The following is a 72,089-nucleotide window of genomic DNA, read 5'->3' as shown; positions in this document are numbered from 1 at the left end:
TCATGGACCAAAAATTGGGAAAACCACGTAATCAAGAAAAAACATACCAAAGCAACCTAAATGCAAGAGATTAATATGTTAGATGTTTGAAAACCTAAACAATCTAGCTTGATTGCAGTTCCTTTCTAGGGGAAATTCACAAGAATCTTCAACTCTGACAGAAATTCCTTCCTGGATGAATCTTTTCTTCTGATCTCGAGGAAGGATTCACAAAATTTGGCATTTTTCGGGAAGTTACAGAGACCCTGTAAATCCCTTTTAGTCTTGGTAACAGCTTCTTGGAACTTGGATTCAAGTTGGGTATCACCCACAGATCCGGCCAGGCGGCCACCAGGCTGCTGAGAACTATCGTAGTCTCCGAATTGCCCTGATCAAACTAACCTCAGAAACCAGCGTGATTTCCATTATTTTATAGAACTCATACTCTTTTGCCAAAACCTCCATAATAACGGGTCTGACGGAATTTATAAGCCTTTTATTATATTTTAACTGGGACTTGGAAATCAAGCTGGGGTTGGCGTTGGTCTTGCCGTCTCTTGCAGCTCAGTAAACAGCACATCAAGCCCTTCCCTGCTGGGTTTCTGGTCATCCTGAAGTTTTTTAGGCCACACAAAACACGATAACAAAGAAATTGTTTCCTCGACAGTAACTCCCTGTTGAACATTCCATTACACATGAGTTCAGTCAGTATCAGCTCATCAGCACTTGTGATATCGCAGGCCACCTTCCTTCCCCTTCAAATCCACAACACCAGCTTTTGTAACATACTTAGATTTTCGCAGGCAAACTTGCACACATTTGTGAGTGCAGGCATGTTTAGCCATTGCATTCCATAAAATCTCTATATTCCCTTCCTCTGTACTCATGTCCAAGTTTTCCATTTCCCATACTTATTCTGTTCACATCAGACGCACGCATCACATTACAGGCATCCAACACAACCAGTTTTTTGTTGTTTCACAGGGATACCGATACGCATCCTAGCCGGGAGGGACTAGCCCCAGGTCCCCAGGATCTATTATTACAGGTTTCTTAGATTTTAACTAGTGGATGTAATTGGGGGGGGGGTATACTCATCCTTAGATTTAACACCAGTATACTTCACATCCCTGACCTTCCGCAGGTTCAATTCTATCCCCAAAACCTTTATGAAACGCTCAATTTCAAGAATACATACAAAAAAGACAAAATTTTATTATCTGTCAGAGTGTCAGGAACGCAAGACCAATGGCAGGAACAAACTCCCATACTTCTTCTACTTGATAACAATCTAATGAGTGAATAATGATCTTATAAGACATTATACATGATATGTATCAGAAATCAGAAGCACCTATTGCCCAAAAGCTTCGACGTTTATGATATATGGATATATGCCAGAGGATAACATCCCTCACATAATTATCCTCCAACAACACTTGAAGTTGCAGCACCACTACCCCTTGAACCTCTTCCTTTAGAACCAACCCTTCTTAAATTTCTTCCTCTAGCATCAGTTCAGGTAGCTGCAGCACCACTACTCCTTGAACCTCTTCCTCTAGGAGCAGTGGTATTGGTATATGAATATATCCTCGTCTAGAACTTAAAGCTGAAGCACCACCACCGCTTCAACCTCTTCCTTCAGCACCAACAATGGTAGCTCCAGCACCACCACCTCTTGAACATCTCCCTCTAGCACCAGTATAGTAGTTGCAGCACCACCACCGCATGAACCTCCTCCCATACTTGTAAATGCAGACCTTCTCCTTGTCATAGTGTCAATACTTGGTTCAGCAGCAGCAGCAGGAGTAGCTGTTGTTCAAGGTTCAACAACTGGTGTACTTAATGTTGTATGTTGCTCAGCAGTTTTTTGTTGTGCAGATAGAGGTGGATTAGTTGCAGGATTTGGCCTCACATGAGGACCTGTTGTACTTAGTTCAGGGAGTAGCTGTTATTCTAGGTTCAACAACTGGGGCTTGATGATTTAGTTTGTTTTCAGTAGCTTTTTGTTGTGGAGGTACTGGTTGCACGGTTTTTGCCTCACATGAAGAAGACCTGGGAATATGATAGGAGCTGGAAAAACAAGACAAACAGCAAGTCAAAGGAAGTGAAGGAGCCAAAATAAAAGTAAAAGTGGAAGTCCAGAAAGGTCAAAACGAGTCAAATATACCTTGGTCCTATTGGGGCGCCTCTACAACTACCACTCATATACCTTTGTCTACTGTTGGAATTACCATAGATATAGATCTCAGTCAGTGATGAAACTAAACTTTCAACAAAGAGAGCAGTTCCCTTGAATCATCATAGAGATCCACATAGAGATTACTTGGTTCATCATAAAAATTTAGGAATAAAGACAACCTAGCGAAAACCACCTTTGTATTGCCCCTCTAAGATAATAATAATAAAAAAACGGGATAGAGATCAACCCTTTCTATCATTTATCAATTTAAGCATATGATTGACAACCTCCACAGTTTTTAGAGCGGAAATAAAATCTTTACCTTCCGATTTGGGATCCATCAGTGAGCCAGAAAGTATCTTTGCCATGGACCATGGGGTACACATAGTTAAAAGCCAATCTTTCTGGATTAGAAAGAAAGGCAGAACAGCTTCCTTCAAATTCCTCCTCTCTTTGCAGTGATAACAGCCTCAATAAAAACTTAAAAAGAAGCTCGACTTAGGTGCAGATAACAGCTTGACAAGTTGATATCACACAACTACCCAAAGACATGCTTCGGAAGAAAAAATACCTAAAGACAACTCTAGTGTTCTAATTCTCTATCTACGGATCCCCCGTAAACCAGAATAACAAGTTATTTCTCACCAATTTGAAATAACTAGAGTCTTGTCAAACAAACATAGTCCTTAATAAACATAAACTTAAGAATTGCTTGAATAGTATAAATGTTTTGAGCATCGTCGGTAATAAAGATTAGAGTGTCGTCACGAAGAGTAACAATGGAACCGTTGGAGCACACTTTGAACCCATTGATAAGCGAATTTTCCTCTGCTTGGCAATCATTCTGCAAAAACCAAAGTAAAGAGGAAAGGAGATAAGGGGTCTCCTTGTCTGACACCCCTAGAGCTTCTAAATTTTATACCGGACGATCCATTGAGAAAGATCGAGAAATGAGCATGAGAAATGCAAGATAGAATCCAATTCCTCAAAGTAAACCCAAACCCCATTCTCTGCATCACCTTCGACAAATTTTTCCAGTTAACCTTGTCGGACGCTTTCTCGACACCAAAACAAAATAAAAACAGCAGCCAGAAACACGTATGCCCTAAAATCCTACCAAATAAACCCTAACCAAAAGATTTCAAATCAAAATCATAAGAAGAAAATACAAAATGGTTGATTTAAATGTGAACAAAGAATGAGAATTTTACGAGCTTCATTTCTGCATGTACTCTTCCAACTTTTTGACCAACGAATCTGCTGGGGTCCATCATCATCATATCTAAATCATAATGCGGATGATGATGTTGTGGAATCCACCAGATTCAAGTACAAAAATTACATTTACTAACCCAATTGTGTTCTTCAAAACCCTTAAAAAGAAAATGATTTTTATTTTTGAAGCATAAAGTGAAATGAGAAAAAAGTAGCATTAGATTAGAGGAGGAAGAGATGAGAATTACAGAAAAATAAAGTTACCGCTCTCTGTTTGGTCGTCAATCAATTATTATAGGAAATGCAAGAAACTACAATAATGCTAGGTTTACCAGGAGTATCTCCCGTGATAAATACCGTGTGAGACAAACGGTGGTCCCACTTTCACCCATCCCTGTCTTGATGCTAGGAGAGATCCCCTTTTAGGATGGGTCTAACCATCTCCAAGATCCAACATTATGCATTGTGGAAGTGTCGTTAATGTTGCTACAGAAGTTTGGATTCCGAGTGAGTGCTTCGTGCAGCTTGGATCCAAGATGAAAGTAATCCCGAAACCGCGTGTGATATAAGCATCACACGCAGTTTCTAAAGATACAAATAGGATATTCATTGATATAAGATACAATAGCAATCACAGACCCCAACATCCACATACAGGACAAGATTCACAATGCCATCAGAATGCGAAATTCTTCTCGGTGGATTTGCCTTTTATCCATATTCTCAGCAGAACTTTCACTTCTAAAATTCTTCTTCCACTCATGCAATTGCATTATCCTCTCCTCGATGCTATTTTTAGTAATTAGCCTTGTAATCTTTATTTCTTGTTGCCGTCCAATCCGATGTAGCCGATTTATTGCTTGATCTTCAATAATCGGGTTACACCATGGCTCCAACAGGTATGCCCTTGTTGCGAATGTCAGATTCATGCACGTATTGGAAGCTTTATGATCTGCCAGAAGAACAATGTGCGAATTTTCCGAATTCATGTTTTCAAACTCTCTACCAGCTTATTCCTCTTTTTGGTACTCTTCATGTGATCGTCCAATCTCACTACTTCAAAACAGCAGCCTTCAGTGGCTCTTCTAGCAAGATCAACATCTTTCTGAATTGTGAGAACACCACAGACTTTGTCGACATATTTTCATTCTTGGAGGCCACCAACAAATTTAACAGTGCCGACACTTTGGAGGAGTAGATAGTAGTACCACTTCCACCAGAGGTTGAGATTGCAAAACCATTATGGTTTTCTGGTGATCCTGAGAAGAGGTCTGTTTTAGAAAGAGGGTGACGGCACATAGGACAACAAGGAGTTTTCTTCTTCTTTTTGCTTAGTGAGCAGGTATTTCAAGATACATTTTTCGCAAAAGACATGAGCGCATGAAGTGATGGTCGCGTTGCATAGAGGAGAATGCAAATCGGGCAGTCAAAGCAGTCTTCATCTTGTAGAGTTGACACCATTTTCTGCAGCAATTTTGGGTTCCTGGTTACATCTGCACCATTGCAAGCTTCCAACTTATCAAATAATGAATAATGCTGAAACTTGTAAATGTGGTTGAATTGAACTAGTTGTTACCTTCAATAGTGTAGGCCGAAGAGTTTCTGTAGGACATGAGGCAGAATGATTACAGAGTTGACGAAGCCGTTGAATGATACCAAGCATACTTGCATGGTTACCCACTATACGGCCGTGATTCATGTAATTCCGAATCACATTCTGGGAATCTGCTTCCACTTGGGCATATTCCTCTCGTTCTTCATCAGAGAAATCCACAAAACATGTTTCTACAGTTTTGGGCATTAATTTAACCTTGCCATCTTCTTTTAATCTTCGCAGACATATGTTTGATGTCAAGTCCTGTTACAACAAATTCACCAAAATCAAAATCCAATAAAATTAAAACAAGAATACCAAAGAGTAACAAGAATTACCTGTAAACGGAGATCCCGTTCTTGTATCCTTTATCAAGCAACTTTTGGACGAGTACTTGCCAATACTTGGCATCAGAAAATGGTGCGAATTTTAACAAGTCCATGGCAAAAGGCAAAATATATGAACCGTTCAAGATGGGCATCCCTGTAACTAGCCATACAATCTTGGATTTAAGAAACGGAACAGACTCGAGCCTAAACTTAAGCGCCGAGGCAGCTCGGCGATAGTTTTCCTTGGTGTAGATTAGATGCGCCTCGTCGAGTATAACTCGGTGCCACTCAATGTCCTTGAAAGGAACCAAAGACTGATGCACTAGAGTTTCATCTGTTGTTAAAACGACTCATAGTTTTGAAAATTCTCGTTGTCACTATTAATATTTCGGCCTGGTTTACGCCAATCTGGAGCATAAGTTAATGCTCTCAGGATACCGGGTTTCGTGTGTTGGTCTAATTGTTTTGTCCAGTCTGAAAGATGTGACTGTGGGCAGATGATCAATGTTTTTCTTCTAGCCACCCACCACCGTTTAGGGGTGATTTCATCCTCCTCCTCATCCGGAAATAAGTTGTTGAAATCAACAATTTTCTGAACTTTCTTAGTATGTGAAGAATCCACAATTTCTCTACTATATTTCCGTTTCTTAGTAGAAAGAGACAATGTCAGTTCATCATCTTCTTCTTCTTTTCTTAGATTATCAATTAATGATTCTAATGGTGCACAGAAATCAGTTGAAATAAGAGAGAGTAAAGTAAGCGTCTTACCCAAACCCATGTCATCTGCAAAAACACCACCTCTCAGAGGCTCCGGCCTCTGATTTGTATGTTTTTTAGTCAATAGATTCTTATAAGATCCTCGTTGTTTATTCTCTACCCAAAAAGGAGGCAATTCATCGGAGTTTTCCCTGTGATATAACCAGCCTAATCCATATTTTTGATGCACGAAAAGATCAGTTTTTATGACATCTTTGGACGGTTCTAATGCCTTGCCACCCTTAGAGGAAGAGGAAGAAGAAGAGCAAGCATGCTTAAATATCTCGTCCAGAGTTTGGAATTCTGGTTCCTGATTAACGTCTTTGGCAATGGGATCAAATTCGAAACGATAACCATCATTAACGCATGAGTTTGCAAAACTGACGATTTCTTGTTCAGGGAGCTTGAAGACTTCACGAGCTTTAAACACTTCACATATAACCAATTTATTGTCCATCTAATTAATTTCACAATGAAAAAAAAAAGATACATTATTTATTTCAATATAGTAATAAATTTAGGAATGAAAGTACGTGTTGTTAAAAGGGTTTATGATGTACGAGGGAAACACACCGACCTTAGTCATGGAGTTTTTATTTCCCTGTTCGTTGATATATCTAAGAAATTCTTCATCGTCAAGCTGATACTCGTACATAAGATATTCTGTTTTGGTTCCATTTCCCATGTGAAAGGCAAATTTGCGCCTATAACCAAGTGTAGCATTGTCCATTAGAAGCAAATGTCTAATAACCTTCTTCTTTCCTGTAGACCTCCAGTGGCCAATATTCCCTCTACGGCTTTGTCGTTTGCAATTTCCGTTGCTATCAACAATTTGTCTCGGCATATAAAATAGTATTTTGGCTCCTTGTCCTACAGCCATACGTAGATCCAGTTTCCATTAATGCACGTAGTTAAGGACCAAAACTTGAGGCCGGGAAAACAAATGTAAGGATGGTAGGATTACCTATACCTCCGATGCGATCCCATAGCTCCCGAGGATGGATCTCGTACAGATTGAACCCCGAAATAATAGGAGTTGGAGTTTTTCCCCACGAATACTTAATATAGTTGTCAGGATCTTCGTTCTTTTTCTTGAGACAACGCATCCATACTATATCCATATTAGGACAATGGTTACGACCAGGTAGGAAATAACTATCCACTGCTGGTTCATTATCATTAGTAGCTGCCCTTCCCCTGGAGTACAAAAGAAAAAACGAAGGACTTAGAAATAGGGGAACTAAAAATTTAGAGTTGCCCCTCTAATAGTAATAACATTTATACGAAGTCATATTCAGCAACACAAACTCGTAGTTTTTGCTCGAAGAATTCTAACCTAATTGTTTTTCTTTTTGTTAAAATAGATTTAGATGAGTTTTGACCATATTATCAACACATATACATATGCTAAGAAAGGCTAAAAAGTTTTTTTAACGTTTAAAAGCAAAACAAAACAAGAAAAAGCTGTAAACCCTAATAAAAACATGCAGAGAAGATAGTTGATATGCTTGCGACGGGTCAAAGATTAGTAGTACCTGTTTGTTGTTGGCTGCTGCTGAAAGTTCAGATGGTCAGATGCAACATAAGCCATATAAAGAGTTTGCCTTGTGAAAATTATAAAAGGTTCCCGTCCCGCCAACATATATACTTATTATAACTTTGTCATCAATGATTGTTTGAGTAACTTTAGAAAACCAGTACCGAGGAATTCTAATAAGAGCAGGGCTCTGTTTAAAGGATGGTGGCAAGGCCATTTTAGAATCGTACAAGCGGGCCGGGTTAAAGGTTAGGGCCTAACCCATTTGACACAAAATCTTAGAATGATTTTTTAGGGACCATGGTTTTTTTGAGGGGACCATGGCTTTATTAGGCCACCTTCCCTATAGTTATAATGGGTGTCCTAAAGCGTTGAAATGACTAACCTGCCTTTAACCTAATTTAATTTAAAACCAACCTAATAACCACCTATATATATATAACCACCACCGCCGATTACCACCACCACCACCGCCGATTATCACCACCACCAACTACCGATTACTATCACCACTTCCTCCCACCACCACCGCCCACCACCGTCGATTACCACCACCACCTCCTCCGATTATCACCACCACCAACCACCACCACCTCTATATATATAGCTTAATTTAAAACATTAACAAAGATATTCACACAAACCCATTACTTGTGATTCGTTTTTGGTTGAATAAATGAGAAGTAATCATCAAAATGAGTTGAAAATGGAAGTTGCAAAGAGGTTTAATGGAGGTTTCTTTTTTCAGAGAAAAGTTCGGTTACGTCGCAAAAAACAGGTCTCAGCCGAACTTTTAGTTCGGTTACGTCGCAAAACGTTCGGTTTCGTCGCAAAAAGTTCGGTTATCACGAATTAATTTTTTCTTAACTGTACTCAGAGTTCGGTTAATTCGCAAAAAATACTTTTAACCGAACTCCTTGTATTAGAACAAGACAAGTCCATAAGTTCGGTTCCTTCGCAAAATAATATCACTGAACTTTAGTTTACGAAAATAATGAGAAGTCCAAAAGTTCGGTTCGTTCGCAAAAATGTTAAGTTGTCTTTGTAACCAAACTCTACCTTTGAAACTTCGTAACCGAACTCTACCTAATTCGCCAAGAAATAAATTTCGTACTAACCGAACGTTTTCCTAATTGCATATAAGCATATATAGGCCCAGTTCGGTTGATCCGCAAAATATGTAGAAGTTTGCGAACCAACCGAAATTCTAACACTAGGTTACTTTTAACCTGAAGTTCGGTTGGGAACTTGGTTGCGTTGAAGTTTGCGAACTAACTGAACATACCTCTGTAAATCTTATTACTAAAGTTCAGCTACCCGATTATCTTGGTTATCAACACTAATCTTGATTATCATCACTATTCTTGATTATTAATAATAAGGGTTAATTGGTCATTTCCATATATTTTTTGATAAGGGGTGGCATGAATTACCATGTAATGACCCTTTTTGTCTTTTTAGATTACTTCCCCTCCAATGGATCATGCCGCCCCTTTAACAAGATTGATTTTCAAACAATGACATTTCTTTTGAAGAATATTAGGTCAAAATAAGACATTTTAAAGTAAAATGAAAAATCATAAGCCAACTGGTTTCAAACAATGACATTTCTTTAGAAGAATATTAGGTCATGTTTGGTATAGTTTTCGAAAACAGTTTTCTGTTTTTGAAAACAGAGAAAACAGAAAACAGGAGAAAACGCGTTTGGTACGGACATTTTCAGAAAATGTTTTCTATCTGTTTTCTGTTTTTGAAAACAAAAAAAAATGAAAACAACAAATTATCGTTTTCTGTGTTTTTTCTTTTTTCTTTTCTTTGTTCTTTTTTTCTTTTCAGAACAAAGTAAGAGATCAGCAGAATGACTGCAAGTGAGTCATGGCTAATATCACTTTCTCTTAGACGAATCTTTACATCTGATCCGATTTAGTTGATTTTCCTTGTTTTGAAAAACAGTTTACCATACAATTTTTAGAAAATGAAAACAAAGAAAAAAAGGATATGTTTTTTAAAACAGTGGAAAACTATTTTTGAAAATTGTACCAAACAGGCTCTTAGTATCAAGCAATCGCCTATCATGGACCAAAAATTGGGAAAACCACGTAATCAAGAAAAACATACCAAAGCAACCTAAATGCAAGAGATTAATATGTTAGATGTTTGAAAACCTAAACAATCTAGCTTGATTGCAGTTCCTTTCTAGGGGAAATTCACAAGAATCTTCAACTCTGACAGAAATTCCTTCCTGGATGAATCTTTTCTTCTGATCTCGAGGAAGGATTCACAAAATTTGGCATTTTTCGGGAAGTTACAGAGACCCTGTAAATCCCTTTTAGTCTTGGTAACAGCTTCTTGGAACTTGGATTCAAGTTGGGTATCACCCACAGATCCGGCCAGGCGGCCACCAGGCTGCTGAGAACTATCGCTAGTCTCCGAATTGCCCTGATCAAACTAACCTCAGAAACCAGCGTGATTTCCATTATTTTATAGAACTCATACTCTTTTGCCAAAACCTCCATAATAACGGGTCTGACGGAATTTATAAGCCTTTTATTATATTTTAACTGGGACTTGGAAATCAAGCTGGGTGTTGGCGTTGGTCTTGCCGTCTCTTGCAGCTCAGTAAACAGCACATCAAGCCCTTCCCTGCTGGGTTTCTGGTCATCCTGAAGTTTTTTAGGCCACACAAAACACGATAACAAAGAAATTGTTTCCTCGACAGTAACTCCCTGTTGAACATTCCATTACACATGAGTTCAGTCAGTATCAGCTCATCAGCACTTGTGATATCGCAGGCCACCTTCCTTCCCCTTCAAATCCACAACACCAGCTTTTGTAACATACTTAGATTTTCGCAGGCAAACTTGCACACATTTGTGAGTGCAGGCATGTTTAGCCATTGCATTCCATAAAATCTCTTCTATATTCCCTTCCTCTGTACTCATGTCCAAGTTTTCCATTTCCCATACTTATTCTGTTCACCATCAAGACGCATCACATTACAGGCATCCAACACAACCAGTATTTTTGTTGTTTCACGGGATACCGATACGCATCCTAGCCGGGAGGGACTAGCCCCAGGTCCCCAGGATCTATTATTACAGGTTTCTTAGATTTTACTGCAGTGGATTCTTAGTTGTTTTTGGTAATTGGCATTTGGGGTCGGCACCAGTATACTTCACATCCCTGACCTTCCGCAGGTTCAATTCTATCCCCAAAACCTTTATGAAACGCTCAATTTCAAGAATACATACAAAAAAGACAAAATTTTATTATCTGTCAGAGTGTCAGGAACGCAAGACCAATGGCAGGAACAAACTCCCATACTTCTTCTACTTGATAACAATCTAATGAGTGAATAATGATCTTATAAGACATTATACATGATATGTATCAGAAATCAGAAGCACCTATTGCCCAAAAGCTTCGACGTTTTATGATATATGGATATATGCCAGAGGATAACATCCCTCACATAATTATCCTCCAACAACACTTGAAGTTGCAGCACCACTACCCCTTGAACCTCTTCCTTTAGAACCAACCCTTCTTAAATTTCTTCCTCTAGCATCAGTTCAGGTAGCTGCAGCACCACTACTCCTTGAACCTCTTCCTCTAGGAGCAGTGGTTATTGGTATATGAATATATCCTCGTCTAGAACTTAAAGCTGAAGCACCACCACCGCTTCAACCTCTTCCTTCAGCACCAACAATGGTAGCTCCAGCACCACCACCTCTTGAACATCTCCCTCTAGCACCAGTATAGTAGTTGCAGCACCACCACCGCATGAACCTCCTCCCATACTTGTAAATGCAGACCTTCTCCTTGTCATAGTGTCAATACTTGGTTCAGCAGCAGCAGCAGGAGTAGCTGTTGTTCAAGGTTCAACAACTGGTGTACTTAATGTTGTATGTTGCTCAGCAGTTTTTTGTTGTGCAGATAGAGGTGGATTAGTTGCAGGATTTGGCCTCACATGAGGACCTGTTGTACTTAGTTCAGCAGCGGGAGTAGCTGTTATTCTAGGTTCAACAACTGGGGCTCTTGATGATTTAGTTTGTTTTCAGTAGCTTTTTGTTGTGGAGGTACTGGTTGCACGGTTTTTGCCTCACATGAAGAAGACCTGGGAATATGATAGGAGCTGGAAAAACAAGACAAACAGCAAGTCAAAGGAAGTGAAGGAGCCAAAATAAAAGTAAAAGTGGAAGTCCAGAAAGGTCAAAACGAGTCAAATATACCTTGGTCCCTATTGGGGCGCCTCTACAACTACCACTCATATACCTTTGTCTACTGTTGGAATTACCATAGATATAGATCTCAGTCAGTGATGAAACTAAACTTTCAACAAAGAGAGCAGTTCCCTTGAATCATCATAGAGATCCACATAGATATTACTTGGTTCATCATAAAAATTTAGGAATAAAGACAACCTAGCGAAAACCACCTTTGTATTGCCCCTCTAAGATAATAATAATAATAAAAAAACGGGATAGAGATCAACCCTTTCTATCATTTATCAATTTAAGCATATGATTGACAACCTCCACAGTTTTTAGAGCGGAAATAAAATCTTTACCTTCCGATTTGGGATCCATCAGTGAGCCAGAAAGTATCTTTGCCATGGACCATGGGGTACACATAGTTAAAAGCCAATCTTTCTGGATTAGAAAGAAAGGCAGAACAGCTTCCTTCAAATTCCTCCTCTCTTTGCAGTGATAACAGCCTCAATAAAAACTTAAAAAGAAGCTCGACTTAGGTGCAGATAACAGCTTGACAAGTTGATATCACACAACTACCCAAAGACATGCTTCGGAAGAAAAAATACCTAAAGACAACTCTAGTGTTCTAATTCTCTATCTACGGATCCCCCGTAAACCAGAATAACAAGTTATTTCTCACCAATTATTGAAATAACTAGAGTCTTGTCAAACAAACATAGTCCTTAATAAACATAAACTTAAGAATTGCTTGAATAGTATAAATGTTTTGAGCATCGTCGGTAATAAAGATTAGAGTGTCGTCAACGAAGAGTAACAATGGAACCGTTGGAGCACACTTTGAACCCATTGATAAGCGAATTTTCCTCTGCTTGGCAATCATTCTGCAAAAACCAAAGTAAAGAGGAAAGGAGATAAGGGGTCTCCTTGTCTGACACCCCTAGAGCTTCTAAATTTTATACCGGACGATCCATTGAGAAAGATCGAGAAATGAGCATGAGAAATGCAAGATAGAATCCAATTCCTCAAAGTAAACCCAAACCCCATTCTCTGCATCACCTTCGACAAATTTTTCCAGTTAACCTTGTCGGACGCTTTCTCGACACCAAACAACAAAATAAAAACAGCAGCCAGAAACACGTATGCCCTAAAATCCTACCAAATAAACCCTAACCAAAAGATTTCAAATCAAAAATCATAAGAAGAAAATACAAAAATGGTTGATTTAAATGTGAACAAAGAATGAGAATTTTACGAGCTTCATTTCTGCATGTACTCTTCCAACTTTTTGACCAACGAATCTGCTGGGGTACATCATCATCATATCTAAATCATAATGCGGATGATGATGATTGTGGAATCCACCAGATTCAAGTACAAAAATTACATTTACTACAACCCAATTGTGTTCTTCAAAACCCTTAAAAAGAAAATGATTTTTATTTTTGAAGCATAAAGTGAAATGAGAAAAAAGTAGCATTAGATTAGAGGAGGAAGAGATGAGAATTACAGAAAAATAAAGTTACCGCTCTCTGTTTGGTCGTCAATCAATTATTATAGGAAATGCAAGAAACTACAATAATGCTAGGTTTACCAGGAGTATCTCCCGTGATAAATACCGTGTGAGACAAACAGTGGATCCCACTTTCACCCATCCCTGTCTTGATGCTAGGAGAGATCCCCTTTTAGGATGGGTCTAACCATCTCCAAGATCCAACATTATGCATTGTGGAAGTGTCGTTAATGTTGCTACAGAAGTTTGGATTCCGAGTGAGTGCTTCGTGCAGCTTGGATCCAAGATGAAAGTAATCCCGAAACCGCGTGTGATATAAGCATCACACGCAGTTTCTAAAGATACAAATAGGATATTCATTGATATAAGATACAATAGCAATCACAGACCCCAACATCCACATACAGGACAAGATTCACAATGCCATCAGAATGCGAAATTCTTCTCGGTGGATTTGCCTTTTATCCATATTCTCAGCAGAACTTTCACTTCTAAAATTCTTCTTCCACTCATGCAATTGCATTATCCTCTCCTCGATGCTATTTTTAGTAATTAGCCTTGTAATCTTTATTTCTTGTTGCCGTCCAATCCGATGTAGCCGATTTATTGCTTGATCTTCAATAATCGGGTTACACCATGGCTCCAACAGGTATGCCCTTGTTGCGAATGTCAGATTCATGCACGTATTGGAAGCTTTATGATCTGCCAGAAGAACAATGTGCGAATTTTCCGAATTCATGTTTTCAAACTCTTCTACCAGCTTATTCCTCTTTTTGGTACTCTTCATGTGATCGTCCAATCTCACTACTTCAAAACCAGCAGCCTTCAGTGGCTCTTCTAGCAAGATCAACATCTTTCTGAATTGTGAGAACACCACAGACTTTGTCGACATATTTTCATTCTTGGAGGCCACCAACAAATTTAACAGTGCCGACACTTTGGAGGAGTAGATAGTAGTACCACTTCCACCAGAGGTTGAGATTGCAAAACCATTATGGTTTTCTGGTGATCCTGAGAAGAGGTCTGTTTTAGAAAGAGGGTGACGGCACATAGGACAACAAGGAGTTTTCTTCTTCTTTTGCTTAGTGAGCAGGTATTTCAAGATACATTTTTCGCAAAAGACATGAGCGCATGAAGTGATGGTCGCGTTGCATAGAGGAGAAATGCAAATCGGGCAGTCAAAGCAGTCTTCATCTTGTAGAGTTGACACCATTTTCTGCAGCAATTTTGGGTTCCTGGTTACATCTGCACCATTGCAAGCTTCCAACTTATCAAATAATGAATAATGCTGAAACTTGTAAATGTGGTTGAATTGAACTAGTTGTTACCTTCAATAGTGTAGGCCGGAAGAGTTTCTGTAGGACATGAGGCAGAATGATTACAGAGTTGACGAAGCCGTTGAATGATGCCAAGCATACTTGCATGGTTACCCACTATACGGCCGTGATTCATGTAATTCCGAATCACATTCTGGGAATCTGCTTCCACTTGGGCATATTCCTCTCGTTCTTCATCAGAGAAATCCACAAAACATGTTTCTACAGTTTTGGGCATTAATTTAACCTTGCCATCTTCTTTTAATCTTCGCAGACATATGTTTGATGTCAAGTCCTGTTACAACAAATTCACCAAAATCAAAATCCAATAAAATTAAAACAAGAATACCAAAGAGTAACAAGAATTACCTGTAAACGGGAGATCCCGTTCTTGTATCCTTTATCAAGCAACTTTTGGACGAGTACTTGCCAATACTTGGCATCAGAAAATGGTGCGAATTTTAACAAGTCCATGGCAAAAGGCAAAATATATGAACCGTTCAAGATGGGCATCCCTGTAACTAGCCATACAATCTTGGATTTAAGAAACGGAACAGACTCGAGCCTAAACTTAAGCGCCGAGGCAGCTCGGCGATAGTTTTCCTTGGTGTAGATTAGATGCGCCTCGTCGAGTATAACTCGGTGCCACTCAATGTCCTTGAAAGGAACCAAAGACTGATGCACTAGAGTTTCATCTGTTGTTAAAACGACTTCATAGTTTTGAAAATTCTCGTTGTCACTATTAATATTCGGCCTGGTTTACGCCAATCTGGAGCATAAGTTAATGCTCTCAGGATACCGGGTTTTGTGTGTTGGTCTAATTGTTTTGTCCAGTCTGAAAGATGTGACTGTGGGCAGATGATCAATGTTTTTCTTCTAGCCACCCACCACCGTTTAGGGGTGATTTCATCCTCCTCCTCATCCGGAAATAAGTCGTTGAAATCAACAATTTTCTGAACTTTCTTAGTATGTGAAGAATCCACAATTTCTCTACTATATTTCCGTTTCTTAGTAGAAAGAGACAATGTCAGTTCATCATCTTCTTCTTCTTTTCTTAGATTGTCGCTTAATGATTCTAATGGTGCACAGAAATCAGTTGAAATAAGAGAGAGTAAAGTAAGCGTCTTACCCAAACCCATGTCATCTGCAAAAACACCACCTCTCAGAGGCTCCGGCCTCTGATTTGTATGTTTTTTAGTCAATAGATTCTTATAAGATCCTCGTTGTTTATTCTCTACCCAAAAAGGAGGCAATTCATCGGAGTTTTCCCTGTGATATAACCAGCCTAATCCATATTTTTGATGCACGAAAAGATCAGTTTTTATGACATCTTTGGACGGTTCTAATGCCTTGCCACCCTTAGAGGAAGAGGAAGAAGAAGAGCAAGCATGCTTAAATATCTCGTCCAGAGTTTGGAATTCTGGTTCCTGATTAACGTCTTTGGCAATGGGATCAAATTCGAAACGATAACCATCATTAACGCATGAGTTTGCAAAACTGACGATTTCTTGTTCAGGGAGCTTGAAGACTTCACGAGCTTTAAACACTTCACATATAACCAATTTATTGTCCATCTAATTAATTTCACAATGAAAAAAAAAAGATACATTATTTATTTCAATATAGTAATAAATTTAGGAATGAAAGTACGTGTTGTTAAAAGGGTTTATGATGTACGAGGGAAACACACCGACCTTAGTCATGGAGTTTTTATTTCCCTGTTCGTTGATATATCTAAGAAATTCTTCATCGTCAAGCTGATACTCGTACATAAGATATTCTGTTTTGGTTCCATTTCCCATGTGAAAGGCAAATTTGCGCCTATAACCAAGTGTAGCATTGTCCATTAGAAGCAAATGTCTAATAACCTTCTTCTTTCCTGTAGACCTCCAGTGGCCAATATTCCCTCTACGGCTTTGTCGTTTGCAATTTCCGTTGCTATCAACAATTTGTCTCGGCATATAAAATAGTATTTTGGCTCCTTGTCCTACAGCCATACGTAGATCCAGTTTCCATTAATGCACGTAGTTAAGGACCAAAACTTGAGGCCGGGAAAACAAATGTAAGGATGGTAGGATTACCTATACCTCCGATGCGATCCCATAGCTCCCGAGGATGGATCTCGTACAGATTGAACCCGGAAATAATAGGAGTTGGAGTTTTTCCCCACGAATACTTAATATAGTTGTCAGGATCTTCGTTCTTTTTCTTGAGACAACTCATCCATACTATATCCATATTAGGACAATGGTTACGACCAGGTAGAAAATAACTATCCACTGCTGGTTCATTATCATTAGTAGCTGCCCTTCCCCTGGAGTACAAAAGAAAAAACGAAGGACTTAGAACTAGGGGAACTAAAAATTTAGAGTTGCCCCTCTAATAGTAATAACATTTATACGAAGTCATATTCAGCAACACAAACTCGTAGTTTTTGCTCGAAGAATTCTAACCTAATTGTTTTTCTTTTTGTTAAAATAGATTTAGATGAGTTTTGACCATATTATCAACACATATACATATGCTAAAAAGTTTTTTTAACGTTTAAAAGCAAAACAAAACAAGAAAAAGCTGTAAACCCTAATAAAAACATGCAGAGAAGATAGTTGATATGCTTGCGACGGGTCAAAGATTAGTAGTACCTGTTTGTTGTTGGCTGCTGCTGAAAGTTCAGATGGTCAGATGCAACATAAGCCATATAAAGAGTTTGCCTTGTGAAAATTATAAAAGGTTCCCGTCCCGCCAACATATATACTTATTATAACTTTGTCATCAATGGTTGTTTGAGTAACTTTAGAAAACCAGTACCGAGGAATTCTAATAAGAGCAGGGCTCTGTTTAAAGGATGGTGGCAAGGCCATTTTAGAATCGTACAAGCGGGCCGGGTTAAAGGTTAGGGCCTAACCCATTTGACACAAAATCTTAGAATGATTTTTTAGGGACCATGGTTTTTTTGAGGGGACCATGGTTTTATTAGGCCACCTTCCCTGCAGTTATAATGGGTGTCCTAAAGCGTTCAAATGACTAACCTTCCTTTAACCTAATTTAATTTAAAACCAACCTAATAAACACCTATATATATATGTATAACCACCACCTCTTCACACCACCAGCGCCCACCACCGCCGATTACCACCACCAACACCTACGATTATCACCACCACCAACTACCGATTACCACCACCACCACCTCCTCCGATTATCACCACCATCAGCTCTATATATATCGCTTAATTTAAAACATTAACAAAGATATTCACACAAACCCATTACTCGTGATTCGTTTTTGGTTGAATAAATGAGAAGTAATCACCAAAATGAGTTGAAAATGGAAGTTGCAGAGAGGTCTAATGGAGGTTTCTTTTTTCAGAGAAAAGTTCGGTTACGTCGCAAAAAACAAGTCTCAGCCGAACTTTTAGTTCGGTTACATCGCAAAACGTTCGGTTTCGTCGCAAAAAGTTCGGTTATCACGAGTTAACTTTTTCTTAACTGAACTCAGAGTTCGGTTAATTCGCAAAAAATACTTTTAACCGAACTCCTTGTATTAGAACAAGATAAGTCCATAAGTTCGGTTCCTTCGCAAAATAATATCACTGAACTTTAGTTTACGAAAATAATGAGAAGTCCAAAAGTTCGGTTCGTTCGCAAAAATGTTAAGTTTTCTTTGTAACCAAACTCTACATTTGAAACTTCGTAACCGAACTCTACCTAATTCGCCAAGAAATAAATTTCGTAGTAACTGAACGTTTGCCTAATTGCATATAAGCATATATAAGCCCAGTTCGATTGATCCGAAAAATATGTAGAAGTTTGCGAACCAACCGAACTTCTAACACTAGGTTACTTTTAACCTGAAGTTCGGTTGGGAACTTGGTTGCGTTGAAGTTTGCGAACTAACCGAACATACCTATGTAAATCTTATTACTAAAGTTCGGCTACCTGCGTGTTTGAAGAAAGAAACCGAACTCTGTGTTCGGCTATATGTTCTTGACATTTATTAACCGAACTCCGTGTTCGGTTACCTGTTCTTCACACTTGGTAACCGAACTACCTGAACCTAGCAGGAATTTTTTATAAAAATTTACAGTTTTATGAATATTTGGACCAATTCAACCACCATTATCTAAGTTTGAAGCATACTTGGGTACCCAAATACTCTTCCTCCGGTTGTGGTTGGTAAAATCCATCATTTTCATCTTGAGATTGAGTTTGTGGAAGAATACATTCACCATCTAAGAAAAAACTCATATCTAGATCATTGTGACGATTAACAAATAATCTAGGAGAGGATGGAGATGAAGAATCAGATGAGCTATTATCACTTGAATACTCAAGCTTAGTGAATTGGAAAATAAAAATATTTTCCATGTTTTTCATCTTCATCTTCTCTAACTTTACTCTCTCAATAATTCTACTTCTTTAGCTTAATCATTTCAATAATGATTTTACTAATCATTATCCAAAATAATCAGGAGGGTAGTTTAGGTATTAATATAAATATCTAGATAAGGGGTGACCTAGATTTACTTCTAAATGTCTTACTAAAAATAAAACCATGGTCCCCTAAAAAAAACCATGGTCCCAAAAAATCGTTCAAATTTTAGAGAGGGAAACTTAGGCTAAGGCCTCACCCATGAATAACCCATAGTATCAAGCCCTTAATTAAAAGAAGTTTAAATCTAGGCCCCTAAATATTAAAAGACATTGATATCCTTATGCATATTTTCAATCCCGTAATTAAATAAAACTTCAATGTAGGTCCTAAATTATTAAAATATAGTGTGATGATGTTCCACCACCTACAACGACCATAACCACCGCCAACCACCTCCGACCATCACCGTCAGCCACCTCTGACCACCACCGCCACCAACCACCTCTAAACACCAACGCCAGCCACCTCCGACCACCACCACCGCCGCCAACCACCTCCGACCACCGCCGTCAAACCACCTCCGACCATCACCGCCAACCACCTCCCGCCACCGCCGACCCCCATCAACCACCTCTCGCAACTGCCGACCACCACCAACATATGGATGTGTACACAGAATTTACACATGCATATGGCATGTGTATCCAGAAGTTACACATGCATATGTCATGTGTAATGTAAATTTACACTTGTATATAAATGCATACTCAGTAGTTACAATGTGTACGCAGAAGTTACACATGCGTATGGCATGTGTATTTACAAGTTACACATGCATATGGATGTGTATTTATTAGTTATAAATCAAAACTACACATAGAGAAAATACATGTATTACTTTAATATTCATTTACAATAATTTGTATGTTTATCAATTATAATAATTGCTTATTATTGAACACAATAAACGAGTCAAAACACTAGGTATGTGAAACGAAATCCTCGAAGTGAAACGAAATCCTCGAAATAAGCCACTATATCCGATAATATAAATCCTAGCGAAGCACCAAGGAAATCTGCATATTCCAGGAATAAAATATAGTCAAATTGTAGCGCCCCCTAAGCTAGCAGCTGACTAATCCAAGAGATTAACTATAAAATGAGGCACTAACGATCTAAAACATCTATTGAAAACACTAAGAAAGAAGTTCTAAAAAAAGATTAACCTGAATCTAAACCCACTCTGAAATAAATACAAGAACTCCTCTCAAGTGATACATATTTAATAATTAGTTGGTTTCCAAATAGAATATAAACACAAAAATAAACATAGAGGAAGCTAACCAACTAACGAAACCAATTCCTCGAAGCTTTAGTCGCCATGTGCACATCTTGATCTGTCTCTGAAACTGAAAGTTGGAATGGGTGAGCACATCATCCCTAAAAGGGATGCCCAGCAGAAATAACAACTAACTTTCAAGTAATCACTAAAATGATTTGGAAACAATGCAGGTTTTGCTAAAAACCGATAAAACGCGGAAAAACAGATAAAACATATTAAAAATAATAAGTTGTGCTGAAATATAAAGTTCTACCAACCATTAAACCGATACACATTCACAACATAAATAATAGTTGAGCGACATCTTCCTTCGGAGTAGAAAGGCATGACTGTTGCGGATTCTTCAATGATCATTAAAGCGCCCATGAGTCATAAACGAAATGTACCTTACCAGTACCTTATTCTACGCGCGCTCTACATATCAAGTATCTAAAGAGATCTAATGGTAACAACATTATATCCGATCGAAGTGCTTACACAATTGAGAGCTCACAATTTGCCCACGCGTAAATCCAATAATCATATATAATATTCTCAACATCATTCTCTCTAAACACCAAAACATAATATAATAGATTTTAAAAGTAATTTAAAAGAACAATAAACATTCATGTATGAGACATGCGTTGCCCGTATAGAAATAGGGAAAATAATATTCGGTGACATGAGTACACGCCTAATAGTTTATTAGTTGGCAGCAATTTTCACTCCTTTAGCGCATAAATATAGATATAACTTTTGGGCAACCACATCCCACACCAATCAAAAGGAAACCTTCTCCCTTTCATGCTAATAATAAGTAAAGATTGTAACCACTTTTCTAGTCAATGGAAAGAATCACTTTTCGAAAATAAGTAAATACTCCCAAAACATAGATATTAGTTGTTTCTAAAGATCCAATCCATCCCAAAGTGTAAAATAAAACTAGTTTATATAGCACACATATATACATGCATACACTATCATATGCTAACAAAGATATGCATGCATTTCATAAGATATAAATTTGTAAAACAATAATGAATACAAGAGAGTTTGTTATCTATTCCCACCTCTTTTGATGACAAGCCTCGCATACCTTGAGATGTACAACCCACTGGTTCGTCTTTTGAATCGATCGTTATTAAAAGAAAGTAAATGTTAATCACAGAAGCACTCTAAATATTAACCAAAAGATCATACAAGGCTCATAACATAATCTCATAAAATACTCTAGTTATGGGCTAAGAGCAACCACAGTCGACGACCAAAACCAAATATTTGGTCCAGAAATCAACCACTATCGAACGGAGTAAAGATCAAAAACTAAACTAAAACCAAAAACCAAACCATATTTGGTCTTTAGTTTGGTTTATAGTCGAGCGCAACTTCAAAGTACGTCTTGTACCGGGCGGAAATTAAAATTACGTTTGAGCTGGGCGCAACTTGAAGTTACGTTTGAATTATGGCGTAACTTGAAATTACGTTTGAATTAGGGCGTAATTTAAAAGTTTGAATGGTGGCGCAACTTTAAGTTACGTTTGAAATGGGGCGTAGATTTAAGTTACGATTGAATTGGGGCGTAGTTTTAAGTTGCTTATGGATTGGGGTTGGGGCGCAACTTTAAGTTACATTTGAATTGGGGCGTAACGTTATTTTACGTTTGAATTGGAGAGTAACTTGAACTTACGTTTGACTAAATTTTACTCCATAACAGTAGCGTGCAACCCCGAATATAACCCTATTTTTTTAGTTTTTAGTCTTTAGTTTAGTTATAGTATGGTCGCACCACTGCAGTTGCTCTAAGTGAACTAACTAGTGATTCTAGTTTTGTTAATGGCTTTATAACTTAGTAATAAGTAATTTTTGGATAAAACAATATATACTAATCCAAATAGGGTTAAATTGGGTGTCACCGAAAAGCACTCGAAAAACCCTACAACTTTTCGGAAGGAACAGAAAGCTAACTCGAAACATAAAAGGTCCAAAACATTAAAATACTAAATCTGGCCCTAAACCCAAGCCCATGGGCCTAATCCGGCATGCCCCACTAAACCAGCCCACTACTCATTTACATACCCATCAGGTCAACCCCGAACCGACACGATAACCCGCTCCAAGGCCCGAACTTGTCTGACTCACACCGACTCAGCTGAGTCAGAAGCTAACTCGGCCGCCTCAGTCATCTTCTTCCCCAAAACTCTAATTCTTCAAAGTGTTGGAATTCCAACAGCCTAAGGGTCAACATCCAAGGTCTCTATAAAATCCATTACAAATCCAAAATGATCAAAATCAAGTTCTTTAGAATCACCGGGTACCCACTACAATGATTGCCTACTGAATATTTTCTAATTATTGCTTTAACCTATCTAGAAACCCTCTTACTTATCCCTACTTGCGACTGTTTCTACATGGTTTCAGCTGCGTCGACTTGTTTTCGATCAACAATAACTCACTCGATTTGTAACGGAATTAAACAAACTTTATATGCTCATAAACTACACCCGACGTACTACAAATTCTATTTGTAGAGCTAAGTCCAATTATGTCTCTAAGGAAACTAATTAAATCTATACATATTAAGCAGTAAACAAAATACCATGCATGGAATCATATATTCCAAGTTTTATGTTTCATTGTTTCTAAGCCATATTTTCATATATAACAACAACCCAATCATCAGAAATGGTTTACAACATTTATAAGGTTTACCTTGATCACTTGAATGAGTTCCTTCATCACTAGCAACTTTCCATCATGATTATTAATCATCTCTCCATAAAGATAATTCCATGAATATCTCCATCATCTTTTCTCTTCCATGTCTTTTCTCATAACTATAATCCTCATTAGAAGCTTCTCCTAACTCTCTAACTATATCTCTCAAATCTTTCAAGGTTCTAATCAATCATAACTCTTTCACTATCAACTCTCCTCTTCTCATTCTCTTCTAAGAAACACTCTACACCTTTTTTATATACCACCTCCTCCTTGCCAACCGAACCTAAAATAGTTTCAAAATTTGTTTCATCAACACCACCTACTAACTAACTAACAGCAGCTACTTCTCAAGTTATAAAAGATAAGCTTCGAACAAAATAATATCTATTTAGTTAATTAGCATAATTAGGTGATTAACCTTAACCTAACATAATTTGCTACTAAGAATTAGGTCTAAATTAATTAAAAGCTATTACTGTTACTGACAACTAAAAGTTACTAGGGGAAACCTTTTTACTAAAGGAAGGTCCAGTCAATATGCAGGTACGGTCAACGTCAAGACCCACCGTCAAAGTCAACGGTGACTAATTTCCATTATGATTTTCCACATGCCATATCTTCTTCGTTCAGTATCCACTCAACGCGTTCGAGTAGTCCATTTCGCCTAACTTTCCGAGATCTATCCAATGGTACTAGTCTGAGGTTCAAATTATTATTTTTATTAATTTCTATTAACTAATGATTATATTAAATTAATTACATTATTATTGGCTAAATCGTCTTTTGACTGGTCTAATAGCTTCGACGTGCTTGAGGGTCCTTACATTCTCCCCACCTTATAATATTTTATTCCTCGAAAATAAATCCATCCTTATGGTCTTCAAAACTCCCCACCTTATATAGAGAAATATTGTCTTTCGACTAAATGCAAGTATTGCTCATACTTACGAACGTGCAAAAGAAAACAACTCATTTTAAATGAGTTCGAAACAACAAGAAATGAAATACAAGCCTATATAATTTTTCTAAAACTAGATTTTATAATTTGTAGCTCTAGGTTCAAAAGACTACTTTTCTATTCGTAAATGGCTTGTCTCTGAGCTCACTATGCTAAATTAATTTCTAACAGAAAAGTATGTCTAAGTTTTTCGCGCTAAAATTTGTAGTCCAATATTTAATAATTAATTAATTTGATGGTTTATCCATATAACTAATCCAAATTTTATTTCACGTAAATCTGTATTATTTGATGCGTTACTATTCTCACTCTCTTAATTATTATCGTTATCAGTTTGTTGATAGTCCAGTTGACACACTAAATCCTAATTCTCTAAGCATGATTTTAGATTCATGTAAAGCTTACTATAATTGATTTTACTTATTCATATCGAACCCGTATACTATATCTTGTATAATAATGGCATTGGTAACTTAATATTATTTTAATTTGAGTCTGCATAAAATTTTAGTGTCTCCTGATAGTCTTTAGATTTTTTTATTAATGTAAAGTATCTTATTCATATACAAATTTATTCTTCTTTAAGTCTGGTATTTTACTATTTCATGTGCATTTGTTTAATTACAGTGATTTATTGAATCATTTGCTAGACTAAAGATATTTTTAAGTATAAGATTACTAAGAACTTTAGCCCTTTTTTTTATGTAATATAACCGTGCGCTCTTAGATCTAATATTATAAGTCTTATATTATCCATCTGATTCCAGTACACAAGAATATATTTCTAATTTTATTTAACTTACAAAATCTGACCGTAAATAATTACTAATAATTTTACGTAGCTACTTAATCCTATATTAATTTTATCGTTTTATATTTACTAATAAGATTTTTAATTTACATGAAATTCGATACAATACTATTTATTATTTTTGTTATGATTATTAGTGATCCTATTATCATTTATTATTATTATTATTATTATTATTATTATTATTATTAAGACTAATGGTTGAACTATTATCTTAATTATTTTTACAATTTAACCTCATTTCTAATTTAATAGATTAATGGTTCTAAATACAAGAGAAGGTACTCTATTAGTTTCTAAGAAAAATTTGGGATCTATCAGTTCACTAATAGAAGCAAGTCTTCCCAATATGAATAGTAATCCAAGCTTGTAATTGGCATGTCCAGGTTAGCAAGACCCGACGATGGTTTCCTACGAACAAAGAAAACACAAACACACCAGAATTTCAAACCTCACTATTCTCTAGTGCTAGATCATCTGTGTTAAAAATTGAGTCTAACTAATCTCTAATTCTCTATTGAAATATCTAACTATAAGATAACTGATTCCAACCTACACTTTTACTTCATATCTTATATAGTAACATACATGCACATCACAATAAATAAAAAAATCAGCATTTTATACAAACAATCAACAATTCAATTCAAAAATATTTTTGTTCTTGATTGTTTTTAGTGAACTAAGATTTATCTCAGAAACCCAACCCAGTTCTAAACTAATCTAGCTCACAAATTAGCACTGGTTATTACCTGGTAGTTCCCATTCGCTGATACCAACGTCTGTACCGCCCCCTAAGCTAGCAGCTGACTAATCCAAGAGATTAACTATAAAATGATGCACTAACAATTTAAAAAATCTATTTAAAACACTAAGAAAGAAGTTCTAAACAAAGATTAACCCGAATCTAAACCCTCTTTGAAATAAATACAAGAATTCCTCTCAAGTGACACATATTTAATAATGAGTTGGTTTCCAAATAGAATATAAACACAAAAATAAACATAGCGGAAGCTAACCAACTAACGAAACCAATTCCTCGAATCTTTAGTCGCCATGTGCACATCTTGATCTGTCTCTGAAACTGAAAGTGGGAATGGGTGAGCACATCATCCCTAAAAGGGGTGCCCAGCAGAAATAACAACTAACTTTCAAGTAATCACTAAAATGATTTGGAAACAATGCAGGTTTTGCTAAAAACTGATAAAACGCGGAACAACAGATAAAACATATTAAAAATAATAAGTTGTACTGAAAAATAAAGTTCTACCAACCATTAAACCGACACACATTCACAACATAAATAATAGTTGAGCGACGTCTTCCTTCGGAGTAGCAAGGCATGACTGTTGTGGATTCTTCAATGATCATTAAAGCGCCCATGAGGTTTCCGTCCTCAAGTCATAAACGAAATGTACCTTACCAGTACCTTATTCTAAGCGCGCTCTACATATCAAGTATCTAAAGAGATCTAATGGTAACAACATTATATCCGATCGAAGTGCTTACACAATGGAGAGCACACAATCCGCCCACTCGTAAATCCAATAATCATATACAATTTTCTCAATATCATTCTCTCTAAACACCAAAACATAATATAATATCTTTTAAAAGTAATTTAAAAGAACAGTAAACATTCATGTATGAGACATGCGTTGCTCGTACAGAAATAGGGAAAATAATATTCGGTGACATGAGTACACGCCTAATAGTTTATTAGCTGGCAGCAATTTTCACTCCTTTAATACATAAATATAGATATAACTTTTGGGAAACCACATCACACACCAATCAAAAGGAAACCTTCTCCCTTTCATGCTAATAATAAGTAAAGATTGTAACCACTTTTCCAGTCAATCGAAAGAATCACTTTTTAAAAATAAGTAAATACTCCCAAAACACAGATATTAGTTGTTTCTAAAGATCCAATCAATTCCAAAGTGTAAAAGAAAACTAGTTTATATAACACACATATATACATGCATACACTATCATATGCTAACAAAGATATGGATGCATTTCATAAGATATAAATTTGTAAAACAATAATGAATACAAGAGAGTTTGTTATCTATTCCCACCTCTTTTGATGACAAGCCTCGCATGCCTTGAGATGTACAACCCACTGGTTCGTCTTTTGAATCGAGGGTTATTAAAAGAAAATTATTGTTAATCACACAAACGCTCTAAATATTAACCAAAAGATCATACAAGGCTCATAACATAATCTCATAAAATGCTCTAGTTATGGGCTAAGTGAGCTAACTAGTGATTCTAGTTTTATTAATTGCTTTATAACTTAGTAATAAGTAATTTTGGGATAAAACAATATCTACTAATCCAAATAGGGTTAAATCGAAAAACCCTGTAACTGTGAAGAAGGAACAGAAAGCTAATTCGGACCATAAAGGGTCCAAAACATCAAAATACTAAATCTGGCCCTAAGCCCAAACCCATGTGCCTAATCCGGCACGCCCCACTAAACCAGCCCACTAATCATTTACTTACCCATCAGGTCAACCCCCGACCCGACCCGATAACCCGCTCCAAGGCCTGAACTGGTGTGACTCACACCTACTCAGCTGAGTCAGAAGCTAACTCGGCCTACTCACTCATCTTCTTCCCCAAAACTCTAATTCTTCCTAGTGTTAGGAATTCCAACAGCCTAAGGGGTCAACTTCCAAGGTCGTTATAAAATCCATTACAAATCCAAAAGGATCAAAATCAAGTTCTTTAAAATCATCGGGTCACCCACTACAATAATTTCTTACTGAATATTCTCTAATTATTGCTTTAACCTATCTAGAAACCCTTTTACTTATCCCTACCCGCGACTGTTTCTACATGGTTTCAGCTGCGTCGACTAGTTTTCGGTCAACAAACTTTATATGCTCACAAACTACATGCGGCGCATTATAAATTCTATTTATAGAGCTAAGTCCAATTATGTCTCTAATGCAACTAATTAAATCTATACATATTAAGCAGTAAACAAAATACCATGCACGGAATCATGTATTCCAAGTTTTATGTTTCATTGTTTCTAAGCTATATTTTCATATATAACAACAACCCAATCATCAGAAACGGTTTACAAACATTTATAAGGTTTATCATGATCACTTGAATGAGTTCCTTCATCACTAGCAACTTTCCATCATGATTATCAATCATCTCTCCATAAAGATAACTCCATGAATATCTTCATCATCTTTCCTCTTCCATGTCTTTTCTCATTACTATCATCCTCATTAGAAGCTTCTCCTAAGTCTCTAATTATATCTCTCTAATCTTTCAAGGTTCTAATCAATCATAACTCTTTCATTATCAACTCTCCTCTTCTCATTCTCTCCTAAAAAAACACTCTACACCCTTTTTATATACCACCTCCTCCTTACCAACCGAACCTAAAATAGTTTCAAAATTTGTTTCATCAACACCACGATCTAACTAACTAAATGCAACTACTTCTCAAGTTACAAAAGATAAGTTTCGAACAAAATAATATTTATTTAATTAATTAGCATAATTAGGTGATTAACCTTAACCTAAACATAATTTGCTACTAAGGGTCAAAATTTCTTTCGCCTTCCGTCTTTCCCCACCAAAAATCTCTTTGGAGGGAGTTAAGTTGGCAATTGTTTCCTTTTGAATTTCATAGTATCCTATTTGGTAAAGGGGCATGGATTCCAAAGTAGATTTGACAGCGATAGACTAGCTGCCGGAGAAAGGTTCCCTCCTTTCCGATTTTGTACTCTACCCTTGAACCTTTTGGTCATTGAATCAAAACATTTGATTTTAGATCCATATATGAACATAAGTGTGCCTAAATAATTGTCCTTCATTCTTATTTTCTTAACTTTAAGGATTTTTATGATAACTTTTCCAAACCTATTTGGCAGATATGGTTATTAAAGAAAACACTCAATTTCTGAAAATCAGTCATTTGCCCGAGCCATTGCTAAAAGTATTGGTTATTTCAAGAAGGTTCTTAGCTTCAACTAGGGTTGCCTTCCAAAAAATGAGACAATCATCGGAAAATAATAGGTGGGAAATGGGAATATTTTTATTTGCAACCTTAATCCCATGAAGTTTCCTCTCTTCATCTTATTTGCTAAGAAGCCTAGTTAGAGCTTCCGTACAAAGTAAGAATAGGTAGGGGGACAGAGGGTCTTCCTGACGAAGACCTCTCTTAGGTTTAAACATCTTTCATGGGGATCCATTGCACAACACAGCAATTGAGGGTGTGTTAATGCATTGGTTCATCAATTGGACCACTCATCAGATAAACCTAATTTGGCCGATATCTTCAATAAATATGGCCACCTAACTCTATCAAAATCCTTGCTCATGTCTAGTTTGAGACCCATAAGACCAGACTTTTTCTTGGACTTTTTAAGGGTGTGGATAACCTCTTGGGCCGTGACAATATTGTCAGTAATTCTTCTAGAAATGAATTTTGAGAGGAGAGGTTTGAGCCCATAGCCATAATCTTTGAAATTATTTTTTAGGTGGTATTACATAGACTAATTGGCCTAAAGTCAGTAAGAGTACTAGTATTTTCTATCTTGGGAATAAGAGCGAGGAAAGTAGTGTTCAATTCTTTGAGGATGTATTTAGAGTGGATTTAGTCCAAGAAACTTAAACGTATGCGGTGCAATTGCGAATTTTTTGTATGCTGCTTGTCTATATTTGAATTATATGGAATGTTCAATTTTTTAAATGTATTTGAATTTCATATTTGAGAATCTCAGGAGTTTTTGTATTTCATGGGTTGGAGTATATCTTTATGGAATTTGTAAATTTTGTTGGGTTGAAATGGTAAATAAATAAATAAAAAATTTAAGAGGCATTATGTATTGGGTTTAATATAAATATAGAGGTCAACCTATATGAAGACACTCTACCTATATGGAGAAAAAACAAATATGATGTTGGTGGTAGTGGTTTATTGAGGAGGGTACCAAATAGCAGTAAACCTGCACTCCTATTAATAGGGGTGAGCATTTCTTCTATAATATGTGGATTTTACCGGGACCAATAAGGAGATTCTGGATGGATGTCCGTACCGTTCACTTACGGGTTAAATGCGGATGGAGTTTTTGAGATCCAACGGATTACGGATTGGTCTCGGATGCAACCTTGAAAATTTGTTGGACATCACCGTTAAATTAAAGCGTTTATATAGGTTTTAGAAGATATATACATAGTTTAGGAATTCTTAAGGTGTTTCCTTGGAGTGTTGTCCATGACACTTTTATATTTGCTTACATATATAAAATGTGTAGGTTTTATAAGAAGTCATCTATATATTTTTTATTTTTTCGTTATATAGTTTAACTAAAACAAATCCGCTGGATTATCCGTACCCAATCCGTTCATCCGTACATCCATTATATGCAAATCCGTCGATGTTAGATTGGATGTGGATGCCAAGTTTAAAATCCATAAGGGACTGGATTGGATGTGGATGCGGAAAAAATCGGCACATACCGGCCCACGCTCACCTCTACTTATTAGCAATGTTGGTTAAATTTGATAGCGTAATTTTGTCATGTTAAAAGGCTTCGCCATTTTAGAGACACCTAATTTTTCTAGTAATTTCAATCGATTTAACCATTTCAAACTAACTAGTTTGTTGATTTTCATCCTTTCTATCAATTTGTTTCAGCCGATAAAAGTAAGTTTTTTGAATTGCCGATAGATCGAAGACGATGGAATAATTTTAATTGAAGAAAAAAAAGAGAAAAAAATTTATGATTGACAAAAAAGAGAAAGTTTAGAAGAATAAGATAAATACAATGGATAGATTTTAAATTAGAATTAGGTTTGATTTTAATTTTATGTTTTGATTTTAAACGGAGGATAACGGTGTCATTTAATATTACCGCAAGACACCCCATAACTAATATTTTAATCACTAAGAATCCACGTGAAATCGGTTTATCCTTGCCAATATCCTTTATATGGATCTCCTTTCTCGATCCACCCTTCATTCTTCTAAATCGAACTAGTTCACAAATTCGCTCTCTTTCCGTCGAACACAGTTCCCTTTACCTCATCTTCTCAAACTGGATTCGGTTTGATCTCAATTCGATCTCCTTCCATTCGCATCACATATTGATTCCAGGTAGTAGCTTCGATTTTAAGGGTTTATATCATTTTCTCAAGCTGGATTTCATTTGATCTCAATTCGATCTTCTTCCATTCAAAACTTTTTACTTCACGGGAAATCTATGATCAGAACAACTACAGAACAAGGAAGTTTGGTTTTTCACAATTATTTGTTTCAGATAGTTAATAAAATACATCGCTTTTAGTGTTTTGTTTATTACTTGCTTTTAGTGTTTTGTTTGGATTTTGTGATTAAAATTATAGTGTTGTAAATTGTTACACTTTCACTGTGAACAACTAAAACACCATCTGAAAGTTTTGAATTTTATGATTATGTTTTGAATACTGAATATGGGTTCGATTTGTTTCTTAGGATCATCAACTATAATATCACAATGTAGTCCACAGGAGAACATGCTTTCTCAAATTCATTCAATCGAGATTATGAATCCTCTCACAGACAGACTTCAAGACATCCTCTCAAGACAACATCATTGCTGAGTAAAGGGGAAACGCCGTTGCCTCACACAAAAGTTTTGAAAGATCTGTAAGGTTCAATGGAGGATTTGAGGCTGGTTAAATATGACCAAGGTGAGAATAATGGTCAAGGAGATTGGGACCTTATGGTCAGTTTCCAGAACATGAACCAGCAAATATTCAACTCTGGAGGCTTTGAGAGTTGTGATTGTTTTTCTTTATCAGAAATTTGATCGTTATGGAACGAGAATTCGTTTAGTTTGAAGTTATATATGAACCTGGGTATCAAAAGGGTGGTGTTGTTTCTAGAGTAATGGTTGGCTGAAAAAAAACATTCTGGATTTTTTGTGGGGTTTCAGAATTTGGTATTTTGCTCCTGATAATTTCATGGATTTTAAAGATGGAGAAGATTCCATGCCAAAGAAACTTACACATGCGCGGATGACTGGAAAGAGAGATGTCCCCTATGCTATCCAAGACAATCCTAACATGGCGCAACTTCGCCTAGGTTTAGGCAGGAACCAAAATACATGGACGAGCAGCCCCATTCGAGATAGAAGAAGGGGAGATGATTGCTAGCAGGGTTCTCAATTCAATACAGGACATGATGAGGTTGATACAAAGTCCTCATATAAGATGAAGTTGGAAATACCAACCTATGATGGGAAGATTAACATCGAAGGGCCTTCAGATTATGTTGCTGCTATTGAAGACTTCTTCGAGTGCACGGAGATTCCTGAATCTGGACAGGTAAAATTGGTGTTTTACAAGCTAAAAGGAGGAACTGCATCTTGGTGTGGGCAAACTGTTCACTATAGGAGAATTCGGGGTGAATCGATGGTCACTTCTTGGAGCCAAATGCGACGTCTTATGAGAGCTCGATTCCTCCCTATTGACTATGCACAGAAGCTTTTCCGAAGTTATCAACAATGCTGACAATGAAAGAGTTCAGCTGACGAGTATACGGAAATTTTGCAGATTGGGTTCGAGAGTTAATCTTCCGGAGACTGATGGACGACAAGTTAGTGTTATTTAAGCAGGTTGGATCCTGAACTTAAAGAGGCGCTTTACCTCCATCAAATACAAACAGTCACTGAAGCTGTAAGTCTAGCTCAAAGGACTGAATTGCAGCCTAAGATGTTCACAGAAACTACGGGTGAGACGAAGCAAACCGAACCAGCACTTAAAGCGACACCAATGGAGTTATTGGTAACACCGGCCGCCTACCTATCAGCCACCACAATTACCAGAGGTACCTAAAATCGACGCTTCTAGGGCCAAGAAAGGTAATAATCCTTATGAACCTTGGTGGGGCAAATGGGATGCCAGGACATCACTCGAATGAATGTCGACGACAAGTAGGACTAGTCGAAGGCGAAGACGGTAAAGCGACAGACACGAAACTATATGAAGAAGAAGAAGCTATTGATTGTGTCTATGCTGATGACCCCAGGGGCGTATTGTGGTGCGAAAAGTAGTCCAATGTGAAGGAAAGAACATGAAAGAACTCCTTGTTCCCAAAGTACTTGAAGAATCTCGAAGGAAAATATTGTTCATGTTCAAAGGCATTATCCTAGAAAAGGTATGTGATTTTGTTTCGTGGGGATTACTTCGAGAACCCGGCTTACCAACAGAGCCACACCCACACCCTTGTCGTGTTGGTTGGATCAAAATCAGGCTCGCAACAAGGATTGAAAGGGTCTGTAAAATTCCAATTGTTTTTGGAAGGGTTCACGCGTCAGTATCCTTGGTAACGTAATAGACAGGGATCCATGTCATGTCATTCTGGCAGACCATGGCAAAGCAAACATATATGAGTTATTACTGGAGAGGAACAAAACTGCTACTGTTACTAACCAAGAAACACCCAAGTCAGGGTTACAAGAGTAAGATGTGGAACTCTAAAACTAGATTCCCTGCCATCTTTAGCATTTTGACATAAAACATGCTAATGTTTCTACCTCACTGTATACAAGAATACAGCACTATATTCCTCAGATGTATATTTGCTTAACTTTGTTTCTACATTCTCTTTCAGGTACTTTATAAGCAACACTGTCAGCGTCTGTTATGATGCTGCAGCTGTAGTGTATTCATGTCGCTCAAGACTCGATGTTCATGTGTTTGCTCCTGACTCCAGAGTGTACTCAATGTGCTTGTGGCTGCTCCTGCCTCCAGAGTTTTACCGCAATGCACCTTTCAATCTGTATCGTAACATGTGCAAAGTCAGTGATTTCTTTGCAGAAACTTTTCTTCTTATCTGTATGTCCAAGTTGAATGCAATTTCGTACCTGAAGGTTTCCTTGTGGGATTTTGCTATCCTCGAAGACATACTCAGTGGCTCTGAAGTTGGTCTTTAAATTCGGATTCGCAAAGTGATGCAAGTCCCTGATTGTATATTGTCTGACATTGTTTTGAAAAGCAGGCCTTGTGCATACAGATTTCCACAAAGTTCCATCTGGATGTCTGCGATTAGGGAGAACACTGTTGACAGTTCTCCTAAACACGGGTGTGAAAAAGAAGGCAAGTTCGGCGCGGTTTTGAACTGAAATATAAACGTTATAAACGTTTGGTTTGTAATGTTATTAAGCCTGGCGTTTTTAGGGGCCATCCCAAAGGATTTAGGGGCCATCAATTTATACCCAGCTAAAGACTCTAGTTAAGGGGTACCCTATATGATATTGAAGTTACATAAATGCCTTTCTGGTAAAACTGTATAAAAACCAAATCAAAAAAAATTCTACTCATTTCAACTCTTCTTCTTCCAGTTTCATATCTTCCGATTGTGGAAGAAAAAAAAACTTTCCTCGTTCCAACGAAACATCGCCGTGAATCGTAAAATCAAAACATCGTCGATTCGATTATAAAACAATGGATAAGAGAAATGAAACCCACGGACCTAGAACCAAAAATGTTGCTCGGGGTATCGATCCAAACATTGGAATTTTATCAAGAAATAAAGAAATTCTTGCTGCAAATGAAGAAGAACGCGAAGAACGCGAAGAAGAAGTACCCGTCAATGTAGTCGGTGGTGGTGATTCCGAGACTCAAACACTTCGTCAACTTCAAATGGCCCCAATTAGGTAAGAATCTATCATTTTTGGGGTTTATTTCGCTTTAATTCGTCGAATCGAGAAAAAAAATTTCTAGGGTTTTCGGTTATTTATCCAGATTCGGACGATATGCATGCTCATTTACTTCCGAATGTAGTCGTGTTCTTCATTTTTCAAGAACATCGACAGTATTCGGGAGAAAGATTTGATGATTATCTGCCGAATATTGGTGGTCATATCTTCCTGGATACAAACTGCTAATAATCGGTAGTTTAATGAATTTTTTGGCTACCGAATATATTTAAGTAGACACAAAGTATTCGGAAGAACACTCACTACCGAATGTATATATTGAAAAAATCTCAAAATTTATGATATAGGAAAAATCCCATTTTGGGGCCAGTATTTATTCGGAAGACAATATAATGTTTTATACCTCCGATTGTGTAGGATAAAATTTTAGAGTTTCTGAACTCCAGTTGATGAATATTCGGTTGTAAACGTGTTTAGTTATATTCCGATTGTTTTTCATTCGGAAAAAATATGTGTCTTCTTACTTCCGAATTTGTACATTCGGGTTATAGTGGTGCACTTTTTCTTCCGATTGTGTAGGATGAAAAATTTACAGCTTCTGAACTCCAATTGATGTATATTCGGTTGCAAATATGTTTAGTTAGCTTCCGATTGTTTTGTATTCGGGAACAATATGTGTCTTCTTACGTCCGAATGTGTACATTCGGGTTATATTTCCATACTTTGTCTTCCGATTGTATAGTTTGTAAATATTGTTCCTTTCTTTGTTGTTTAGACAAAGTCGAGAAGGGAGGAAGAAAGTGACAGCTAGTGCTAGGAGGGATAGGAGTGCCAAAGATAATTCAGGTGTTCAACAAAGCGAACAAGAACAAAGCAGTCAACAAGGAGTGCAACCAACTGTTGAACAACAAGGCAGTGAACAAGGGGTGCGACCAAGTGTTGAACAAGCCGCTCAACAAAGTGCAGGACCAAGTGTTGAACCAGTTGATCCAGTGGCAAGAGTAGAAGAAGAAGGACAACCAAGTGGTACCCAAAAAGCCAAAAAAGGAAAAGATGTTGTAAGGAAGGATGCTGGAAAAAAATGGGGGATTACTACAAATTGGAGTTGGAGTTGTGTTCTTCTAGTGGTGACAATCTCACGATTGTTCACACAGGCCCACCTACTGTTCTTAATAACTGGGATAAGAGGAATGTCTTCATTATCGACACTAGTAGACGAACCATCTGAGGTGATGAAAATTCTCCAGACTATATGAGTTGGTATAACAAGGTATCACATCCTTTGGTTATCCGTGAAATCAAATCCAACACTACTGCGGCGGGTTCAAGTTATAATTGTATCATCAAAGACAAACCAGCTGGTTATGATAGACTGGTGCGTGTTCTTATATTTTTGTTCATTTTATATTATTCCTATAAATCTTAGGTAATTACCGTTTGATGTTATGTCATTACGTATAAAAAACAGGTGAATAGGTTCAAGCGTGTTTCCAAAATGTTAACTGCATGCTTGAAGAGCGGAGATCCCATGCCAACTGAGAAGATCAAAGAGGCTATAGATCTAGTTGATAATATGGATAACGAAGATTATGCTGCCCAGTTTGGGGAGAAAGTCACGAAGAGGCATCAGCCCAAGGTGGCAGTATCAAAGACGGGTAAAGAACTCGAGCTTCATCGAGCGCTGAAGCTGCTCCAACTGAAGGTGCTCAAACTGAAGGTGCTCAAACCCGTGGTCGTGCAGGACTGGGAGGTAGTCACGGTCGTAAAGTAAAGAAGAGCAGATAAATGACAATGATTTTTGTTGTACATTCGGAAATTAATTTGGGTAACTAAGTTAGACAAGTTCAAATGACAATGATTTGTGTGGTATATTCGGCAGTTTTGGTAACTAATTTAACGTCCGATTATTTCAAAGACAAAATTTGAAAAGTATAAGTTTTTCCAAATTCTGATTTTTGGGCCATCGTACATTCGGAACTTTATAAAAAACCTATCCTCCGAATATCACAAGTTCAAAACAAACCACGCCATGGCTCCAGGTGGTTCCAAGGGCCAATATTGAAGGTTAGACATCCCATATTCGGAAGTTTTGGTAACTAATTTAACGTCCGATTATTTCAAAGACAAAATTTGAAAAGTATAAGTTTTTCCAAATTCTGATTTTTGGGCCATCGTACATTCGGAACTTTATAAAAAACCTATCCTCTGAATATCACAAGTTCAAAACTAACCACGCCATGGCTCCAGGTGGTTCCAAAGGCCAATATTGAAGGTTATACATCCCATATTCGAAAGTTTTGGTAACTAATTTAACGTCCGATTATTTCAAAGACAAAATTTGAAAAGTATAAGTTTTTCCAAATTCTGATTTTTGGGCCATCGTACATTCTGAACTTTATAAAAAAACATATCCTCCGAATATCACAAGTTCAAAACAAACCACGCCATGGCTCCAGGTGGTTCCAAGGGCCAATATTGAAGGTTAGACATCCCATATTCGGAAGTTTTGGTAACTAATTTAACGTCCGATTATTTCAAAGACAGAATTTAAAAAGTATAAGTTTTTCCAAATTCTGATTTTTGGGCCATCGTACATTCGGAACTTTATAAAAAACCTATCCTCCGAATATCACAAGTTCAAAACAAACCACGCCATGGCTCCAGGTGGTTCCAAGGGCCAATATTGAAGGTTAGACAGCCCAATTCGGAAGTTTTGGTAACTAATTTAACTTCCGATTATTTCAAAGACAAAATTTGAAAAGTATAAGTTTTTCCAAATTCTGATTTTTGGGCCATCGTACATTCGGAACTTTATAAAAAACCTATCCTCCGAATATCACAAGTTCAAAACAAACCACGCATGGCTCCAGGTGGTTCCAAGGGCCAATATTGAAGGTTAGACATCCCATATTCGGAAGTTTTGGTAACTAATTTAACGTCCGATTATTTCAAAGACAAAATTTGAAAAGTATAAGTTTTTCCAAATTCTGATTTTTGGGCCATCGTACATTCGGAACTTTATAAAAAACCTATCCTCCGAATATCACAAGTTCAAAAAAACCACGCCATGGCTCCAGGTGGTTCCAAGGGCCCATATTGAAGGTTAGACATCCCATATTCGGAAGTTTTGGTAACTAATTTAACGTCCGATTATTTCAAAGACAAAATTTGAAAAGTATAAGTTTTTCCAAATTCTGATTTTTGGGCATCGTACATTCGGAACTTTACAAAAACATTATCCTCCGAATATTACAAGTTCAAAAAAAACTGTTTCCTGGAACCAAACAACACCATAATCGGAAAGAAAGTTGACTCATAAAATAACCGAATATTACAATCGGTAGGTTGTTTAACAAAATAATCTACCGATTTCGTATAATCGGCTAGTTTTTATATAATATACTCCGATTACATCCATTACATAAAGTTCAAACGGCCTTAACCTTACAATTTCGTCAAAAGCACCTAAATCCATACTCCTAATTGACCATAAAAGTATTAAAACAGATCATAACTTCCAGTGACCATAGAAATTGTCCCTCTTGATTTTGTAGCATCCTTCATGTTCAAATCGTTTCCCGTAGAGGTCCACATACCGGCGATCCGCAAGATTTCTCTGAAATTACGAATGAGTAACAAGTTAGTACTAACTTTTGTTAATGTGAATTGGAGTTACAGAGATACTTACTCGTTTTTCATACGTCCACCAAGGAAAAGCGTTCCTAACAAACCGTTCCTCATCTTCAAGTTTGTCAATCTCCTTATCTAGCGCATTCTTTCTCATCTTAATGTCATTGGATGATCTTCGAATTCGATTACCATCTAAGGCCTCAAATACCATTAAGATACGGTTCCATATCTGCTCTTCGGATTCCGATTTGTGGAGCTTGTGAACACTATCATGAGTAGTTACCACAACCCACGCTCTATAAATAACACAATCTTCTTCTTCGGCAAAAGCAATATCCATGTTTTTTGCTATGAAAATTAAAACTGAAGAGAGGAAAGAGTTTGGTGCAATTGGGGTGATAGATATGAGTTTCTTTATATAGGTTTAGGGTCCAACGGCTCTTTTTGTTTTTCCCAAAAACTCCAATGGCTAATTTGACGAAAGTTGAATGTGGAGAAACCAATAATCGGTAGGTATTGGATTTAGCATATCTACCGATTATGGTAGCTTTCAAAATTTAAATTTGCGGCAACTTATAATCGGTAGGTTTTGTAATATATTTAACTCCCGATTAACGCTGAATCCAAAACACGAACCAAGAAATACTACACCTCGTATAATCGTACGTCTGGCAAATATTTTGGCCTCCGATTGCATTCGGAGGGTAACAATGTTATCATATCCTCCGAATATATAAGGGTAATTTCGCCATTACGAATCACGCGAGATAAGGGCTGGCTACATTTTCCCTTTGGGTGACCTTTTTTGTTTTATTATTGGCCCCTAAATTCTTTTGAGTGGCCCCTAAAAACGCCGGGTTATTAAGATGGCATAATATAAACTTTATACACTTTATAATACAAGTAAATACGCTGGCTTGATCAGTTAAGTTATATTTACATTGGTTCAGTAGGTTCGCTGGATGGTAGTTGAAAAAGCTTTGTTCCAGCTCGTGAACTCCATCGACTATGTAAGCTTCACCGTGGTCGAGTCTTGCTCGTAAATGGTCTAGTAAAGTAAAATCAGATGGGTTGTCCCCAAGAATCCTGCACAATACAAAGCCTTTAAGCTAACATCAATGAAACCCAAACCCCTTTTTAGAGATGGAGATATTATAACGAATAACGACATCACCTTATAACCAAAAGCTTGAATTAGAGTGCTATTTGAAATTAAAGAACCAGAAGAACACCAAGTATCGATATCATAAATCAAATAATCAGTTGTTGGATGATTTGGTAAAGCAACATCATTTGAAACAAATCTACATACTCCAAATAGTAGTACTGACAAATTTTCTGCACCGAAATCAGTTCAATCAAAAATTTCAACTTTATCATCATTCGGTACTTGCATATGCATTGCTGATACCCCAATAATCTGTTTTAAAACCCCATCTTTCAAACCGAATACTCTGTTAATTTTACATCATGATATGATTCAACTTGTGCAATCGATAAACATAATGAAGAAGAAAATGATGATGATGATGATGAACAAGAACAGGTGATTCTTGAATTGCGACAAGATGGTATTTTTATTGAAATTTAACTAGCACAATCGATAAACATAATGAAGAAGAAGATGATGAAGAACAAGAATAGGTGATTCTTGAATTGCATCAAGATGGCATTTTTATTCAAATTTAACTAGTGCGATAAACATAATGAAGAAGAAGAAGAAGAAGATGATGGTGATAATGATGAACAAGAACATGTGATTCTTGAATTGCATCAAGATGGCATTTTTATTGAAATTTAAGCGAAGACTTACAAATTAACGTTTTCTGGAAACGCATTCAGATTGAATTGGTGTCCTTGATTGACTGCATTGACAGCCTGCATCTCTTGTTGTTGCTCTTGTTCCACAAAATTTTGATTCTCCGCAAAATCTTGATAAACAGAAGAGTGAAAAAGCAGAAGCAAAAAAAGCTCCCGCTAACAAGTTTATACGAAGACGAAGATGAAGATGCGGTGTTAAACGGTGTCCAGATTATGTTCCTGGGTTCTAAAGTGAAAGTTACCAGAAAACCTCGTGTTATGTTAAGGGCAACCTGTCTCGTTTTTCTATTATTTTTTTTATTTTTTTTCTTCCTTTCTTTACTCCGAAGAGAAATGTACTCACAAATCGTAACCACTATATTAACAAAAAGCTTAAAAAAAAAAAAAAAAAACTATATTAACAAAGAAAATGAACAAGACAAGCAATATGAAGGGAAAAAAAAGAACATAACATTAACCTTAATTAACCCTTACGGATTGGGTAACATGGACGCGCCTAAAATGCTCATGCGTCAACGTCTGACTTGTATCCGATACTTGGACGCATAAGTTTCCGAGACAATGGTATCACATGCATAAGTTACATATATTTTAAATATCTACTAAAAATCTTTGAATTTTTTGTATATGTATTATCTTATTGGTATACATGAAATATGAGTATTCTTATACAAACTAGTAAAATCATGTGCCACGTATATGCATGAATTTTTCTCTTTTAATTACAGTGTTATTCTTTTCATAAAAAAAATTAATGTTCTTATTTATAAACATGTAAGTATTGATTTAATGTACGTTTTTATAGGGTCCCCAAAACTAGCAGCTGACTAGTCCAAAACATCTGTTTAAACAACAAGAAAGAAGTTCTAACCAAAGATTAACCCGAATCTAGACCCGCTCTGAAATAAAAACAAGAACTCCTCTCAAATGATACATATTCAATAGTGAGTTGATTTACAAATAAAATATAAACACAAAATAAACATAGCGAAAACAATCTAAATAACGTAATCAACTCCTCGAAGCTTTCGCTGCGCAACTCTGCACATCTTGATCTGTCTCTGAAACTGAAAGTGGGAATATGTGAGCACATCATCCCCAAAAAGGGGTGCCCCGTAGGAATAACATTTAACTTTTAGGTAATCATTGAAATGACTTACAAACAATTCATGTTTTCTCTAACACTAAACACAATCAAATCACAGAGGTAAACAATCATGTATATGGAACTAACTCCTTCCAAACAATATATAATATTGGTGACTCGTCCCATACCTAGATAGCTATACGGTGACTCGTCCCGCACCTAATGATTGCATAAAAACTCGAATTCATGTAGATATAAATGAAGGAGCAGTATCCTATATACCACATGGAAATTCTCATTTTCCAATCAATTCATAAAGGCGAACAAAGCATTACAATTCTTTTCCAAGCAATGGAAAGATTAAAAGAAATAACAGAACTTTCGTAAATCAACGTTAAACAATGCGGGGAAAACACAACCAAACAATGCATGAATTTGTTAAACATAAACATTGGTAAAATAAAACAACAATAATCACAAAAGAGTTAAATATAGATTCTCACCTCTTTTGATGAGAGGCCACGCCTACCTCGAGATCCACGATCCACTGTTTCATCCTTTGAATCGATCGTTGTTAATAAAAACTAACCGTTAATCACACGAGAACTCTAAGAAACTAGCCAAAATGGCTCGTACAAGAATCATACAATTCTATCTAATGATTATAGGTCTATTTAAGGTTCTACACCTTTTATTTATCTATCTTTAACAAATCTAAGGTTTACTAATTGAATTGGACTGGTTTTATAGTATACTAGCCAAGTCTTACGAATATCAACAAGTTTGTAGAAGAAGTCAAAGTCTAATTCGGACCACAAGAGGTCCAACACATCTAATGAAGAAAACTGCCCTAAGCCCAAGTCCACCAAAGTTAACTAACTGTCACTAACGGTCGAACTACCGGTCAAGGGTCAACAAACAGTCAACGCCCAAGGTCGGGTCAAAGTCCAGTGTCAAATAGTCAAAGTCTAAAGTTTAAATCGGTCAACTGAGTCAAACATGACTCAACTCTGGTTAATAAGGGCAACTCGACTCAGTCAGATAAACTGAGTCAGACAGAAATGAACTAAGTCAGACTGAATCTGTTCAGTCAGACAGGCATAAGGTTCATGCAAGAGCCCTAAGCACAAGCCAAAGATTCTACCACACCTGCAACTCTAACTCCAGTTTCTATTTCACCAACCTAATTCTATCATTTGCTCAATATATAAATAATTCATTCATTCTAGTTGAGAATTCAAAAGTAATTTACAACAACAATACAGCTTACCTGCAAAAATGCAGCTCTAAGCAACACCCTTTAATTTTCCTACTTCCTATATCTCTTCAACTCTGAGAAGTTCTAGCTCCATATACTATACACCAACATTAATATCATTTCCTCTCATTCACACTCCAACAGCATCACAGGCAACATCATAAGCACCCGACTGATTCAACCACAGTTTCATAACTACCTCTAACTCCTGTTCTGCCATTCAACCACACAGAAAACACCACCATCTCTAGCCACTCATATTCCTTGCAACTTCAACAGCATCACCACTTAACTGTCCAAACAATAACTGTACCACCAGACTCCATTTAAGAGTTCCAAACAACTTTAATTACTCTTACAACTCAAACCAGTCTTGTATCATCCTAAGCATTCATCCATTTTCTCATTTCATCTGCACCACAACCCTTATAACTTCACTACACCACAACACCAGTATGAATCACTAACAGCAATCAACACCAAGCTCAACTACAGTCGCCTTCAATTCTTTTCTCTATCTCACATACTCTTAATCCATTCATCTAAGCCTGTGATTCAATACTGATAGCACATCCAACCTTAAACTCATACACACACTGACTGAATAACTCTGCACCAGAAATTGTATCACAATTCTTTGTATTCACCACAACAACCTCATACATCTCCAGAATTCCATTTTCTCCAATCTCATCCACACATAACAACCATCATTATAATAACCCCAGTCACCTTGTTTATCACAGTAGCATCCAACAAAACCATTTCACTAACACCAATTCCATGTTCAGATCATAACAATATTCTAAACTCTCAGATCTTTCTTCTTGACATGAGCCACTAACAACTTCACCTGCAACAGCTCATACAGTTCATATCCATAACCGCCAACAAGCAACACACGTAACAGTTCCATTTATTCACATCCAAACTTCAATAAACACCCATCTCAGACCTTAGCTCAATCATCAATTACACATACTCAATTAATAACACTACCTGTTCAATTCCACTATCCATAATTAGACTTCACATTCACCATTTCCAACCCTCAACTGTCTCATCATTAATTCCAGATTTAACTTCCTAATTACAATTTCATTCATCAACACCATCAATTCAATTCCAAATACATAATCACATCAATCTCAGTTCAATAAAAAATTATACAAACTACGAAATCAGAACAATTACCTCAAATCTATGTTATTCTGGCAATTGCATTCAATTTCTTCTTCACTTAACTCAGAACATCAACAACAAACCCAAGTTCTCGTTCACAGCTTCAAACTTCAATCTCAGATTCAATCAAAACCCTAACCATAAATCTTCAAGTGTTCTTCAACCTAAACCCTAATTCACGTCAAACCCACCTCCAAATCAGTTCTCTAAACTCTCAATTTCATCCTCCCCGACTCTTCTAACAAACCCTAATTCTTCTCAGATCTTTATCGGAACCACTTCAAAACATCAATTAAAAATCTACCCAAGATTCTTCATCTAACAACAACTCCATAATCGTTTTCCAAATCTCCAGAACATCATTCAACTCTATAAACCCTAATTCATATCTCTGTTTTACCTTTCCTGTAGGGTTTAATTTCACCAGATCGACCAGCACCACCAGCATCACTTAACCTTCGATCTCTACCAGCTTATATCAAATCAGAATCAAGAACTAATTCTCGAAATTATTAACAGAAAAATAACAGGAGAGGGACGGAAGAAGAAGAAGAAGAAGAAAGAGAAGAAAAGAGAATGAAAGAGAATTAGAAATTCTCAAACTTATCGATTTGCTTTTGAGTTATCCACGGTGGCGGCCCTGAGAAGGTAAATCGGATGCCTTGATAACACTTTAATGCGAAAGACCATTTTACCCTTTACCTAATATAACAGATATCTTCTTCATCCGGTGCCCGAATGACACGTGCGAGTAGTCCATTCCATGTAACATTTCGAGATCTATCCAACGGTATTAAGTTTTGTATCTAAATCGTTGTTAGATTAATTTCTAATAATTAACGTTCGAGTTACACTAATCGAGTAATTAGCAGCTAAGACGTCTCTTAACTAGTCTAATAGCGTTGACGAGCTTGAGGGTCTTTACAATTTTTATCCTTAAATATATGTGAAGTGATAATTGATATTAAAGATTATACTTGTGATATGAAGGTTACACCAAGTTATTTTGTCCTTTTGTGACCAACCAAAATACCTCTTTTCTTTATTATTTTATTTATTTTTAATATAATAATAGTATACATATATATATATTATAATACAAACCCCTTACGAACTGGGTAACATGAACGTGCCTAAAATGCTCATGCGTCCACGTCAGACTTACATTCGATACGTGGACGCGTATGTTTCCCGGGACAGTGATATCACATGCATATGTTACACACTATTTTAATATAAATATCTACTAAAAGCACATAGAGAAACACATTGTTTCTTATAGAGAATATCTAACTTTTATTACAGACATGACACACGATAAGTGTGTATTTATAGGCTTACTAATGTACACCACCTGACTGACATATATATGTGAGACAGTTAGCACACGTGAGAGGGAAAATTCATTTTTTAAAAGATCTATCCTGCACTGCAACAACTCTTATCCTGCACCACTGGATGTGTGTCATTACCCCCAACTCAAGCTCAGGGGAAGAGAACTGACATTGAGCTTGTATCTGAGCAGAGTGAACCCTGGAGCATGAAGACCCTTTGTATAGATATCAGCAATCTGATCAATTGTACTGACATAAAACACATCTAACGCCTTAGATTGCACCAACTCCTTAATAAAGTGACAGTCCAGATGAACATGTTTTATTCTTGAGTGTAACACAGGATTGGATGCCAACGAGAGAGAGATGCTATTATCACAGGCAAGCTTGGGAACACCATGTAACTGCAGATGAAGGTCATTGAGGACAAAGAAGATCTAAACTATTTCAGCAACACTATGAGCCAGAGTTCTGTACTCTGCTTCAGTGCTTGAGCGAGCTACTGTGGTATGCTTCTTTGAGGACCAATAAGTGATGTTAGGACCCAGAAAAACACAATATCCTCATGTTGATCTTCTGTCATACAACTATCCCAGTCAGCATCAGAGAATCCCAACAAAAAGAATTATCTTTTGTAAAATGAATACCAAAGCCAAGAGTTCCTTTAATATATTTTAAAATTCTCTTTGCAGCAACTAGGTGTGTTGTCCTTGGATGCTGCACGTGTTGACATACAGAGTTAACTGCAAAAGAAATTTCAGGCCATGTCCAAGTAAGATAATGAAGTGCCCCCACCAAAGATCTATATTCAGTTGGATTTTCCAAAAGAATGTCGTCATCTTTAACTAATTTTTATGAAGCAGCTATAAGAGTTATACAAGACTTGGAGCCTTCCATATGAAACTTGTTGAGAAGATCCATTGCATAGATTCAGATAAAAATAAGGAATTAGAGTTTCTATGAACCTCAAGACCTAAAATATAATGTAGAGGGACCAAATCCTTGATGGGAAACTGAAAATGCGGGGGTCTAAGAACCTCACCAAATATTTTGATTAGAAATTTATATGGACAAACTCTAATATACTTTTAAGAGAATCAACTAGACATTCAGACTCAATCTTAATAAAAAGTATATCAAGGAGTTATTATCTCGATCTCTCGATTTGATCTATACTCAAGCAAATAGAAATCTGCGAGTCTTTATCAAATACAAGAGACATAACTTGGATGGTACCAAAGATCAATATCCAAGTGTCAATCAATTTAAATCAACAACCAAAGGTTGGATATTCTAGTTGATTGATCTTAACGCACAACCTGTGATATTTCAATTATATAAAAAAATATGAGGCGGAATAAAAATAACACAGACACCAGAGGTTCTGTTAAGGAGGAAACTGCAAATGCAGAAAAACCCCGGGACCTAGTCCAGATTGAACACCACACTGTATTAAGACGCTACAGACAGTAGCCTACTACAAACTAACTTCGGTCTGGACTGTAGTTGAACCCCAATCAATCTCACACTGATTCAAGGTACAGTTGCGTTCCTTACGTCTATGATCCCAACAGGATGCTACGCACTTGATTCCCTTAGCTGATCTCACCCACAACCAATAGTTGTTACGACCCAAAGTCGAAGACTTTAATAAACAAATCTGTATCACATAGAAAAGTCTACGATAATAGATAAATATGTCTCCCACAGATAAACCTAAGAGTTCTGTTTCGTCTTATGATAAAATCTAGGTGAACAGGAACCAATCGATAACCCGGACTTATATTCCCGAAGAACAGCCTAGAATTACCAATCACCTCACAATAATCTAAATCTTATGGTAGAAAAACTAGATATTGCGGAATCACAAATGATGAGACGAAGATGTTTGTGATTTATTTTTATCTTGCCCTATCGGAGATAAAATCTCAAGTAAATTATTCAATTGAACTCGTACGATATAAAATGGCAAGATCAGATCGCACAACTACAAGAGAAGTAGTTTCGTCTGGCTTCACAATCCTAATGAAGTCTTTCAGTCGTTAACCTACAGGGTCTCGAGAAGAAACCTAAGGTTAAATGAGAACCTGAAAAGACGAGGGTACCCAAATATACCTCAATCTAAAACTTTTCCACCTATAAGTCCCTTATCCGAAAGTGATTGTCTATGGACTATGTCGAGACAATACAACTAATTTGTTGAACACTTCGTGTGATTGTCTATGGATACGAGATCGAGACAATACAACAACGAAGTAATGTTTACTTGATAATAGGTTCGTACTTAAACAAAAACTATAGGATTATCTATCAAGTAAATGGGAAAAAACGTTTGTGTATTTTACTTCTAATTATAATAAACAATTATAATTGCGGAAATAGAAAGTAAAAGACACAGCAAGATTTTGTTCACGAGGAAACTGCAAATGCAGAAAAACCCCGGGACCTAGTTCAGATTGAATACTCTCAGATTAAGCCGTTATACAAAATCTAAACCAACTTCGTATAGTTGAGACTAAGAAACTAAACCTATAATTCACCTAGTTTCCTCAGTATCCTTGCGCCTCCAACTTATGATAAGTCACGCACTTGCAACAGTTCCTTTGGTTCGTTTTCCAAACAGTAAAGGAACAAAAAATCTGTTTGGTAACAACTCTTTTCAAACAAGTGATATGAGTTTGACAAAGGCTCTCTCGTTTAACTAATAAACACTTTTTTCGGGTCCTTAGATTTCTTTCTTACCAATCACCAAAGTGATTGTAAGCCTTAAGCAATCAATACTTTTAATCACAAAGAAGTGTATTGATGCCGATCTGCTCAATTAATCAATCACGATTATCACAAAGATAAACCGGATTATAGTCGGATCCCTTTCCAGCCGAAACAAGTATTGTGTACACTAAAGATTATGAACCCAAAAAGTCTTCTTGTCTTCAAATATTCTTTGATCTTCAATAAGCAACTGCACACAATCAACTTGGATCTCTTATGATCAATCCACACAGAACGGAGTCTGTTAACGTCGGATTATCACAAGACGTCTTTAGATCTACAAACAGTCTAAAGATCCCCGTCGAAACTTCGATCTAGTTTGAGTGAATCTTATATCAGAAGAGAAGATTCTCAAGCATAAAAAAACTAGGTACAATCAAAGCTCAACCACCATTAGTCAATCAAATCAATCGAAAACTAATAATAAACCACAATTATCTAGTTTCCCACACTACACCAAATTTTCGGATTAGTAACAGAAACAAGCCGTTACTAAAACAAGTTGTAACAGCCGCCGCCTGTTTCAAAAGTGGTTGCTACATTTTGTTTGTAACGGCAATGTAGACGTTACGAATTTTTGCTGTAATGGCCTTAGTAACAGCTACCAGCCGTTACGAATTGACACGTGGTAACAGCTGGGGGCCATTACGTATTCATTTGTAACGACCAGGTCTTAACAAAGATGAGTCGTTACTCGAGGAAAATAGTAACGTGCTCAGCCGTTACTACGTGGCAAGTTGAAACAGCTAAAAGCCGTTGCGAAACTTTTTGTAACAACAAAAAGTTACTGCTAGTCAACATTGACCTGGTCAAAATCAGTCAATACGACCAATTTTGACCTGGTCAATATTAACCACCAATTCATTTTCAGAGGGAAATACGCCGGATTCCAATAGCCTGCCTACACTTTCCATTCCATCACATTCATTCAATTCATATAACTTTTCAATTAAATAAGAACATTCAATTCATATAACTTTCTATCAAAGAAGAAGATAAAATCTTCGAAGTACCAAATTCTTGTAAGTATCAAATTCTAAGTTAAAAAACTTGCTGAGTAGGAAGGTTAAGGTATTGTCTAGGATAACACCTTATGAGCAAAAAGAAAAATATGTTGAAGAAACTGAAATCAAAAATGAAACAAAAAATTGATTCCCTACTGAAAAATTTATAGACCTTATAAGCAGGAAGGTTAAGGTGTTGTTTAGGATAACTTTAACATATCTGCTGTGCACTAAAACTAAATCCTGAAGCAGGGACTACATACCGTCTATCACCGGCAAGCCCTCTTGGAGCAATAGAGTGGATAAACCTCTTTCTTAACTGCTCAACCTGTATGAACAAAGAAGATGAATTAAAACACTTGGGGTGATGCATATGGTAACAAGATGGAGCAACTATAGGACTACATTCCTGAAATGCACATGAAATTATGTGTTGTAACCTGCAACTTACATGTTTATCAGTATAAAGTCTGAAGGTGGGTGAATACCTCTGGCTTCTTATCTTCAGGATCATCCATGTACTCCTTGTCATCCCAATCTTCAGGTTGTACATTGACAAATTTTGTTAAAACAAACCTGTAAAGCTAAAAAGAAACACAAACTTTTATTCAAGCACAAATTTTGTTTTAAGGCCACATCTGGCTTTACATCCAAGCACAAACTTTTTATTTGTGGTATCCTAGTATGGAGTAATTCGATCTTCAAAGTTCTAATTCCGATGAGCAACACAAACCCTATAGAATCATAAAACAAATACACAACAAACCCTAGAATCAGTTCATATTTCCAAACTCTAAAACAGAAATTAACATAAAACCCTAAAATCAATACATATTTTAAAACTTATACCTTCTAAGTAGGCAGAAATTCGTCAAAGTTCTTCAATACTTGGATTCACGAGGCCTTTCAATAGAATCCATTTTCGAGAATTCCGTTCAAGCTTCTTTTCTTTTTGAAGAGCAGCAGCTCCAGATTGAACATGGTCCACACCACTTAAAACCTAGCCATATTGAAACGTAGTAAGAACAAGTATCGGTCGTTTCTACATCTACGTGCTGCTTAAAAAACTTATCTTTATTGGTGTTCAGGGTTTACATACCTGTGATTCTATGTTGTCCAGCATGTCACCTTGTGACTCCACCAACACTGCCATGTCCATGAAAATCTACAAATGAATATGCACAAACTGTAAATTGTCCAACCCACCAGCAGCAACTGAAGAAATAGATAACTGTAGTCGTTGTACCATTGTCTGATATCTAATGGGAAAGAGAAGCAATACCTGCTGCAACTCAAGAAGCTTACTCTCGACGTCTCTAACAGCCCCATGACGTTCCTGAATTTCTGCCAGGGTGTCCATTACCTGCAAACAGTGGGATATTCTATCTTAAAACTGCAAAGAATTTTCATTACAAAAATACATAACAGAAGATAGGCACAATTAAACAGACCTGGCCTCGCCCGTGTTGCTGAATAGCTTTCTGCAAGATTTGGTCACTGTCTCCAGTCACGATCAATTGGTCCATTGTCTGTAGGATATCCAACGACATCGGGCTATGTTAATACATACGAAATTGCAACAACTTAGAAGTAACAGATTATTAAGAGGAGAGGTGATAGTACTTGTTCGTCAGCCCTAGAACCCGTCACCAGAGTGGCGATTAAAAATACCAACACAAGATTATAGAGTCAGCACCATAAACACTACCATCAGCAATGTGGATTCAAGACCTGAAACACAATTCGAGTACCATTGCATCAGATTTGAAAATCAAGAAAGAAGTAAACAAATTTGCAGTTTGGTTGCCGAAATTGATCCAAGTAAACATAAGTTAGGGACTATAACTTCTAAACAATGAGACAAACATAGAAAAACTATGAATCCAGTTAAAAATTGAAGTTTGTTTGCAGAAATTGATACAAATACACATCATTAAGACTTTATGACATAGAAAAACTATGAATCTACTGTTCAATTTTCAACATGGGAACAAACCCATTACAGAATTAGACCATAAGATCATAATATACATATATAACTAGTCTAACATTGAAAATCTTGAAAAGGGTTTCCAAAAAGGGGTACAAATTTGAGATTTAGGGCCAAAATCCTTATCAATGAGGACCTGTTTTATCATCCAGGAACCTGGAGATTACCATTTAGATTACAGAACAAAAAACCCAAATTTCATGATCTATTAACGAACATAACAGGAGGCAAAGAAACCCATGAAAGACCAAACAAATTAGCAAAAATACAAATCACAAATCTAAAAATGAAAACCTAGAAGACAAAATTGATATGAAAATAGAAAAGAAGAAGAAATGAGACTCACCATTTGTGATTAGTAACAGACCATTTCCCATTATCGAACTCCTGATGAATCCTCAGTTTATCAACAGGGTAAGCAATTTCATCCCTAGAATTTTCAAAATAGACATAATACATAGAATCATCAAGAACAACACTAATTCTCCCAATCCACCACGCATCATTATCATAAACATCAACCTTATCAAGAAGTGAATACTCGTATAAGTTAATCTCAGGCAGAAAAGTCCTTACATTCTTTACATCAACTATTTCTCTCCACAGCTTCGTTTCATCTTCTTCTTGACATAACGTTTCATACTCAACCCACAGCTAATTTGTTGGTGCTAGTTTCGCTAAGATTGTTGCTGAGTAGTATGAACCAACAAAACCCTCTTCTTTTGAAGATACTTCTACTCTATCTCCTCTTTTAAAATCCATTTCTCTCTTGTTTTGGAAAAAATCAAAACAAAGCATACATCTAGTCATTCATCTTCAACAGAAACCTTCAACCTGTTCAACCCATTTCAATCTTCTAATTTCTCTAACTGTTCACACCAGCAGCACCACGAGAACCCCAATTTCAGATCCTCAACTTCATTTCACAATCCATAAAACTGAAAACCTCATTTGGATCAAACCCATTTTGAATTTCAGATCCATTCAAACCTCATCCGAATCTTCTCGTTCTTCGATTGAAACCCTAGATTTCTTCTTAATTGATATGAAAAATTTCTCATTCTGAGAAGAATAAAAACAAAGAACATAAGAAGAATAAGGAAAAAGAAGAAGAAGAATAAGAGAACTGAGATTCCTTCGATCTTGTTTTTTTCAGGATTTTGAATACTGTATCTCCTCACTGTGTAGAGAGATCGAGAGAGAGGAAGAGGGACGAAGAGGCGGAGTTAAACAGATAGAGAAAGAGATGAAAAAAATATGGTGTAGGAATAAAATCTAGGGTTCTATTATTGAGATGAATCTCGAGACTAGAATGAAGGTTACAGATATTACCTTAGGCATATACGGTGTAAGATGAAACATTATACCACGCATGTGAACGGCACACGCACATTCAAAAGAACTATGTGATTGATTATCTTATCGAATCACCAAACATGGGTTTCACGGTTTTAACAAAACAAGTTTCGGTTCTACCTCCATGTGAGTGATAGGCACATTTTTGTGTATTATATAATCTCAATTGTATATATTATTAATGCTAGATTTTATATTTATCATGGCTTTTTATGTCCCTGTAGGTATTTTTGGAGAAATAAGCTTTTGCGGCGAAATTGGTCCGAAAAGTGGTTTTAGTGCGTATACGGACTCTCACTTTGGATAAGGGGTAACCTAATTACTAAGGGGTGACCCATTTCCAGCCATCTGCTAAAGGGAGACCAGCCACAGATAAGGGGGAGGTCACTTTCTTCCCAAATTGGCTAGAAACCGAGTTGGAGCTAAACAGGGAAAGTATTTTTACACGGACCTTATTGAGCTTATTTTTAGAAGTTCTAGAGAGACTAAAGACCTAAAACTCTTTCTAAAGATACATATCTATGTAAGGAAGAGTTTGAGACAATCGGGAAAGCTCAGAAACGTGTGGAACGATTTAGAGAAGAGATTATTGTTGTAACTGCCAAGGAAGGAAAAAAGAGATTTCAAGGAGTTTTAGGGAGATTAAATCGCTATGTTGGCTATATATAAGTTGCTGGGAGTTCAAGAGAGAAGGTCGAACAGTTTGGGGTAGTTTAGATAACCACAGAAAGCTCAAAACTGAAATTACAGACATTCCGTTCTGCTGGGGCAGGGGAAGAACACGAAGAACATTGACGCACACGCATCTGTCGCAGAGAAGTGCTGTTTATCAGCGACGCACAGAGGGTCGTTCCCAGCAGTCTTAAAACTTCTGTAACGTTAGTAACAGTCGATTGCAACGCATATAAATGTTGCAGTTGATCTGTTTTAGTGATTTGACTTGTACTTTCATCTCTAAACACTTTTTGAGCCATGTTTCTATCTTTTGAGAGTTTGTACAACATCATGAGCTAAACCCTATCACTGGGACGAAGGAGGAAGCTTTATTTCACAATTGTTTGGTAATTATAATTGATTCTTCATGACTTTTGCACTTGTTTTAAATTGATTTATGATTTTTACTAATTATTTGTGATTTCGTTTGATGTCGTATGCTTAAACTTAGAGCTTTGATGTGTCATGCTTGTGATTTACAATTAATGTTTTACAAAATCTACCTTTGGCAAAGAAATAGAGTCTATAAAAGAGCTAGAATTGTTTTGAGTCATTATTTGAATCAAGTGATTGTGATTAATGGTGAATCTCGAGTCCCAGTTCTCTCGACCTTGTGAAACTTTGTGAATATATTTTCTTTATTTTATTTTTAAATCTTAAACCAATTTCAACAAGTCCGAGTTGAACGAACTTTACTACCACTTTCAAAACTACATCAATTTTTGGCGCCGCCGACGCGGATTTATTTTTAGGTTAGGGTTTGAGATTTTTTTTTTAGGTTTTGTTTTTATTTTTAGTTTTGTTTTATTATCTTGTTCTATTTTACGTTCTTGGGTATTTGTCTATTTATTGCAGGTTTTGAATCAAAAAGAAATTGGAGACTAAAAGATTTTGGGGATTAAAACAAGACACAAAGCAAAAAGAACGGAAAAGAAGACAATTTTCTTTTTATTTTTTTATTTATTTTTTTTGGAAATTGTAAATAGGGTTTCATTTTTTTGTAATTTTTCTTTTTATTTTTGGACACTTTTTGGACTGGACATTATTTTTAAAACCCTAAGGAAGGGTTAAAGATTAAATAAAAACTGTTTGCAGGGAAGGCCAACGATTACGATATCGTCTCAGCCCCTCGGGTTCGTAAACTGACATATGAGTCGGTGGCCTGAGTCAACTTCAACGGTTCATCGCCCGTTTGGTACGGGAGGTAAGACGTTATCCACCCACGAATCCTCTGTCATTGGGTTTTATTTTGTGTGACAAATCACACCCCTGCGATAGAATGTCGAACTGGTATTACAATAGCCAATACAACGAATACCCGACTGAATTCCAAAATGAAAATTACTTTGACCATAGTGTGAATAGTGGTTGGGCACATCAAACTTTTGAAGGTTATGGTCCATACCATGGTGAGACCAATTACTATCCACACGCCAACCGGTCGTACGAGCAAAATTCCTCTCTAATAGAGGCAACACGTAAGTTAGCTGAGTCAGCATGTAAGTTCGCAGCAATGAATAACTTGGTTATGAACGAAGGCAATGCAACAAGTGAAATTTCTTTCCTAGATTCAGTCAGGAAGTCATGTGAGTCGATTCAGAATCTTTTAGAAGCCCAGAAAAGTTTTGCTCGAAATAATCTTAGTGTTTTCAATAGTACCTTTGAAAATGAAGATAGTTATTCACATAATCAAGATGACGAGGTTAGAATTGGTAACACTACTTTTTTAGATGAGGTTCGACCATTTTCATATTATTATAACGATTATAATGAGGACAGCGTTGATGAAGAATCAGACACATATAGGCATAGTGGTCAGGAATTTGTTACTCCAATTGAGCTTTACAATGATAATATTATTTGTAGTTCAAATCCAAATAATTTTAATAATTATTCACCTATTCAAAAGGACGAGGATTTGACTAGAGATACCACCGTTTTCGACGATGTAGTATTTCCTTTTGATTACGAAGCTAATAATGGTTTAGAGGAACGAGTTTCTTTTGAGAATATTGTTTTAGAGTCTAGCGATTTAGAAACATTAGTCTTAGACAAAGAAAATGAACTCGTTGAGATGAGTGAGGATGTACCAGACTTAGAAGAATCAACCAACCATTTTCAAGAATCTGATGACCTAGAAATTAGGGAAGTTGTGACTAGTCTTTCTAGAGACACTGAAATCTCTAAGTTTGAGGGTGATTATCATTCTCCATGTACATTAACTCTTAGAAAGGTCCCTCACTTGGGACTTGACATATGTGCCTCAGCCATTTTAAAAGATTATCTTCATACACGTTTTCCTGAACCTAGTGATGTCCATAAATAAGTTCAGTTATTAGAAACCCATCCTCTGGTTGATGTGGTTTATCCAGGCTACGATACCCAAATTGACTTTGTTTTCCCACCAAATATTTTTTAACCAATTGTGGGAACGTATAAGTTTCAGATGCGTCAATTATTTAGTTTTGAGACTAAAGCTAAGTACTTTGGGAGATTAGAATCGAACATTTGTTTAAGAATGACCACCACTTTCATCATGGTCAATTATGTGAGTCAAACCTAATTGACTCTAAGGATCCGCAGTTATTTAGGTTATTATTATGTGCTTCTAAGTTTTTACCTGAGTATTGCCAAACTCTACTACCTGAATCGGATCTTAGCTACGAGGAAATCCAACCCATGAAAATATTTTATTTGGACCCGGTTATAGAACCTGAACCTGAACCACAGCTAGATGTAGTTGTGTTCAACAGGAAACTAGACAAGAGTGCGCTTTATTTGTTTATTCTCTTGGCAGGTTGCAGATTCCTTTCATTTGTGGTAGCTTTATTTGGTTTTGAGGACCCACAGAAATTTCGGCTATTACTTTATGATTCTATGAGGTGACTAATCATTTCGTAGTCTGGATGAAGACTTTAAACTTATCACTTCTTGGGAAGTCACCCAACATTCATGCGACACAGTAATATCTTTCCTTAACTCTTTTGCTTCAAATGGTAACAGTTTCTCCTTGTTCATGCTTTAATTTTATTTTTAGAACATTGAGGACAATGTTAGATTTAAGTTTGGGGGTATGGGAGAAACTTTTTAGTTGCAGTATGAATAAATAAACTCCAGAGCCTAGAAATTTATGCCTATTAATGATCGCACTAACCAATCTAAGTGGATGGAAGCATTTTGATTGTAGGAGTTGAGGAACCAATCTGATTAGATGGCAACATCTAAAAGAGTCTATTCATAAAAGCACAGAGCTCAGGTGTTAGAAATAACATGATAGTTTCACCTTATCTCGTTGAGTCCTTTTCACTTCTTTTATATTTTTCTTTTAAATATGTTTCTAAGTGATTTGGTGGGGCACACGATTCAAGTTTTTACCTTTGCTAGGGTGAAATAGAGTGATTGAGATGCCAAAAAAAAAAATTATTGTTATGAAAAAGAAAAAAAATGAGACCAGACCATCAGACCAACTGGAATAAATTCAATAAAGTCGACCACTGGTACCCTTGTATATGCCAGTTGTGTTGACCTAGAGTTAGGATTATCACCATCTGGTTCCCTTATATATGCCAGTTGTGTTGATATTAGTTAGACCGGTATCTCAGTCCATTAAGATAGGTTCATCCTAGTAGTGCCTTCAGATAGATATGGGAAACACCGTTCACCTAGTAAAACATCAAAACCATCTATATTTTTCTATATCCATCTCTTAATCTATCCATGTGATTTGTTGACTCCGGATATTGATGTCCATAGTGCGACTATCTGAGTAGAGCTCTGTCACTTATATATGAATTTTAGTATGCTTGAGTGCAAACTCGTGTACAACAATTGGAATTTCGCATCAGGGTACTTCCTCTTGTAGTCAATAAGTATGCCAACCAAGGAGATTCTTTAGTGCCTTCCAAGGTTATGCGTAGATAGTTAGGGTCTGGAGTATAAAGTTTTTGTGGGTATACCTATGGTAAGCCCTCCCGAGACTATAAATCGGCCACTAGGGCCACCTAAGGGTTTAAAGGCTTATTGCATACGCTAAATGCAATTGACGATGCCTGCGTTAGTGAGTTAGGATTTTATTTTCTATTTGATTTGGTCGAGGACTAGCAAATAATAAGTTTGGGGGTATTTGATAGGCACATTTTTGTGTCTTATATAATCTCAATTGTATATATTATTAGCGCTATATTTTATATTTATTATGGCTTTTTATGTCCCTGTAGGTATTTTTGAAGAGATAAGCTTTTGCGGCGAAATTGGCTCGAAAAGTGGTTTTTGCGCTCGTGGGAGAAAATTACTATACGAACTCTCACTTTGGATAAGGGGTAACCTAATTACTAAGGGGTGACCCATTTCCAGGCATTTTTTAAAGGGAGACCAGCCACAGATAATGGGGAGGTCACTTTCTTCCCAAATTCAAATAAAAAAATTGGCGGGAAAATGTTCATCACGTTTGCATGATTTTTGGGTGATGATTCGATCGAGTTCCAGAGCGATTCAATGGCTGAAATTGATTGGGTTTACTCCCTAGGCCTAAACAGGCCTGTTGAAGTCTTTGAATTGCACCCAAATTGGCTAGAAACCGAGTTGGAGCTAAACATGGAAAGTATTTTTACACGGACCTTATTAAGCTTATTTTTAGAAGTTCTAGAGAGACTAAAGACCTAAAACTCTTTCCAAAGATACATATCTATGTAAGTAAGAGATTGAGACAATCGGGAAAGCTCAAAAACGCGTGAAACGATTTAGAGAAGAGATTATTGCCGTAACTTCCAAGGAAGGAAAGAAGAGATTTTGAGGAGTTTTGGGGAGATTAAATCACTCTGTTGGCTATATATAAGTTGCTGGGAGTTCAAGGGAGAAGGTCGAACAGTTTGGGGTAGTTTAGATAACCACAGAAAGCTCAAAATTGAAATTACATACATTCAGTTATGCTGGTGTAGGGGAAGAACACGAAGAACATTGACGCACACACATCTGTCGCAGAGAAGTGTTGTTTATCAACGACGCACAGAGGGTCGTTCCCAGCAGTCCTAAAACTTCTGTAACGTTAGTAACAGTCGATTGCAACGCATATAAACGTTGCAGCTGATCTGTTTTAGTGATTTGACTTGTACTTTCATCTTTAAACACTCTTTGAGTCATGTTTCTATCTTTTTAGAGTTTGTACAACATCATGAGCCAAACCCCATCACTGGGACGACGGAGGAAGATTTATTTCACAATTGTTTGGTAATTATAATTGATTCTTCATGACTTTTGCACTTGTTTTAAATTGATTTATGATTTTTACTAATTATTTGTGATTTCGTTTGATGTCGTATGCTTAGACTTAGAGGTTTGATGCATCATGCTTGTGATTTACAATTAATATTTTACAAAATCTACCTTTGGCAAAGAAATAGAGTCTATAAAAGAGCTAGAATTGTTTTGAGTCATTATTTGAATCAAGTGATTGTGATTAATGGTGAATCCCGAGTCCCAGTTCTCTCGACCTTGTGACAACTTTGTGAATATATTTTCTTTATTTTATTTTTAAATCTTAAACTAATTTCAACAAGTCCGAGTTGAACGAAATTTACTACCACTTTCAAAACTACATCAGTGAGTAATGTGCATAGTCACACTAGTTACCAAAACTCGGTTGACTAGGTACTAGGATCGGTTCCCCACATACTTATGGTAACTACTCGTAATTTGGTGCACATGTGAATAGGATCGGTTCCCCCATATTCTAAGAACTTGTTGTACATATTCATAGGATCGGTTCCCTTCACACTAAAAACTTGTTTCACCTCTTACAAGGATTGATTCCCCTCTTATAAATTTACTGCACCTCTCACTAGGATCGGTTCCCCTTTCACTAGTAAAAAGTTGTTATTTACAAGGCATCGATCATACCATCTTGAGTGATTGCTTAAGATCGGTTCTACTAATAAAAGTTATACCAATAACTTAAGTCAGGCCTCTATGAATAGTTTTACCAAGAACATAAACAAGTTTATGACCGTTATACGCATCACACATATTGATAGTTCAAAGTAGATTTGCAATGAATAGCATTACCAATAAGCCTAGGTATTTCCCTTTCGATCCACTAACAAGTTTGTGAATTTAATTCTTTTAAACGAATGTAAAAACATTGTTTCCTAGGATGAAATCTTCACTCATACCCATACATAATCACAATAAAATTCATACGATTATGTCGATGTCTTATATGCAAAGTTTAATGGTTAAGAAATAAACCTCGTATTTTATTCCTTAATACTATGTCTGTTTATAGTTTCATACACATCTTCGCAGTTTCGTTTTCAATATGCACGACTTGAAAGATAGGTTAGGGAATGAAACAGTTCAAGTCAAATATTACTAACCTCAAGAGGAAGGATGATTGTTGTTGTTGTAGCTCCATAATTCTTCGCAATCTTCAAGTCTTCATGTAATACTTGTAAGTCTTCAAATCCTAATACTTTCAAGCTAACCTATACGAAGTTGACTCTAGTATATAATCAAGCGACTCTTTAAATAATTTTTGATTCACTAAAATATGACAACCAAACTTGACATACCAACGCTTGGTGGATTCAACCGAGCAATGCTCTAACAGAACTGGCTCTAACAAAACCAACTAGTATCACACATGAAGTGTGGGGATTAGTTTTTCCAGTTTCTAGAGTTCCCCTTTATATAGTTTTCAAATCATGGTTTGCAATCTAAGTTACCTTGGTAACAAAGCATTCAATATTCACCGTTGGATGAAAAACCTGATTTAACCAAGCTAATATCTTTCAACCGTTAGATCGAAACTTAGCTTGTCACACACAAATGAAATGTATTTCATTTAGGTTTGAGTAACCGTACCTAAACGTGTACACTTAGTTGGTTCACATATAGTTAACCAATGGTTAGCCATATGAGCACTTTCATATTAACTGTATTCATCTTCTTTACAACTAGTTCAAATGACTTCAAAAGAACTAGTTGAAGATTTTTTCAATTGCTTAGGTATTTATGCATAGACATAATTGAAACAAAATCGGTTTGATTCACTTGAATCAATTCATGACCAATATAGCCACGGTTTGCAAAGATTGCATTCCTTATTGATTTATTGTTTAAGTTCATGAACTCCGAATTGAGAAATATAACCAGGTTGGGTACGCATACAGGTACCTTGGCTACCGGATTTGAGTTTACAAACTCAACAAAAAATTTCGGCTCGAAAACTTCCGTGAGTACGCGTACGGGTACGTGTACCTAAGATTATTGGTTTAACAGTTTGCAAACTACAAACTCAGAAGAAATTTTCGGTTAGAAAACTTCCGCCAGTACGCTTGGGGGTACGCGTACCCAACCTATCTCCTTCACCAATACCGTATGCACACATATGCACAAACTTGGTTTCCGGCACATGGATTTATACACTAATGTTCGAACACACTATATATGCTTATACCCATAGATGGTTACGTAATCTCAACTCTACATTTCAATCATTGAAACATTCTTCTATAATGTTATAACAGTCGTTATTCACCACTATCGTCATCAAAGCTATTTTCAAGATTGAAACATCATCATGACTTTCGTCACGGATTAAGATGAAAAGTGGTTAAAGTGAAAGCTTACCAACACATATTTCGAGAAAAAGATAGGCGAGTAAACTCAGCTCGAAATAACAAATGTGCATGTATGAAAACTATCATACTTATACGACTTTATCTCAAGAGTAGGAGATAGAGAGGTAAAATTTTGATTGATAGATAAGTTCAAGTCTCCACATAACTTTTAGTCGGATGAAGTTCCACTGGTTCCTTGAGTAGTTCTTTGTCTTCGTAAGATGATCGTCGTGGAGTATGGAGCTCAACTACACGTAACTGTCCTAGTTCGAGACTTAGCTATAAGTAATCCAGAAATCAAGACATATAGTTTTGACAACTAAAATTGACAAACATGCTTGAGATAGAAACGCATGCGAGTTTGACCGATCAATGCTCTAACAGAAACTGCAATTGATCAATGACATGAAGAAGAAAAGATGATGAAGAACCAGTAAGCATGATGTCATCAACATAAACCAGGGCAACAATAATCTGAGAGCCATCTTTGTGAACAAAAAATGAAGAATCTGCAACTGAATTGACAAACTTCAAAGAGAGCAAAGTATTGCAAAATTTCTCAAACCGTGCTCTAGGAGCTTGTTTGAGACCATAAATGGCCATGTAAACAGTCTCCTTCAAATCACCATGAAGAAAAGCATTGCTGACATCCAGCTGATAAATATGCCAATATTGTGGTAGGTCTTGAGAGGTGAATATGATTTTGGTCCTACCCGTCCTAGTCACACCAAATGTCTCCACTTTCTAGGAATAGAATGAGAGAGAGCTTACCTTCCTCGTAGTGTTCTACAGGGGCCAAATGTTGACACTCGTCATGCTTTTTTCGAGGAAGATAATGCCAGGATTATGCGTTGGTCCACAAAGCAGCAACAACAAAAGATACGCCTAACCAGTGTTTTGGACATTGAAACGGAGTTTAAATTTCGTCCTTGGGTGTCAGTTTCTTCTCTCTTCTCACAATTGATCACCTTCAATGCTACTGAAGAAAATGTCACGTTGAAGTCTGGCATTGGGCTAAGTGATGGAGATAAATCTTTTATATTGAGTTGTACTCCTGGTTACTTAGTGTCAGTAATGCACGGAGAGTTCCAGATGAAAGAATATAATATCGATAGAGCAGCCAGGTAAATGGGTCTCGATCAGTATTCCCCGGGTCATCGAATGAATAAGCCGTCGATAGAGCATCTGAAGGCTCATCTAGATTGTACACATGTGGAAGGAAATAATTATTTGTTTCCTTGTTTCAACAGAGCTACCTATGCGACTCCAGGTTATGTAGACTTCTGGCGTGAACAACTTGAGCGCTTGCATAAGTTTACAATAGATGTTAGTCCTCTGGTACGAGAGTTTCCTGCTGCTGATGTGATCTCTAGTCGGCCAAGGTTGAAATATCTTTCTAGAGGTGATAAAAGAAAAACTCCTCCAGAATGCTCACAGGTAAATATTTTCCTTATGATTTTCAGAAGCATGATAATCATACCTTAACCATTTCATTAAATTCATTGTAAGATGGCCGTATTATGAGATATCGAATCCACGTAGACTTCTGAGAAGTGTGAGACAGTCCCCAGGGCGGAGAAGACATAAGCATAACTAATTACCGGATGATACCTAATAATGTGCAGTCCCCAGCCGTTTCGTTGGTGAGTTGTCAACATTTCTTCTACCGCGACCTTTTCTTTGCCCGCATAATTAGGATCATGAAACCAATGTTTGTTTGTGTTCCAGAATTTTACTCCATCAAGTATTGACGGTCTCCGTCTAGCTCCAGTCGAATCAACAACTCGTGAATCCGGCAAAGAAGAGGTTGATGTAAGTACTTCTTCGTATAGTTAATCACGGTGTTTCTCGAATAAAATGATAAAAATAATTGTCGATATATCCAGGAGGAGATTGTTGTGGAAAACCAACATGGCCACGCTGTCGATCCGTCCTCAAATGGTGGCGAGAAAGATAACCTCCAAGAATCGGGACGTACCGAATGAAAATAATGGTGCTCCCAATGTTGCTGCTGGCCATATTGATCCTTCGAGCAATTTGGAAACCTCTCAAGTAAGAACCCGTTCTGGTTTTTCTTCATAGAAGTATAATATTGATGATTTTTTAATGAATAGATGAGAATCTTCATGAATGAATGAAAAGCTTTACCGAAATACGTCACCAGAAAATTCAGAACTCAGTTTTTTAGCAGAAACGCCATAAAATCTTCGTCTGACGTCAGATTTTCGTGATCTACCCATGTATCTTGATGCCCAGAAAATTTCCAAGCATTTTCAAAGAATATTTTTGATATTTGAGCATGTTTAGGTCCCTAAATAGGCGAAACAGTAAACTTCCAGGAGACTTCCAGAACTTTTTCAGTTTGCACGTAGTCTGATGTTTTTGCCACATCTCTTTAATCGTTCATCCGATTGTTATAAAATTTTGATATGTTGTAGAGAACACCCATAAAAAGAGAATAGTGTATAACGAAACCTTAGATTCCTCACCAATTACTCCCAGTTTGTCGTCTTATACAGGGCCGTATAAAATTTCTTCAGACGAACTCGTTGTAAAAAATGTTTAATGACTTCTACGTTATTTATTCATATCTTGAATGCATAGTAAATAACTTATATAGTGTTAGTTCACTCACATGATAGATTTTATTATCGCCTTTGGTTTCCATGCTTGGATTGCTCTAATCTCATGTAATCTTCACATTAGGTGTCAAATGCCGAAGTCGGGAATAATGGAACCAATAATGATGATTAGAGCAACCCCAGAGCTATTGATAATGAGACAACCATCTCTGCACTTCAAGGCCATGAGACGCTTGTTGCTGATACTGTTGAAGCGACTATGATTGTTGAAGTTTCTCTAGTGATTGAGAACCACATAATAGTACATGAATACCCTAATGCATGGATTATTTTTTGATCCTCCATTTGGTGAACCACTCACATATCACATATCAATTTTAGGATTTAGCGTTCCTATTGGGTACTCTGTTGTGTATGAGAAGCTGTGGAAGATGCATGGCCACATCGTTGTTACGAAAGATCCGAAACGCAGTTATTTCTTGACCAAGCAGGTAGAAGCCATCTTGCGTGTTGTAGACGACATACGGACAAGAGCTAGGAGAACGGTCACCAAAGATGTACTCTTTGATTGGGAGTACATCTTGAAGAAAGCTGAATAACTGGGCTTGAACTTGAAGTGGCTTCGTCAAAGGATCAACACCATTACGGATGCAGTAGAGAACAATATGCATTTTAGCAGTGATGTTGTGATGAAGAAAATGGCTGAGGTTCCTGAATTGACTAAGAAGCTGGAGTTGGAGAAAGCGGCCTTGCGAGTACTGGAGAATGCAGAGAAGCAGAAATCATATTTTTCCGACTTCCTTTAGTTTTCTTTCCATAATCTCTTGTACCTTTGAACTTCTTAGAGATGTGAGGTTTTATTTGGTTTTGATTTTTTGGTTGATTTTGAATAAGTAGATGATTGAGGATTTTCTTTTGGATTTGATAGAGATTTTCTTTAAGTAAAACGGACTGAACTTTGATAAATTATTGAATTCAAATACTGAATGCAAGTAGTGAAAACGTTTTGGAGGAATTGAAATACAATGAAAAAAAACCCTAAAAGCCAAATCTAGACGTCATGAATATTTGAACGTCCAATACCTCAACATCCAATGTTTTCAGGCATCAAATTCTTTGAGCCAATTCTCATGTATCACTGGAACGATCCTGCCATCCATGTTGATTATCCTGTAGTATCTTACAGCTATGGATTTAGCGATCATAAAAGGTCCTTCCCAATTAGCGCTTCGTGCAGAATGAAGATTGCGCTTAGTTGCTTTGAGGACCAAATCTCTTTCATGAAATTTGTTAGGCTTGATGGTTCTCGCCCTGAAGATCTTCTGCTGATTCGGCATTCCTCTGATGATGGGGTTCCATAGTTGTGCGGTTGAAGTTTCCTGACTTTGTGGCATATATTGACACTCATGCAAGGTAGAGTATACAGGGTACTACTTGTTGAACTCAGCCATTATTCTAACAATAACTGTATCAGTAGAATGCTGAATGTTGAGAGGTCCTACATCTAATCACTTGGTGAAGTATTGCTGAGGCGAGACTAACCACTCATAGCATTTGGTGAGTGCCGGATAATTAGTAAAATAGAGCCCCCAATTAGGGATGCATATTTAAAAGTTGATAATATGAACGCATGAGGAGGAATAAGACTTTCCTGAGTATGGAATTTCCTTACAAATTCATGTGCACTCTCTTCAGGGTTTTCTGTGAGTTCCATCAAGGATTGAACTTCTCTCAGATTTTCAAATGACGGATCGTCCTATATTTCTTCCGAGTCAGAGCTTTCTTCAACAGTGAAATGTGCAACTGAAGGTGTTGGAGTTGTCTTGTCAGCATGAATCCATGTTTGTCCAAGGATCATATCATATCCTGGATCTTCCTTGATTATGTAAAATTTGGTTTCTGCCCAGGATGAACCAACGTTTATCTTGAGAATGATAAAACCATATGCATCCCTGGAGATCATTCATGATCCATGACCGGGACAGGAGCATGAGTAGCTTCTTTTCGAGTAATGCTAGCAGCCCTGAGGGTTTTCATCGGGATGATGTTGATGGTTGTGCCAACATCAACTAGCACTCTTCTGAATTCATTTCCTTTGAGATGCACTGTGGTGAGAAGTCCCCAGTCATACATCTCTTTGTCAGTGGTTGGAGATTCAGGGAGCATTTCTGGAATAAGTAGACGTTTCCCAAACAGTATATGGTTCAAATACGTGAACATGTCTCCCATTTGAGCCCTTAACAGATAAAGCAATTCGCAGACATGCTCGATTAATGACTGAACTGCTTCTTTGAATGGTTGTTCAGAGATGGTGAAATTTCTGATTGGGAGAGGATTCTTGTGCAACCCTTCAGTCCCAAGTTCTCCTGAATCGGATTTTTCTTTGAAAATGCGTTTCAAGGTTCTGCAATCACTTGTTGGATGACTGGCATACCTATGAAAGCGGAAGTAGCATGGATTCTCCATTTTCTCCTCTGTTGGTTCTCTTCTGACAGGAGTAACTTGATTGCATCATGTTGAATCTAGACCTTCTAACAACTCGACCACCTCTTCAATGGGAAAGGGAAAGTATGGCTCTTCTTGTTAATTTTGTTGACGTTGAGCAGGTGTTGTGCGTTCCTCGGCGCTTTTGTGGGATGAGATGTAGGAGGAGCATTCTTATGTTGTTACACCTCAGCTTTCCTTTTGCTTCCTTCAACAACATTCATGGAGGGTTGAACATTATACTGTTTGTTGATTAGACATCTGGCACTGCCTCGAGTGTCTCGCTGCTCCTCAAATTTTGTAGTTTTTTCTCTTTCCAGCAAAGCTGGAGCAGTAGTTGCTGATCGCTTGGTCGCTTCATGAAGTTATGAGAAAGTCTAGAACCGGAGATTCTCCAGTAAGGCTCTGTAGACCGAGATCATTCCGTTGATGCACAAATACACCAACTGTTGCTCAGTGACATTTGGATCATGACGGTCCAAAGCTTGGAGTCTGAGCCTCTTTACATAGTCATTTGGATGTTCATTATTCTTCTGAGACATTCTTCCTAAGTCAAAGAGAGTAATCTTCTCCGAGACGAAGAAGTATTTGCGGTAGAAGGCGTTAACCACATCTCCCCAACTAGTGATGCTTCCTGGCGCAATGTTATTGTACCATGTGTATGCTCATCCTGTCAGAGATTTTGAGAATTCCTTCAAACGGACAACATGGTTGTGCTGATGTACGCCTAATGCTTCCAGGAATCGAGAGACATTTTCTCGAGCGTTCCCTATTCCATTGTACAGTGTGAACGTGAGAGAGGTGTAGCCTTTCAGGAGAGGGATCCTTTGTGTAGCAGCAGGATATGGAGGTTGATGGTGATGGGTCGATGTTGGTAAAACCGGTCCTCCATGAAGCGTTCCAAGTCTTCGTGAGTGATAAAACCGGCAGGCCCCTTTGCTGGTGGGCTTTATACAGCTTTTTTGGTCTCGTCATCATCAACCACATGGACTGGGACAACTTCGGGATCAGCAGATGTTTCCTTAGCTTTTCTTTTTTCCTGAGTCGCCATCTTGTTAGTGAGAGTTTTGAGATACTTGCATAACTCTTTCTGTGTTGCAGCCATGTCAATTTGATTTTTGGAAAGAGTTTCTTGCACTTTCATGGGATCACCTATGATAGGTGGATTTTCTATGATTTCTTCAGGAGACCTGCCAAAGAGAGGATTGTCTCCAATGTTGGTTTGCGGAGGAGTGGTATCACCAGTGTCGTTGTTGGGAGTAAGAGTAGTTTCTGAAGTGCCATCATTGTTGCTGGTGCTAGCGTCGTTTGTATTGGGATTTGTAACTAGCTCAGACCTAAGACCAGCCATCTTTGTGAAAGTTTGAGATTGCAACCGAGATATTAATCTCCCACGGTGGTCACAAATCTGTAGATGGGGAAAAACGATTTGCTGTTTTTTCAGGGAATAAAGAGATGAACGAGCGGGCGAGACTCTTCAACCGAGCAAATTTATTAACCTCAAACAGATGCACTGCACGGGAGTTCTGTTAAGTTCGAGAGATCAATCTGTAGGACTCCGGCCTAAACCAAGTCAATGGTCGTTCCAGATTCAATTCGGTCACAAGAAGAGATATGGGTTGATCTGTAGGAGGGAAGCTGAGAATTGTGTGGGATCAATGATGACCAAGGATTGTTGATGTGTTATAGGTTACTGCAATAAATTGATGAACTGCTGAGTGAGTTTGTGTATAAGTTTTGATCGAGAAAATTCTTCGTAGATGAATGTTGCTTCAGTTATCGATTCAGGACTTATTTATATTGTCAGAGTAGTGAACATATTGATCCCTATAAGAGTGACGGTTTTTTGAGCGAAAGAGTGGGAAAGTGGGAGATCGTGGTAAAATAAGTTCCATGTCGTGTGGAGACTTGATTAATCGTACATCCACTACTTTGCTAACTCCCTCAATCGGTTGCACAACTTACGCACATTTCTCATCGTGGATGAACACACGTGTCGTAGGCCGCCAGACCAAAACCCTAGTTAATATCCCCCCCATATGACGTGATTGATGTCTCATGAACGTGGAGTCTGCAAGGCAGACGTGTATTTGATTAGTCAGTCGTTGACTGATTATACGGTGAGTCTAAGTATTGTTCAGTTGAGCATGATTGTCGAATGCTCTAGAATTCATGGATTGGACACGTCTGCTGGGACGTGTAATTCTTGAGTTAATGTTGATAATAGTACCAACATGATGATGAACTGAGCAAATATTGCTCGTGTGAGCAAATATGCTCATATGATGAATTGTTGGATATTTATAGTTGAACCAATATTGACGAATTGAGAAAATATTGAGCAATTGTTCGATAAATTACTGAATAGTAGTATTTGAATCGAGTGTTTGAGCAAGTATTGCTCATTCGATAAATTACTGAGTATTGATGGTTTAATCAATAATCGAGCAGATGGGCAAGTATTTCTCATTCAGTGAATTACTGGCAGTGTGACCAAATAACAATTAATTATGTTAGAGCACTGCTTGGTCAAACTTGCATGCGTTGCTATATCAAGCATGTTTGTCAATGTTAGTGATCAAAACTATAAGTCTTGATTTCTAGTCTATTTAGCTAAGTCTCAGACTAGGATAGTAAGTGTAGTTAAGCTCAAGGACTTCATGGCGATTCATCAAACAAGCAGAAGATCTACTCAAGAAACCGGTGGAACTTCTCGACAAAAAGTTATGAGAAGACTTGAACTTATCTGTCACTCAAAAGTCTATCTATTCTATCTCCTACTTATTGAGACAAAAGTTGTATGCTATATACATAGACTAGATTATACACATTTGATATTTCGAGCCGAGTATACCTCGCCTATCTATATATCGAAATATGTGTTTATAAGTGTTTCGCTTCGATCATGTTTTCTTTACCTAGTGACGAAAGTCATGATACGTTTCAATCGTCTTGAAAATTGCTTTAACGAGAAATGGTGTGACAACTGTATAATGTCCTCTAAGAATGTTTCAATGATTCAAATTAGAGTTTAGATTACATAACCATAATGGACATAATTATGTTGTGGAAACACATATGTGCATAAGTCCTTTACTGAAAGATGGATTTTAGCCAAGTCCACGAACTCAGTCCGCGAACTGGCGAAGTTCACAAACCCGAGAATTTCTGTTGACTTAACAAACTGTTTGCATGAGCCAAGTCCGCGAACCGGCGAAGTTCTCAAACCCGAGAATTTCTGCTGGAGTTTGTAAAACTCTTTCCAGTACCTCAAGTCCGCGAACCTAGTCTGCGAACTTGTGTAGGTTATATATCTAAAGGTGATTTATGAACTAATCTTATAAATACTAAGGAATACATTTTCAAACCATGGCTATTAAGTTCATGAACCGATTCTTTGAATCGAATCATCTTTGCTTCAATTGTGTCTTGTGTAGTACATGAGATTTCTTTGCAATTGAACAACTCTCTAACTAGTTCATTTGAGTCAATTGAACTAGTTATAGTGAAGAAGAACATGGTTGGTATGAAATGCTCAAATGGATAACCTTTTGGTTGACTATTGTTGAACCAACAGTGCACACGTTTGGGTACGGTTAACAAACCTAGAATCGTGCAGTTCATTTATGTATAACAATCTAAATCGATCTGACGGTTGAGATATATTAGCTTGAATCTAAATCAGGTTTGTGAGCAAGGAGAAACCCTGATTTGAAAGTCTATATAAGGGGACATCTAGCAAACCGCAAAAACTAATCCCCACACTGTACGTGTGATACTAGTTTGCGTGCTAGAGTCGGTTTTCCTTTAACCATTGGTCTTCTTCTAAAACCAGGTTAACGACTTAAATACTTCATTGGGATTGTGAAGCCAGACCGATACTACTTTTATCGTAGTTGTGTGATCTGATCTTGCATCTTCTATCGTACGAGTACAATCATATTGATTGTCTTGAGATCGTGAGAGTTCTCTGATAGGCAAGATATAAAAAGTAATCACAAACATCTCCATCTCATCGTTTGTGATTCCAAAACATCTTGTTTCGCTACCTTACGATTAAGATTGTTGTGAGGTGATTGATTAATCTAGGTTGTTCTTCGGGAATATAAGACCGAATTATAAATTGGTTTCTGTTCACCTTGATCTTATATCAAAATACGAAACCAAAAATTTAGGGTTTTTCTATGGGAAACAGATTGATCCTTTGATAAACTTGTCTGTGTGAGACAGATTTGTTTATTGTCAAAGCCTGCGATTTTAGGTCGTAGAAACTCTTAGTTGTGGGTGAGATAATCTAAGGGAATCAAGTGCGTAGTATCCTGCTGGGATCAGAGGCGTAGGGGTGCAACTATATCTTGGATCAGTGGGAGACTGATTGGGGTTCAACTATAGTCCAGTCCGAAGTTAGCTTGGAGTAGGCTAGTGTCTGTAGAGGCTTAATACAGTGTGTATTCAATATGGACTAGGTCCCAGGGTTTTTCTGCATTTGCGGTTTCCTCGTTAACAAAACTTCTGGTGTCTGTGTTATTTCTTTTCCGCATTATATTTGTTTATATAATAGAAATAATATAGGTTGTGCGTTAGATCATCAATTGGATTAATCCAACTTTTGGTTGTTGATTATCATTTGATTGATCCTTGGACATTGGTCTTTGGTACCGTCCAAGTTTATCTCTATTTGATAAAGACTCGCAGATTTCTGTTTGCTTGAGTAAAGATCAAATCGAGAGATTGAGATATTAACTCCTTGAGATACTTTTACCTAGATTGAATCTGACTGTCTAGTTGATTATATAGAAAGTGTTTCGGAGTTAGTCCATACAGATTGCTAAGAGAAATATTGGATAGTGTTGTTAGACCCCCGCTTTTTCAATTGGTATCAGAGCAGGCAAACACGTTAAAGACCTTATAAGTCTGTGTTTGTGCAATCTGAGTCTGTGGACAGAATCTCTTCTACGCATACCAAGATGCCTCCTAAATATTTTAACCATGTTAGTTGTCTCGGGAATACCTCAAAGGATTGCTCCTTAGTTGATTCTTCTGAATCCCAAGGTAGGAAGATCGTCTCATCTTGTGTTGACCACTCTTCCTTCAATGAGACATTGGACATTATGGCAAAAGCTGAAATGGAGCTCACCAGAATTGCATAAAACTCTACTGAGTTTGTTGATCTTCAGAATCATGATCAACTCATCGATGAATTTGAAAAGTCTATTGATCGAGAACATGCACTCTATAACATCATTGAGTCATTCTCTAAGGATATTGTCAAACTTTTTCAGGAAAACAATCTGCAGCGTGAAAATATTTTTAATCTTGAAAAGATGATCAAAGAAGGCTCAATTTGAGAAAAAGGTTTGATCAAGACGCATTCATCTGATCTTGACAGACTTCGTGTTGAGAAAGAGAAACTAGAAGCATCTCTTGTTCTAGCCCATGTACAGTGCAAATCCTTGGAAAAGGAAAACTCTGTCTTAAGGAGAAATTCTTCTATACAAACTAATTCTCAGGAATTACTGTACAAGACGAAATACTCCATGGAAGAAGATTATTTCAAGAAAAAATTTCATAACTTGCAATCTTCTCATACGGCTATGAAGTTAAAACAGGTGCCTTTTATTACTTCTCTTCCACGAACATGTACTTTTTGTGGGAAAAATAATCACTATGTTATCCATTGCTTTACCAGAAAGAAACAAATTTCTAAACTTCATAATTTGCTTCTCTTCACTGTCAATGGAACAAATAGTCAGTCGACTACTGCAGAAAATCGCTTGCCCACAGGGCTCGTACGCATTCCAGTATTACTAATGAACATGTTCCCTGTGTTTATGAGGTTGTTCGAAGTAAATCTAAGTCTAGAAAATGGATCCCTGTCTATCCTGATCCTCTTGAACCTGTTGCAAGAGGTCCTAGATTTAGTCCTCAGAGAAATCCTTCAGAAGGATATGCTGAACAAGCTGTGTCTTATTTTTCTGAACTGAGCAATATTCAAAGAAGAAAGGATAAATAAGAACAATGTTCATTTGATGAGCTGAATGCTCATACTTGTGCAAATTAATCACAAGGTTGATATCTCACCCACCAAAAATCCTAGTTGTGTGAGCATTGAATAGGTATACTTTATGCAAAGTAACTCTGATTATCTAGCTAATTTCTTATCGTTCTTAGATGGATAGTCAGTCATATACTTTTCATGAGTATTTTGATCCTTTCTTTTGTGTGTTTTTGTTGTTTTGTTTTGCTCTCATCCTGGCTTTCGAAAATTACAAGTTTTGTTACGGGCTTTCTAGTCATTCTCGTACGGGTACATGTACGGTTTTGGGTTCTATCTCATATACCTTTCTTGCAAACCCTATTTCTCTCAAATCGTTCATATACCTTTCCTTTGAGATGAAATATCTGACTCTAGGTTTTTCTTCAATGGCGTCTACTTCTTTTTCGTGGGATTTGCCTGAAGATTTCGTTGACAACAGTATATATTTTGAATTTGATAAAGATAAGGGAACCCTTGTTGAAGTTGAAAGGTCTTTTACTTAATCTCTTGATTCCTTCTCAGATATTGGGGTGAAGATTCCAACTAATGTGGTTCTTGATACTCAACAACTTGTTGGAACAATAAAGTGTCTTGATGTTGTAAGAACTGAGTTGAAAAAGGTTAACTGTAGCCTTGCTCTCATGAAGAATCATGTTAAAGAGCTTCCCAAAAATAATATTCCCTCAAAGGGTGAAGAGGTTGTTGTCGTTCAAAAGCTCGATAA

General features: G+C 37.0%; 1 protein-coding gene and 2 long non-coding RNA genes across 3 annotated transcripts; 1 reads left to right on the top strand and 2 right to left on the bottom strand.

The window, feature by feature from the left end:
- Nucleotides 1-30,801: 30,801 nt before the first annotated feature.
- On the top strand, nucleotides 30,802-33,916 carry LOC113280942. Its single transcript, XR_003325851.1, has 3 exons — nucleotides 30,802-30,951; nucleotides 31,309-33,298; nucleotides 33,451-33,916. It is a non-coding gene; the product is annotated as an uncharacterized LOC113280942 (long non-coding RNA).
- Nucleotides 33,917-40,649: 6,733 nt separating this feature from the next.
- LOC113280941 lies at nucleotides 40,650-44,074 on the bottom strand. Its single transcript, XR_003325850.1, has 3 exons — nucleotides 42,307-44,074; nucleotides 41,540-41,593; nucleotides 40,650-41,016 (listed from the first exon to the last, which is right to left on the bottom strand). It is a non-coding gene; the product is annotated as an uncharacterized LOC113280941 (long non-coding RNA).
- A 4,723-nt stretch (nucleotides 44,075-48,797) lies between these two features.
- LOC113278692 (syntaxin-132-like) lies at nucleotides 48,798-51,338 on the bottom strand. The gene is made up of 8 exons (XM_026527459.1): nucleotides 51,281-51,338; nucleotides 50,923-51,199; nucleotides 50,038-50,140; nucleotides 49,869-49,949; nucleotides 49,686-49,751; nucleotides 49,485-49,586; nucleotides 49,075-49,170; nucleotides 48,798-48,914 (listed from the first exon to the last, which is right to left on the bottom strand). Exons 1-8 carry the CDS (start codon nucleotides 51,336-51,338, stop codon nucleotides 48,798-48,800), a joined length of 900 nt encoding a protein of 299 aa, XP_026383244.1.
- Between the last annotated feature and the right edge of the window lie 20,751 nt (nucleotides 51,339-72,089).

Source organism: Papaver somniferum, chromosome 5 (genome assembly GCF_003573695.1).
Source record: "Papaver somniferum cultivar HN1 chromosome 5, ASM357369v1, whole genome shotgun sequence".
Lineage (NCBI taxonomy): Eukaryota > Viridiplantae > Streptophyta > Magnoliopsida > Ranunculales > Papaveraceae > Papaver > Papaver somniferum.
Note: the sequence above shows the minus strand (reverse complement) of the source record. Positions and strands in the feature narration are given on the sequence as shown.

Excerpts from the sequence above, each read along its gene's own strand:
- LOC113278692 (XM_026527459.1), bottom strand. The coding sequence starts at position 51,338 with ATGGATTTTAAAAGAGGAGATAGAGTAGAAGTATCTTCAAAAGAAGAG. Across the intron at positions 50,141-50,922 it reads TCTGTTACTAATCACAAATG|CCCGATGTCGTTGGATATCC; the intron begins GTGAGTCTCATT and ends GTATTAACATAG. Across the intron at positions 49,752-49,868 it reads AGCTTCTTGAGTTGCAGCAG|ATTTTCATGGACATGGCAGT; the intron begins GTATTGCTTCTC and ends ATTCATTTGTAG.